The sequence below is a fragment of the Hyperolius riggenbachi genome, chromosome 8, assembly GCF_040937935.1.
Source record: "Hyperolius riggenbachi isolate aHypRig1 chromosome 8, aHypRig1.pri, whole genome shotgun sequence".
NCBI lineage: Eukaryota > Metazoa > Chordata > Amphibia > Anura > Hyperoliidae > Hyperolius > Hyperolius riggenbachi.
This window is the reverse complement of record NC_090653.1, coordinates 81,552,175-81,613,122: the sequence shown is the minus strand read 5'-3', so window position 1 is coordinate 81,613,122 and position 60,948 is coordinate 81,552,175. Positions and strand designations below refer to the sequence as shown.

The 60,948-nt window shown below is 44.2% G+C and overlaps 1 protein-coding gene and 1 non-coding gene across 2 annotated transcripts; one reads left to right on the top strand and one right to left on the bottom strand.

Annotated features, from left to right (window-relative positions):
• Positions 1–534: 534 nt before the first annotated feature.
• On the bottom strand, positions 535–51,800 carry EGLN2 (egl-9 family hypoxia inducible factor 2). The gene is made up of 6 exons (XM_068250812.1): positions 51,594–51,800; positions 48,755–49,947; positions 12,261–12,380; positions 7,876–8,012; positions 4,999–5,066; positions 535–3,114 (listed from the first exon to the last, which is right to left on the bottom strand). The coding sequence occupies exons 2-6, from the start codon at positions 49,751–49,753 to the stop codon at positions 3,062–3,064; spliced, it is 1,377 nt and encodes a 458-aa protein (XP_068106913.1). The 5' UTR covers positions 49,754–49,947; positions 51,594–51,800; the 3' UTR covers positions 535–3,061.
• Positions 51,801–59,664: 7,864 nt separating this feature from the next.
• TRNAC-ACA (transfer RNA cysteine (anticodon ACA)) lies at positions 59,665–59,736 on the top strand. Its single transcript has one exon. It is a non-coding gene; the product is annotated as a tRNA-Cys (tRNA).
• The last annotated feature ends 1,212 nt before the right edge of the window (positions 59,737–60,948 follow it).

Genomic DNA, 60,948 nt, shown 5'->3' with positions numbered 1-60,948 from the left:
AGGAAAACGCAAACCGCTCTGAAAAACGGCAGTTCAGAGGGGTTTTGCAGGCGGTTTTGTTACAGAAGCTGTTCAGTAACAGCTTTACTGTAACAATATATGAAATCTACTACACAAAAAAGCTTCACTAAACCGCTACAGAAAAATAAAGAGTTTCAAAATCTGCTAGCATTTTGCGGATCTGCTAGCGGGTTTTGGTGTGCACCAGGCCTCAGTAAGCGGCTTGAAAGTGGACCATTCAAATGCAGTTGCCATCGAATGGGATTGTCCCAGTACCGAGTGGCCTAAAAACTGCAATTCAATTTGCAATGAGCTGTCATGGTATTGTTATTCCTTAGCAGAGAACATTGAGACTGTATGTAACCCTGCAAATTTGGATTGATGAATAAGCAAGCTTTATTAAACAAATGAAAGAAAAGGAAAAAGAAAAAAAAAAAAGTTACCGGTAATTACATATGGGCCACAGTGTCTAAATATCTGGACATCCAGGCAGCTATGAGGGGCCTCAGATGGTCAGCCATCTTAAACAAAACATTGGGGTTTTTGTTTTTTTATTTATGATACTCAAAAATAAAGAAAATTAAATTAAAATGTACCTAAAGCCAGACATAAAAACAAAAGTTAGACACTTTTCTTAGTATTCCAGAGGATTCCCGCGTCTTCCCTCGCTCCTCTGTTCCTGAGCCGGGACCCTTTTTACAACATTCGACATCAAATGTTGAATATTACTCATGGCTGAGCTCCCCTCCTTATACGAGCACATTGCCCAGGTGTAGGGATGGTCAATGCCATGCAAATAATTGATGCCAGATTATGCAAATTCATACAGCTTGAAAATTGACCAATCGGATTTTACCTCAGCAGGATTTGACTGGTTCATTTTCAAGCTGCATAAATTTGCAGAATCCTGCATAAACTCGAAATTTGCATCTCATTGACCATCCCTACCCAGGTGCACATTAGGGCGCACAGAGCCAATCGTGCACACCATTTTGCCCTCCATGCTACTGTGTAGACACTCTACTAGTGCCTGTGCTATTACGCAGAGGCAAGCGCAGCTGCAAAGATGAAGAGGGTCCCAGCTGGCAGTGGATGAGTTGTGGAGGATTGGGAAAGCCTCTGTAACTTTGTAGAAGGCTTTCTCTACAGTGTATCTTTATTTTCAGGTTTATTTTTATCAACTAACTGTGGAAAATAGAACCTATGAATCTCTTCTATGTACCACAGCTACCAGGCACAACTGCAAATACTCTCCGACAACTTGCTGCCCGGCTGTGAGATCAGGTGAGCAAACACTGATGAGCTGGTCAATGAGAGGCTAATCATTTTGAGTTCATGCTAATTTTGTATACATTTATGTATGGCGTGGATTTACCTCACAGGAGCCTATAGGCACAGTTGTACTGGCACCTTTGACTTCGTACTCTATAAACCTAAAACGCCCCACAGAACTGCACCACAAGAGTGCTGGCTGTCCTAGCTGTCACTTCTCTTACCTGCTTTGCCCATCATAGGTAGCTACAGGTGCCCCCAGTGTTAGGTAGCTAGAAGAACCTCAGTATTACGTAGCAAGAGGTGCCCCTGACTGAAGGGAGATGTCATCAGTGGAATGCAAATAACAGGTTGAGTAACCCCATTTACACTCTCACCAGGACTCTGCATAGGTAAGGCAGTAGAGAGGCGCTTAGGGAGTGGAGTAAGACGCCTTTCCATCATCAGGCGAGTAGTTGACAGGCAGTAAAATGCCTCTCAAAGGCCTAGTGCCTTATAGTAAATCCGGCCCCGTTTATGTAGTTTGAAATCAGCTACACATCCCATTCCAAGATGCATACATTTGCATAACATTAACTCCAAATTATTAGCATTTTGTTACCCATTTCTATTGGTGAGTCATGAAAGAAGGACTCACATATCTCTTCTCCTAGGAAAGTCTGACTGTAGCTAAACCAGTGACAAAATACTGTACTAATTGTACAAGGTATCACAAAAGGCACCACAAAGCAAGGACTGTTTGCTGTTCAGGAAAGTTACAGAGTAGGACACCTGCTGGATACATCTGGTAAATAAGAAACATTCATGAGTAATATTTCATGTCGATCCATGAAAGGGTTTTTTGTAACTGTCAGCAGCTCTTTTACACAAAGTAGCTTGTATTTTAATTATACCAGCAATTAACCTAAAATTTTATTAAACTGGTCCATGTAAAACAAGTTCAATCACATTTGTGGATTAACAGGTCAAAATTTCAGGAGAACATTGGAACAGAGGATGTTTGAAATGCAGGAGGGCAAGATTTGCCAGCACACAGCTGACTTCCTGTACAGGGGATGCCCATAGAAGAAAACAACAAACTGTGGGTTTTTTGTTGTCTTCTGTAGCCGAACGTGGCAGCTTGCATAGAGCAGTTGCATAAAGGTGGGTACCCCCTTTCTGTATGGGAAGTTTTCAATCTCCTGCGATAAATAGGCTGAGTAGTTCTCTTCCCAAAATGCATATACATGTAGTTTAGTGGTTCTTTCACATCTTTCAGTGTCCACTGCACTCCTGTCTTTTGAATTCGGTCAACATGTTCAAAGTTCAGTCTCTCTTGCTGTGTTACTAATACTTGGTTTCCTCAGATAGCCCCCGCCTCTGGATATCTTGTATCGGATGCTCATTCCTCTGCCTCCCATTTTATCCATCCTGATAAGAAACAGGCCAAGGGAAGTACAATAGAACTTAAAGACAGACCCCTTATGCTGTGGATCCAAACCCCAGGTTCTTTGTGCAACATTCAATAATGCTGGTTAAGCAGTCTGCAGATAACGGTGTGCTAACACTGTGCAATACTCTGCGGGCCTGCTCAATGCTTCAAACCCGTCTGAGTCCTATATTCACATTTCAATAAAATCCTTTAGGCCAAGCTGGGAGTCTAGAAGATACCACTGCTGAGAGGACATCTCTGCAGCTATAGGTAAGCTTCCCCAGCTCTGTCCAATGTTCAGCCCTCGTCAGGGTGATAGCAGCTTCAATTCCGCAGAGGCCACCACAGAACGTCCGCCCAGAGGTTTACACATTGCTGTCACACGTTGCCACCGTGAGAAACTGGAACTTGAATTCCTTTCTGTCCACTGGCTGAAATGAGAAATAGAAGGAGGACATTGTCAAAAAAAGAAGTTTAAAAACTAAACAACTGTTTTACAGAGCATTTGTACCGATAGGATATGTTACACTAAAATAAACGTAGAGAGAATCCTTTAGAAGCTCTTTGGCCTCCATACTGCCCAGATCTCAATCTGATTGCACATTTGTAGATCGTGCTGGAAAACTTAAGTCCAACCTCACAAACTTACAGGACTCAAAAGTAGGGATGGTCAATGAGATGCAAATCTGAGTTGATTCAGAATTATGCCAACTTTGTATGCATATTTATGCAGCTTGAAAAATGAGCCAATCGAATCCTGTCAAGGTGAATTAGATTTTCAAGCTGCATAAATTTGCCTAACCCTGCATCAACTTGGAATTATTTGCATCTCATTGACCTTCCCTACTGTACCTTGCATTGGAGCAGTTTCGGGGGACACTTATGTAAAAAAAAAAAAAAAAAAAACGTCCCACCAAGCTACAGTTAAGAGGATTACAGCCAACACACTGACATTTCCAACTCTTAAATAAATGTAGCCATCTCCGTGCACATGAGCGGTTCCCACTGACCAGTAGTGCCTGCGCAGAGTTATCAGCAGCTGCTACAAATCAGGCTTGGGACCCACAACAAAGCGCTTTCGCAATCACTAGCGATTTGTGGTAGCCCTTTGTGAGCAATTTTGTTGGCGATTTAACTGCTCCTTTACAACACACTAGAATGGATATGCTCCCAAAATGCTGTATGTCCTGCAATTTCTCTAATCGCAATCGCTCCAGTGGGATCTGCTCCCTCCACTTACCTTAGCAAAGAGTTTTAGGAAAATCGCTAGCAATTGAATGCAATCTCAAAACGCTGCCAAAAACATTCTAGTGGGTCCCAGCCCTGAAAGGGGCAGAAGGAACGTGTGCATGGGAGGATAAAGGGGGGGGGGGGGGCGAGAAGGACGCAAGGTTTAAACAGTAATGATCCATAGGAAGCGATAGGTCTTCTTACACAGACTCTTTCCCCTGCTTTCCTCCCACTCATTTAACCTCAAGAACCACTGCAAACGCTGCCAAAGCATCAAGAGTACTGGGAGTAAAAAAAAAACCTATTTAACTGCAGAGAAGAAGTAGGCAGGTTTGTTTAACAAAAGGAAGGACACGGGATCAGTTCCTTGGCTACATAGCCATTAATATTCTTCTACTTTAAGTGGGAATAAAAACCTTCCAATACCCTTACTGCAATCAGATTAATCACTTACTGCAATCAGATAGACCTCTAAATCAACACTGTATTATTTATTTTTTTAGAAATGTAAGTATCCTTTTGGAGATTTTTTCCTTTAGGGAACACATCCAGTGCTTTCTGAAACAATCGCCTGCATTTTCCTCTTTCAGACACAATGGCCTCAATTCACTAAAGCTTAACTCCTGTCTTTAATAACTCTTCAGAGCTGTTTTACAGTTATCACAATTATATCACCATGGTGATAACTGTAAAACAGCTCAGAAGAGTTATAAAAGACAGGAGTTAACCTTAGTGAATTGAGGCCAATATCTTCTAGTTTATTGATGCACTATTTGAAGATAATTTCAGAAAGAGGCGCACAGGACATGGGAAAGAGGAGGCTGAGAGAGGACCAGGAAGACTCGACAGAGAGAGGACTAGGAAAGCTCTATGGGATCAAGAGCCTTCCCTCTTCTTAGGAGAGTACCTAAGGTTTGTTTTTCCCTCCCTTTCTTTATTAACTCTATAGTGCCCTGACCCTTTTAGGATTACTTTCCCAGCCATTTTTAAAGCAAATCTGAATTAGACTGGTCACAGCAGGTGGTGGTTTATTAACAGTAAAAATCATAATTAAGGCCGATGTCATACTCTGGCCATCCCCTCACCTAGTCTGTATTTGTCTTTGGCCTCGGATCGTTCTTTTGCATCGAAATACCAAACGGTAATTGCATACCTGTGAATGGAGAACAATGCATTAGTACACACATGAAAGTTAGATGTTCGCGTACCGAGAAACAGAACATTAGTATATATACACACACAAAGTAGTACTGTAGAATGATAAAACTATTCAGTGAATAGAACATCCAATTTTACCAAATCTATGTAGAGGAAGGGTAAACTGAGTGAATACACTTTGAAAGGATACTTTAGGTAGCCCCCTACATTGAATAGAAGTGGTAAGATTGTATTAGTGGGCACCTTTAGCTGAAACAAGGGATCTGACCGGTTGTTCTGTGTGTGCCACATTGCCTGGTGCTGGAGGACCCTGGATTACATACCTTCCATTCTGAGTGGTCAATTTTACCACTTCCATTTAGTATGAGGGTCAACAGATTTTAAATACTGTACTATGAGCAGATTGTGTCGGTAAACACACTTGGTAAAAATAAATAAAACAAAAAAACAAAAACAAAACTGCAGTGTTTTGCCATATTGGGAAAACTCATGCAACGATTGACTATTAGGCCACTGCGTTTTCAGGAGGCATCTGCGATTCCGCATAGCGTTAAAGAAATCCTGCACAACAGATGCATGCTTTTTTTTTGTTTTTTTTTTCAATAAGAAATGCGTTAAAACATACAAAATACATATTTGCTGCAAAATGCTTGTGGGAAACCTTACTGCAGAAACAAGTGTAATCCCTCCTCATACTACATGGGAGGTGGTAAAAGTAGTCAGTGATTGGCCAATAAAAAGTAAAAAAATTGGTGTGTACTAGGTTTAACCTTCTTAACGATACTGTGTCAGGCATACCGCTCTCTGGCCTTAGAAGTCCCCCAGGAGTAATTTATTAGATCTATTGGCTGCAAAACCTTTAGCTAGCACTAGGCTAGCTAGTGCAGGTATCCGGCACCCCCTGAACGCCTGCGATCCCCCCTGTTTATACATTACCCAGCCTGGCTCCAGTGATCGGCGCAGCCTCCCCGAACAGCTTCGGTCTCCCTATGGGGAGGATCGGGTTTGCACATGACGTCATGTGCGATCCTCCCAAATAGTGAAGACCGGAGCTGTGCGGGGAGGCTGTGCCGATTGCAGGAGCCAGGATGGGTAATGTATAAACTAGCCTAGTGTTTGCTAAAGGTTTTGCAGCCATTTGATCTAATTAATTAGGATGGTGACAGAAACTAGAAGGACCTCCTGAGCAGCGTATCGCTCAGGAGGTTAAAGATGAACTCCAGTGAACATTTTTACTGTGGGCAGGTGATGTAGCTGCTGCATGGTTTTTGGCAGTTGGAAACAGCTGTAAACAGCTATTTCCCACAATGCAGCAAGGTTCACAGACAGAAAACTGCCATGAGTGCGTACTTTTCATGTTTCATGTGGGAGGGGTTTCACCACAATATCAGCCATACAGCGCCCCCTGATGGTCTGTTTGTGAAAAGGAATAGATTTCTCATGTAAAAGGGGGTATCAGCTACTGATTGGGATACATTTCAATTCTTGGTCGGAGTTGCTCTTTAAAAAAACTGTAACAAACAGAAAAACACATCCCCTGGGGAATACTTCCCTCGGGATGGGGAAGCCTCTGGATCCTAATGATGCTTCCCACCATCCTCCTAAGCCTCAGTGATCGAGCCCTGCCGCTGCCCAAACTACAGCAGACAAGGATAGGTCAGCTGTTTCTGCAATATTTACCTACCACGAACCTGCACAGGCACAGTTGCGGCTTTCCGATTGGGCTCAGGTGCAAATAGCAGAGCCTAATCGGGTCAGCTTTATTGCACAGGAAACTCCTGCGCAGTAGAGCCGACACTATCAGACATTTCCACCTGAGCCTGATCGGAAAGCTGCTACTGAGCCTGCGCAGAATCGCGATAAGTATTTACCTCACTGTTCAGGGGCTGCCAGTGCTGGCTCTTGGAGGGTGAAGAGAACAGAGGAAACCTTATTAGGATCCAGAGGCTTCCCCCTCTCAAGGTAAATACCCCCCAGGGGGTCTTTTTCTATCACCAATTTTCTTTAAAATGTGGTCCAATCTGATCTAGCACGAACTAAAAAAAAAAAAAACATACTGTACATACTGGAGTAGAAGTCTAGAAATTTAGGTCTGATTCACTTCATAAAAGTATAGGGTTCGACTTATACATGAGTCGCCGGCAACAATGAGCACACTGAGTAAAGTGGGTACTAATAGTGACATTCCCATTTGCAGCAATTTACCCTATGGTAAGTGATACTTTGAGGAATGCAAATGCCAAGAAAACACAGGCCTGAAACTGCTGGCCACAACAATTAACAGGGAAAGGGGCAGGGAGGGAAATACTGGGCTGCCTAAAAGGGAGTTAATAATTGCAGCACTTGGGGGCCCGGAGGAGGTATTGGCTGCACTTAAGGGACAGGAGAGGTTAATGGCTGCAATACTGTATGCAGTGCACTCATTAACCGCTCCTGAGCCTCAAGTGCAGCCATTAACTTTGCTGGGTAGACTTATGCTTGAGTCAATAAAAAATTCCAGCTTAAAAGTGTTGAAGATTGGAGTTGACATATATGAGGTCGGCTTGTATTTGAGTATACTGTATACGGTAGATATTTGCCACTCCACCTACAGAAGGAAGTGGTAAATAAGAAATATGAAGTAGGAAATATGTTACACTGATAAGACTTAAAGGAAATGTATAATTTTTTTGTTTTTTTTTGTTTTGTTTTGTTTTAATAGTTTGAATAGATTTCATTTTTTCCCCTATAATTTCCTTTAAGTACTAAAAACACAGCTTAAAAACAATATAGGAAAAATGCTGTAGATGTTCAGGGTGACTCACCGCATGGCATAGGCTGGTTTTACTTCATGAGGATTTCGTCGATCGGACCAGAATATCAATAACCGGTCAAACAATGGCTCAATATTGGCTACAACTGAACGGCCTTCTGGGAAGATTTGTAGAAGTCCCCCGTGGACCTAAATAAGTAAGAGAGAAAGAACTACTGTAGTCCTCTTATTTACTAGTAGACTGTAATTTAGGTTGCATATGTACCAGCAAATGACCTGCACTTCAAAATGCTGGCATCAGAACTATAACTTATATATGATAATGGAAGTACAGGCTAAACAACAAGTGACAAAATGGTTCCTGCAAATAAGCAGTTTATAGTAGCTTGTCCTCTTATATCCAGCTGACAGATTTGTCTATCTATAGAACTTGTGATGCTGACAAGGCAAGAGTCTAGGCTATGTCCAGCTCAGCAAAAGATAAGATCTAAATGACTGTGGTTATAAAATTAAGGAACCAGATGGCACAATGTACACAACGTGTTCCTAGTATATATAGTCTGAAAATAAATGTGGAGGTCTGGAACAAGCAGGGCAGTGTGGAACAGTCCAGCTATATAGGTATAGCGATTCTGTGCCACAATCCTTGTGTTTAAAGCGGATCAGAGATGAAAAACTAACTATAGCAAATAACTTGTCTATATATCTTATAGAAAGTTTAGATGGTTTACACAGTAAATCTACCTACCAACAGCTTCAACAGTATATGATTATTTCTTCCTGTGATACAATGAGAGCAGCCATACTCTGCTTGTCATTACACTGGCAAGCTGCTCTGCATCTTAACCCCTCAGCCTGTGAAAACTCCACTCCCCTCTCCGCCCCCTTGCCTCTGAAATTTCATGCATGCTTCAGCAAAAACCACCTCCTTCCTAGGCTGAGCTCCTATGAACACTTGCAGCATGGGACTCAGAATGCCTAAGCACTTGAGGAGCTGGGAGCATGGATAAATTCATTAATTTACATGCAATTAGGTAATAAATACAATTACAAAAAAAACAAAAAAAAACAAACGCATTTGGGGAGAAGAATGCCCAATAAACTATATGTAAGGGGCAGAAAAATTAAGCCAGCAAAAGTTAATCTTGGATCCTCTTAATCAACTACAATGTTTGTATGCAATGTCTAATATTATAATGTGGTATGGATTAACTTGCAAGACAAATACTTCCAATGACCTGCATCTTCTAAAGTACCCACAGCATATCCTAAAAGAAGTTGTTCTTGACCAACATCTCTAAAGAGAACATTGCCTTTCTCTGCTCCAAATAGATTATTAATATAGATTATTAATGACCCGTAACTCATCTTCCTTGAACACGAGTCCCCCCCCCCCCCCCCAAAAGGACAACTTGGGGGCTCTCGAGTATGCTTGCCGTGAATCACGTGATGGCAGAACTCTACCAAGACTTCATGACCAATCACATTCACGGAACGGACCACAACAGATGATGGATATGTCAATGGATTCCATATGTAAATGGCTGGTTCACACTACAAGAGCTTTTATGAGCGCTTTATGATTTTAAAAGCTCTTGCTAATGTTATCCTATGGTGTGTGTTCTCACCAGAGTGATGTGATTTTGTAAAAATCCCCCGTAGCATTGTATTATCAAGAGCTTTTAAAACCTCTAGCGTTAAAAAAAAAAAAAAAAACAACTCTTGTAGCGTGCACCAGCCCTGACAAGATCTGTTCAGACCTGTGCCCAACATGTACAGTATGTTCTGTCCAGTGTCTATTGCAGTGATGGAAGGCAAATTCCCATCTTGCATGACTTTTATGGTCATCGGAAAGAAGTAAGTCAGTTATGTCATTATAGTGGTGTTATTACACCTACAATGCGACAAACATAACCATGGGTTCTGTGGATCTTCCATTGCATGGATGGTCACTGCACCACAGCCGGCTAATTGACCAAAACCCTAGTTGCTTTTGATTAGCTCAATTAAATATCAGTTCTCGAGTCAGTGGAAATTTGTTTGCAAGGATATTTTTTTTGTTCATCTCCAAAAATAAGCTGTGCTCAATATATCAAAGAAACAAGTAAAAGTAGCTTACTTTAATCAATCAGAACTCGTGTTCTACTGAGCGGTCTTTAAAATAACTAAAATCTGATCAGATGCCACCAGGAACACAACAGAAAATGATGGGACCTCATAGCCAAATTGTGTAGAGTTCCTCAACCCTAGATATATTTACATCTTCCTTTGTGTATATATAAGCGGGCTGCAGTACTCAGCTTCCAAGTATGCTCTATTTATATTCATGTGCTTTGCATTCACAGAGACCTAAAATAAAAGCACATTGGAGAGGAATTGGGGCCCCCCTCCTGCTCCTGGGATCCATAGCAGCTGCTATGGCTTCTGTAGTGATTGCTTTGCCTCCAGAATCTACGAGCTACTGCAGATCATTCTTGATCTTTGTACAGACTTACTAAACAAGCTTGACCTGAGAAAACAGGTAGGCCCCAGTCACCACACATGCAGGTGAAACTCGAAAAATTAGAATATCGTGCAAAAGTACATTTACTCCAGTAATTGAACTTAAAAAATGAAACTAATACATTAGACTCTACATGCAAAGCATGATATTTCAAGCCATTATTTGTTATAATGTTGAGGATTATAGAAAACCTGTAATGAAAAAACACTCCCCTGGGGGGTACTCACCTAGGGTGGGAGAAACCTCCGGATCCCATTGAGGCTTCCCCCATCCTCCTCGGTCCCACGGTGGCGGCAATAAAGCTCCCAGAACAGGGTGGATGTAAGGATTTACCTTCCCGGCTCCAGCACAGCTGCAGTATCGGCTCTCCGCTTGGAGATAGGCGAAAAAAGCCGATCGCTGTTGGGCCGCTCTACTGCACAGACGCAAGTCTCCTGCGCCTGCGCAATAGAGCAGACCCGACAGATCGGCTATTTTCGCCTATTTCCGTGCGGAGAGCCGAAACAGGAAAGGTAAGCTTATCAGGCTTGTTCGAGGGAGGATTTCGGGACACTTCAGGGGAGCCAGCGCTGGACTGCCTGCAGCTACAGGGGAGGGGGAAGCCTCATTGGGACCCTGAGGCTTCCCCCTTCCGAGGTGAGTACCCCCAGGGGAACTTTTTTTTGTTACAGGTTCTCTTTAAGGCTTAGCTTACAGCTTATGAGACCCCCAAAAATCAAAATCTTTGACCACTGGAATTTTGTGAAAATGTTTAATATTCTAGGCTCAAAGTGTCAGACTCTAATCAGCGAATTAATGCAAAACACCTGCAAAGGGTTCCCATTTCATATATTAGTTTCACCTTTTAAAGCTGAATTACTGAAAAATTTACTATATATATATATATATATATATATATATATATATATATATATATATATATATATATATATATATATATATATATATATATATATATATATATATATATATATATATGTATATATTTATTATCTAAAGTTTAGATAGCTTACACAGCAAATCTAGCTGCAAACAGCTTTAATAGAAAATGATTATTTCTTCCTGTGATACAATGACAGCAGCCATGTTGTTTGTAAACATTACACAGAGGCAGGCTTATCTGTATCCTGAGCACTCAGCCTGTGAAAAAAACCTAATCCCACTCCTCCCCTCTGCCTCTGAAATCAATGGCTAGTAACACCACCTCCTCCTCCTCCTCCTCCTGCCCAGGCTGAACTCCCATGGGCCCTTGCTACTGCCAAGGTTCTCTGAAAACCTGTGGGCGTGGTTTTTTTAGTTTATAGGGAATTAAAGTATTAAAACAAAAACAAAAAATTATTTGGCTTGAGGAATGCCCTATAAACAGGAAAGGAACACAAATATGCAATGAGTAAAAGTTCACCTCGGATCCACTTTAAGGTGTTACAAATCATCAGGCATTGTCATACTACTGAGTGCAGTAAATAAGTGGTTGACAATTAGTGGTCAGGGCCAAGTTACTGTGATAGTCTGCAGGAAGCACTACAAGGTCACTTGTTTACATACAGCCACTTTTGTTTGGGTTGGAGTGTTGCTAGGCTGTGAGATCCTGAGCTAGAAATAGTATTACAGTACTAATTTCTTCTTGCTCCCCTTCCACGTATTGCATCATCCATCCCATTCCCTGTACAGAAGCCCCTTTTTTTTTAATTGTAGCCTGGACAGCTGCGCCTTTCTTTCACGTGCTGCTACCTATTTTCAGACTTCCATATACAGTGACCCATTTTCCACTGACAGCCTCCCAAGGCTTAGGCCTTTGTGGCCTTTTCAGAATCCAGCCCTGGCCAAGTGTGCTCCTTCAGAATCAGTGTCATACAGGAGTCCGAAACTAGAATCAAATGCATGAGAAACGGCTGTTTGGTGTGTGCAACAATGTGTGCCCTGCTGCAGCCTACCTTTGTGTCCCAGTTCTGATTTAGGTAGTATATGCAAGTTAAGCAGCGTCCATCTCTATTCGGGTTGTCAACATGTCGTACGTATCCCATCCCATTGCCAGGATAGCAAGCCACCATCGCCTGGAAAGGAAAACCAAAGCATTAACTATAGAGAACTAATTAAGAGTGCAAGATTTCGTATTAGAATCAATAAGCAAAGAAATAATTGTGTGTCCGTTTTAATATAGTCAGTATATTCTAACGTTATTTGTAAGACAATTAACCATTTGCATCAGTTTCAATCCAGCTCATGCCACTGGTTTCTTATAAAGACTTTGGTATCGATGAGGGGAAAAAAAATTCCTAACCTAAATTAGCTCCACCCAGGAGGTGGAATCACGGGTGAGGCTAAGGATTATTATTATCATCATCATCATCATCATCATCAATATTCAAGCACTTTGCAAACATTGCAAAGGCGGATTTATTATGATCGAGCAACCAATCGGAATACTTATTTCACTCAGCTGTTGATTGTTACAGTTGCTCCAGTATTCTGTGCACCTGTGTTGATAAATCAGCCCCAATAAAACAATTTTGACCACAAGCTAGGGGCTGGTCCACATCAATTCTCACAGAAACTAGTCTTTATTTTGTAACAGATGTGTGGCCTGTGTGACCTGCAGATATTAAAATGAAGAAACCTGAAAGGAGGTACCCGTATTTTTTGGAATATAAGACGCACTTTTTCTTCCCCATAACTGGGGGTGGGGTGGGGGCCGAAGTGGGTGTGTCATATTCTGAATATACCGTAAAAAGTGCAGAGTGCGCAGGGAAGGAGTTACACATCCTGCCTTCACGATTCAGGACTGAATAAATTACACTATTTTTGTATTTCCCCAAATGTCCCTGCCCCCCCCCCCGCCACTCTCATAGACATCAGCCTATGAGAGCTGCTCACTCTCTGTGCCTCTAAAGGGGACAGCCATGTCACATGGCTGCCATAGATCGCAGCACTGTACGGTCGTAAACGTCTAACAGTCCCTAGCGGTGATCGCCACTGGGCGACTGATGACGGAGAGGAGCTCAGTCATTCAAGCGGAGATGCGCACGCATTGGCGCTCGATCTCCTGCAAAACACGTCCCCACGTAGTGTGATAAAATCGCTATTTGAGAAATATTTTTTTAACTCCCCAACCCTTACAAGGATCCCGAGGTGAGAGGGACATAGAAGATGCCATATTTATTTCATTTTAAATTACCAGTTGCCCAGCAGTCCTGCTGATCTTTCTGGTCAATTGTGTGTGAATCGCACACCTGAAACACATGCGGCTAATCTTGTCAGATTTTTCTGCATGCTTGTTCACGGTCTATGGCTAAAATTATAGCGGTAGAGGATCAGTAGGATAGCCAGGCAATGTGCATTATATAAAAAGGAAACAAAATAGGTCATCCTCCATACATCTCACACCTTGGATTCCTTTTAAAAGAAGATGGTGTAAATTCCATTGTTACTGGTGAGGCCAGCTCACAACAAACAGTGTGGAGTTGGCTGGCTTTGCTAAGAATCCTGCCACAGGCATTTACATATTCATTACTAGCGATATGACCTTGATAGCAGTCAGTGGAATATACCTGCCTGTGCCAGTGAAAATACCATTCAACACCTGCTAGAAGCAGCAGTCAAGGCTACCATTGTGTTTCAGCGCTACCAGCGTCAAAAGCGCCCCAAACGTCAACTTCAAACTCCTCAACATATATGGAGCTTCAAACTTAAAAAAAAAAAAAAAAAACCTCATCCCCACACATGGAGGTAGTACGGCTGTGCAGACAGTTACACTACGCGGAGCATTCTCACAGCCTGTATGCCCCTCTTCCCAGGCTGTTGTTGCCGTGCCTGCTATACCATGAAATAGTCCTAATCTCCCCAACTATGGCTCCACCTGCGTCACCACTTTAGGAGCCCTCATAACATCCCGTAGATTAATCATCCCGCGCGTCAGGCCGCTGCATTCCTGCTGGCCATTCTTAAAGGGGCAATGCCAGTACATGAAAGAGGATGCAACCAAACACTTCTCAAAACAAAATCGGCTATCTTTTCATTTTACTCTGTAAACAAAAATACAGCAAGTTTTACAGAAATATTGCAGTATGCAACATTTTAAAACAGGCGCCTGGGTTTGAAAGTCCTTACAATCAAATGTAGGGGGGGTTGTAAACTCTCATACTACATGGTCGTAAAATTAGTCAGTGATTGGCCAATCAAAATTGAAGGTGTGCATCAGGCTTAAAAGGGAACCTGAAGCGAAGGGTATATGGAGGCTGCCATATTTATTTCCTTTTAACCACTTAAGGACCGCGGTGTTAAACCCCCCTAGTGACCAGGCCATTTTTTACAATTAAGGCCACTGCAGCTTTAAGGGCTCGCTGCAGGGCCGCACCACTCAACACACAAGTGATTCCCCCCTCCCCCTCTGCCCACTGTTGGTGGGCTGTGATCGCTCCCAGAATATTTTATTATAAATATTTATTTTATAATTTGTGCTTTTTTTTTGTAACACTCCCATCCTCCCTCCACTAGCCAATCAGCACAATCGGCTGTCATAGGCTTCAGCCTATGACAGCAGATCGCCTTTGTGCCTCTGGAGGGGACAGCGTGTCACTCAGCTGTCCCCAGTACAGCGCTACCTTAGATCGCATCGCTGTACCTAGCAAATAGACGGCGGTTTCGGCATCTAACAGTCTCCTAGTGGCGATCGCCGCTGGGAGACTGATGGCGGAGCTGAGCTTTGTCTTTCCAGGGGGGATGCGCACGCATTGGCGCGCGATCCCCTGCAATGTCCGCCCCTAGCACTTCACGACAATTGCCGTGGAGTGGTCCTGGGGCTGCCGCCGCGTTAACGCCAATTGCTGTGGAACGTTTGGCAATAAGTTAAGCAATACTGGTTGCCTGGCTGTCCTGCTGCTCCCCTGCCCCTAATACTTTTAGCCATAGACCCTGAACAAGCATGCAGCAGATCAGGGGTTTCTGACATTATTGCCAGATCTGACAAGATTAGCTGCATGCTCGTTTCAGGCATGATTCAGACACTCCTGCAGCCAAATACCGTAGACCAGGCCTGCAAGGCAACTGGTATTGTTTAAAAGGGAATAAATATGGCAGCCTCCATATACTCCTCAATTCAGGATCCCTTTAAGCCATAGGCTCTGAACAAGCATGCAGATCAGATTTTTTTTTGACTTAGGTCTGACTAGATTATCCACATGGCTTTTCTCAGGAGGTAATAATAATAATAATAATAATAATAATATTTAGGTGTGTGATTCAGACACTACTGCAGCAAAATAAGACAGAACTGCCAGGCAACTGGTATGGTTTAAAATGGAAATAAATATGGCAGCCTCCATATAACTCAGTCCAGGTTTTGAAGTGTACCCGAGGCGCCATGTAACATGTGATAAACGTATTTGTACAGAGCAAAACATGTTAACCAAGCTGTTTAATCTTTTATTAATTTTATTTTGCTACCTGAAATAGTTAATTTTCAGGCATGGAAGTGACTGCTTCTACCTTGATGCCTTGGAATAAAGTAAACATCACCGATAAGCAAGTTAGTCATAAAAAGTTTTCCCGGCAGAATACAACTTCTGAGGGCAGGAAAGAGATAGAATAGGTCAAAAGCTCTGTTGGAAGTATGCACCAGGGCCCTGTAGCATTAGCATGTCCTATTTGTACTGAAGAAAGACACAAACCGTACCCATTTTGACCCATTTCTAGAGGAGTTTATAAAGCATGATATGGCTGAGAAGGCAGGAGATCCATGGGTTAACAAACTGTACAGCCCACACATTATGTACCGCCTGTATATACAATTTCCTGTAACCACAGGACCTACGCAGCTAAAGATAACGCCAACGTCACAGAGACCAGAATTTGAACCGGTGACCCAATGACTCAGAGTATATGCCTGAGACCTTCATCTAAACACTGAGACGAAACTGCAGGACACTCAGTCATTGTTCAGGCTGCATCTCTCCATGTATCATATAAAGGAGCTCGCCTCAAATATATGTTGCCCAAACTTCACCATATATGTTATAGGTTTGCCACAGAGCAACAGGAACATGTTGAGAATGCATGGGAACTGCATGATCTATAGAAAAGTCATGCAGTTCTGAAGACCGGATGCCCGAACAATATGTCTAGACAAGGCCCTACGGCATCCTGTGCTTCGGAAGCTTGAGAGTGTATACATTAAAATGTACGGATAGATTTCCAATTTTTTCTATCTTTGTCTCCCAGCCCTAAATAAGATACATAAAACATATTTGAAAACAACATTTTCTGTTGATCCAAAGAGACCAATTTTATCGAACCAGAGCTCAAAACACGTGAGCCGAATTTAAAGTGGAAGTAAATTCATTTCTCTTTCTCCTACCCTTCCCCATGGTTGTCTGACATTTATCACGGCTCTATTCACTGACCCAATTATGTGTCAATAGACACTAAAGAATTTATCAAACACCGTTCATGAAGAGTAAAGAGAATGGTTATAAAAATATAAAAAAAAAAAAAATTGATAACCACCCATGACTCACTCCAAAAGGCAAGAAGAAAAGGCAGAGACCATACATTTATCGATGTGGAAATAGATCCCACTAGGATCATAATATAATCATAAAGGGGTCTATCTGATCTGGTCCCTGCACACAAGTTTTTAATAGATCTGAAAATGAAATCTATTAAAATGTAACCGCTGCATTGCACTGTTCAATCTGTAACTGCTCCCAATCAATATCTTCAGTCTATTACGATTGACTAAGTTTGGCAAGCTAGCACGTGTACATGTTTTGATCACCAAAAAAATAAAAATAAAAAACAAAATACAAATTTATGGACTACATCTGGGAAAGCCAAGCAGGTCCCTTTTTCATTATACTGTATATGTCTTTTGTTCTACTTAAATGATGATGGAACTGCCCATAATGCCTCAAGCAGCCAGTTAACTAATTCCATTAAGATTTCGGGTTAAGGAGAATTAGTAATTTTCCTAAAATCTATCTGCCATGTGTTCTTTTCTCTTTGGTGGCAATGGAATGAGGGAAGTGGATGCTGACAGTCATAAAGTATTGTCTTCCCTTTGTATGCTCCATATAGGGATGCGTACCACTGCTTGGCAGTCTTCCATATACCAAGACATACCACAGTAAAAGAAGCAAGCCTCATAAGTGTACAAACACTGCCGAAGGAGCTTCAAAGCAAGCCTGACAGCACACTTTCCTATGAGGAAAAATTGCGGACCGTTGTAGCTCCAATAAGAGCCACATGATATGATCAGCTGAGCAGCCACTAAAAGAGTTTCCGTAGGAAGGGGGAGTAGCTTCAACTTAGCAATCAGAAGAAGATTGTGTCACCAATTTCACAAAAAGCCCTGAAGGGTAGAATAGTAAGCAGCAAGTATTGCCAGAGTGCTGATGTTAAAATAAGAAGTGCTTAGACAGTTTTCGGTAAGAATAGAATACCTGATACATACGTTTGTGTATTTTGCTGAAGGAAATGCATGTTTAAGTCATAACAGATTTGTCAGTATTGACAGCGTTCATTGATCAGCCAAAACTCTATTACTGAAAGGTTAAGGGAAAAATGCTGACTTATTTAGGTACAATGGCAACTGTCAAGGAGTGGACTATGCTGGGTAGACAGTGTATATTATAGTATGTTATAGTGTATTGTAAGCAGGAAAAATTAGCAAGTGTAAAGGCCTGAATTGTGATGACTGCACCTTCAAAGGGGCGGGTCTTCTGAGGTGGATTAGTGGTTAGAACCGTCCAAAATTTTCTAAAGGAACGGCAAGCAGTGAATCATGGCAGGGCCATGCGCACCCACGGGTCACTGCGGTGTACAGGAAGCGAAGACTAGTCCATCTGGTCCCATCCTACAACAGAGCTACTGTAACTCAAATTGCTTAAAAAAAACTTTATGGTGGCCCTGAGAGAAGAGGATAGATCGCACAGGCCCATATGAAATTCACCTTTTCTCCTGACTTATCTGCTAGAAGATCATTTTTAATCATCTCATTTTTTTAAAGCATTTTGCAATTTATAAAGTATCAAAAAGTAGGTGAAAAAATTACCATCAAACTCATACTGAATTTTTTTTTTTTGCATACTGGTGGCTTAAAAGGCTTTTTATTGACAACGTTGTGAGAATATCAACTAGAGAAAGCTCAGGAGAAAAAGTGAATTGCATATGGGCCACAAAGCTTTTCAGCCGGCTACATGTAGGGCTGTGTAGCTGTAGTAGTGCCCATTGATGAACTCTGTCCACAACTAAAAGCACTAACAATGGGCACTTGAACATGGAGCAATGAAATAATGTGGCAGGGCCCAAATCATACCTGAGTCTCCAACATCTGTGGGAGGTGTTGGGAAAACCAGCCCGATGCTTGGAGATCCATGGAAGTCCCCACCTCTCAGCTTGCAGGATTTCAAGGAACTGCTGTGAGGGCCAGTTTCCACTAGAACGAATCTGCATGCATTTTCTGCATGCAGATTTGCATAGCCCATAATAGTCAATCATAATAATAGTCAAGTCAGCATTTTACTGTGCAGGAAAAATCTGCACAGCAGAGCCATCAGAATTCGCACACCGCAAGGCTAGTGTGCGATTTGCAAGTAATGTAATTAAATAGGAAATTCGCATGCATTTTTTTTGCTATGCGAATTTTCATGCGAATTCACATACTTTTTGTGTAAAATCAATGTAAAAGCACACAGGCACTGATATAGTTAAAATCGCATGAAAACGCATGTGAATTCACTTGCAAACTCACATACAAACACATGCGAATTTGCATGCAAATTCATTTATGCATTTTCCACACTGAAATCGCGCCGCAGTAGTGGAAATGCGCCCTGAAGGTTTTGATCCCAAATACAACAGACACTTTTAGAGGTCTTGTGGAGTCCACAACTGTTTTGCGAGACGGGTCAATTCAGGGCCCGCTCAGCACCTGGCTACAAAAATCACCCCAATTCAGGTACCGGGAAATAGCTGGACACCGAATTATGTGCAGAAGGGAGGAAAATCAGTATGAAAATTCTTATCACCCCAGATTACCTAACATCTTTCAGCAGGGAGCACACTTGTTTAAAACGAAAAAAAAATTGCACACAATGGAATGCTATTCTTCTGCATTGCAGAACGCAGCCATCTGCATTTTAGTAATGTAATATTTTGTGCTTATTGCCTTTTTGAGAGAATAAATGATAGTGTATTTTTGTCCATTGAAAAAGCATCATTAAACAAACAAGCGCATACAAAGACCAGAATCGAAATCTCAAAAACAGAGAAAACTGCAGAAACCCACATGGCAGAAAACCCTTTTTTTTTTTTTTTTTTTTTTTAAAGACACTACTTTGCAGTAGTCTGCCTGTATTTAAAGGATTAAAGACATCTTTATCGAATTTGTCACTTTATTATAACTGGAGGAGCTGATGAGTAGGAGTCTAGAAAATCACCCTGGATTGTAAACCCGCAAGGGCAGGGACCTCCTCCTATTGTTTTTTTATTTTGCTGTAATTTATCATATGTATTGGTGAGGTCTCAAACCACACATCTATATATGTATTTGTATTGTTGCATGTCCTGATTGTACAGAGTTGAATTTCTCACGCATCTATGTTCCTCACTATTAGTTTTGTATTATGTACAGCGATACAGAAGATTATTAATACATAATAAAAGAAACATCAATCCAGAATACCATTAGGGTGTCAGTGGCAACTACCTTATGATGTCTTTGGATAAACTTATTTAGCTGAAGAGTTTTGTTCTGGCAGCAGAAGGGTTAGCAGGAGCTGAACTGTTATGACGGGAGGCAGGACCACATTTTAGGCATTTTTGGAATTGTTTCACGGCTGCTCTGTGTGTTTGAGATTCCAGGGCTAAATGATTCCTACACATAGGGGAGCCAATAACAGCCAACAAGGGGCGGGGTCCACACTGTAATGTTGCTGAGATTTCACCTATACAGGGACAGAAATGGTCACTGGCAACAAAAGCCCTTGAGAACCTCAGCATAGGTTCATCGCAGGAGGAAAAAAAATATTAGCGATCTTTGCAGCGACACTGAAGCCACATTTAAAACTTGATTTTACCTGTTATTTGGTTTAAGGAATAGGGTCAGTGCTAAAACGCCACATTCCCGTGGCAGAATGAGGGTTTTATAACCCCCAAATCCTGGGGCAAAAATCTACAACTTTCAAAGTCGCGGATTTTGCTGCCCGGGGGTGGGGGATTAGGAGTTTCAGACTTTAAAGTCTGATCTGACAAGACTAGCTGCATGCTTGTTTCTGGTGTTATTCAGATACTACTGCAGAGAAATAGACCAGCAGGGCTGCCAGGCAACTGGTATTGATTAAAAGGAAATACATATGGCAGCCTCCGTATACCTCTTACTTCAGTTCCCCTTTAACATATGCACATGTACCAACTACACATCAACTATGTATGCATTTGTATTTATTCTAGTCAATGTCATGACTGTACAGGGTCTTGTATTTCCTATGTATATTTGTTCCCCATTTTTTGTTTGTACTATGTACAGCGCTACAGAAGAAGATGTTGGCGCTACATAAATAAAAACTGTATAATATATATATATATATATATATATATATATATATATATATATATATATATATATATATATATATATATATAATAATAGACGCAAGTGGAGACAGAGCTAAGCTCTGCCTCTACCAGGAAGCACTGTCCCCGGGATTTGGGGGTTATAAAACCCACGTTCTGCTGCAGGAATGCGGCATTTTAGCATTGCTCATATTCCTTATGCTAAATAACCGGTAAAATCAAGTTTTTAAACTGGCTTCAGTGTCTCTTTAAGTCTGGTTTCACGGTGGGACGTTACAGGCAGGGCTGTGGAGTCGGTCCAAAAATCCACCGACTCCGACTCCTCAGTTTAGGATTCCACCGACTCCGACTCCTCTAATTCGCATATTACAATTTTGTTGATTAAAAGTATGTAACATGAAATTCGTCTCTTAACTGCCAACGCTTAGGAATTTTACAAGACAACTGAAGTGAGAAGGATATGTAGACTACTATATTTATTCCCTTTAGACTAAAACTAGTCCTTGGTAAGAGTACTTGTAAAAGGTACAAACCGGAACAAAGAACATCTATCAGGCCCTAGGCAATGTAAGTGTGGGTACATGTAAGAATGATGTGCCGGTACTCTGCAGGGGAATGAGGAGATTGTAAACAGACAACACCTCTGTGTTCAATGTGCACAGCATTCTCAGTGGATTCCCTGCAGCTCTGTGGGGAGTGCATATGTAGAGTATAGTACTACTGTGTAACAAAGTAAACCTGAGACAGATGAAATTAAAGTTTTATACATACCTGGGGCTTCCTCCAGCCGCCTTCAGGATAATCAGTCCCTCGTTGTCCTCCTCCACCACCTGGATCTTCTGCTAGGAGTCCAGGTACTTGAGCCAGTCAGGCGTAGTGCGCATGCACACACTCCGCCGCCAGGAGCATACTACACCTGTGCAGCACTATTGCGCAGGTGCAGAATGTTCCTGGCTGTGGGAGCGGCATGCGTCCGGACAGCGCTGACTGGCTGAATTACCAGGACTCATAGCAGAAGATCCGGGTGGTGGAGGACAGCAAGGGACTGATTAGCCTGAAGGGGGCTGGAGGAAGCCCCAGGTATGTATAAAACTTTACTTTTCATCCGTCTCAGTTACCCTTTAATTTGTAGTCACCAAACCAAATTTTAATAACGTATCACATTATTTGATTTTATCAGCAAAGGGAGTGCATACATTTGCATAAATCAGCATCAATGCAGAATTATTTCCATCTCATTGACCATCTCTATTAGTGACACAGCTACACATCAGGCTTTATTCTTACAGCATAGATGTTATTTAGTATAATATATATATATATATATATATATATATATATATATATATATATATATATATATATATATATATATATATATATATATATATATATATATATATATATATATATATATATATATATATATATATATATGATTCCTGTGTACACATCATCTATACAGTCACAATCAGATATGTATATCTGACCTTAAAAATACGGGGACTGCTTTATTGAAGCAGCACAAGTAACTAATTTTGATTGGTTTATCTCATTTTTGTGGACTAAGCACAGCTATTACTGTATATATACTGTATATATACACATTTTTAATGACTTATCTGAGAAATAGAACATTTTATCATATTTTCTATTTTAATTACAGTTACAAATTTATTAGGAGTCGGAGTCGGTGCATTTTTTCCCGACTCCGACTCCAGGCACCCAAAATTGCCCGACTCCACGACTCCGACTCCACAGCCCTGGTTACAGGCGCACGTTAGAGCAGCCTGTAACGCACCCCATCGCACAGCAATGAAAAATCAGTGGGCTGTTCACAGTGCCCACGTTGCGTTACTTATTAACGCTGCGCCATAAGACAACGTACTGCATGCAGTACTTTATAACTGCTTGCACATGCTCAGTAACATTGGGGAGGAGCGGAGAGCAGCCAGGCACATGGCTAATTAATATTCACTGCACTCAGTGACGTGCAGTGTTTACTTCCTGGAGCGGCCGCTCTGTGCGGCGACTGGCCGGGCGGGACCACGTGATGCCGTATTCGACCAAGAGTACGCATCATGGACGCCAGAGTGAGCTGCACAACGTGGCTCACTCTGACGTCCACATCAGAGAGCACTAGGCGTTGCGTTAGGGGCACGTTATGCAACCATAACGTCCCCTAAAACGCAACGTCCCACTGTGAAACCAGCCTCAAAGATTCAATATTCAAGCACTTTGTCATTGTGTAACACCACAAAATGACTTTTCATGGCAGCCCCATAATGCATGTAAGGAACATAGTGATAGTAACAAAGGTCGAAATAGAGGAATTATACAAGTATGCAGGCCGGGTATTTACACAATTTGTACACAGGGTTAATTTCAGAGAGGATTCAGATCCCTTTTACATGTGCCTTGCAAGTATGCATTGCATTACCCTGTTATACTGCAGGAAAACGTAACGACAATGCAAGGCAATGGGGCCTAGCACACTTACTACGGCGAAAGTCAACAGCGGTTTAACGGACTTCCGAGGCGGCAGAAGTAATGAAAGTCAATGGGCGACGCTGAAAATGTAAATACAGCAGAGTCCCGGTTATCCGGAATTCAACTAACCAGCAGTCTCAACCAACCAGCACAAACCGCCAGCACTACTTCCAGTGGTGAAGGCCAACTTTTTGTGAGCCCTGATGTGCTTACAGACTGGGTTCCACAGCTCCCCCATGATGGATATACTTTCAGTTACTGTATTTTAACATTGAATACAGAGTTCATGGTATGCATAGAGAGTAGGGGATAGCACTGTATTAGCTAGGCCTATTTTTAATATTGCTTGAAACTCAATCAGAAACAGGGCTGTGGAGTCGGAGAGTTGGAGCAATTTTGGGTACCTGGAGTTGGAGGTTTCATAAACTGAGGAGTCGAGTCTGATGATTTTTGTACCAAATCCACAGCCCTGGTAAGTATTAGACTAAGGAGTCGGAGCTGGAGCTATTTTGGGTACCTGGAGTCGGTGGTTTCATAAACTGAGGAGTTGGATGATTTTTGTGCCGACTCCACAGCCCTGACCAGAAAGCACACTTATCCAGCATCAGCCAATCCCCGTTGGCGCTGGATAACCAAGACTACTGTGTGTTGGTGACAATTCGGTGCACATACGCGGAACGATGGGAATACGAAGGGGAAACTTTGGAATCCCAGTGCCTTACTTCCTGTCCAGCAAGGGAGTACGTCACTGGGCGAAGGGCGGCGCTATACGTATGACCCTGTCCGTGCACTCTGCATCAGGGTCATATGAATGATGTTTCTGCGTTGCGATGGGGATTGAGTACCGCACCGCAATAACTAGGTGAAAAAAAATGGCCTCAAAGTTTAACAAGTTTATGGTAGATGGGAAAAAAGCTGTTTTTCAGTTTGTTCGTGTATATGCGCATTGACAAAAAAAGTCTTCATGATGGGGTGAGTGTTGCCCTTGATAACGTTTTTGGCCCATTTCATACAGAGAGAGTCTGTTACAAGAGTTCAAGTCAGCGGCGTAGCAATAGCTATAGCAGCTTCTATGGGGCCCTGGAACATAGGGGGCCCAGTGGGTACATTGCATGAGAATGTAAGGTGCCCAATCCATAGGCTAGGTGGCTGCCTATATCTGAGGGCCCCATGAAATTTTTACTATGGGCCCCCTCTCTAGCTTTGCCACTGGATGGGGACTATAGCATGAGCCACGCCAGCAGCTGCCAGTGCGTCTGCAGTCATTTAGGATTTGCCAGTGAATGTATTTTACATACACAAGTAGATGTTTTTTTAATGTTTATTTCAGTAAAACTGCAGAGAGTATTTGAATAACCTCCACAGACACTCCTCAGCAGAACCATCAATCACTCTCCACACCTCAAGTGTGCCTTTCACAGCCTACCCAGCTGCCGCAGTGATAAAAGCTGCTGGATTGTTCCTGGGTGACAGTCATGTGATGTATGCTGTACAAAGCAGCTCCTCTTAATTTTTTAAATGTTTCTAGCCAGCTCTTCCCCCACACACATCCAATCTTCAACATCACACAGATGGCTATGGAGCACAGAGGGGTGAAGATATAAAAAAAAAAAAAAAAAAAAAAAACACAGAAAGGTAATAGGTTTGGCAGACAGTCATATAGCGGTAGGGCTGGTCGGTTAGTGTGAGGGAATAGGATCAGGTTCAGCTATAATATAGCCAATCCCTGAGGATAAGGGCTCATTTCCACTAGATCATCATGTTTTTAACTGTTTACAATAACTTTTCAGCACTTTGCAACTGAAAGTGCACCAAAATATATTTTCTTGCTTGGGCATTTTATTGATTTGGTGTGAAAAAGTCACCTATGAGAGAAAGTGAACTGAATAAGGACCAATGTGTAACAAAACACACAGCAGACACGAGAAACAGAAGGGAGAGGAGCCTGTCCTCACCAGCCTTCAGCCGCTAAAGCTACAGGAAGGAAACGAGAGGTAGGATGTCCACATCTGGAGACAGCAAGTTCCTGAATCAGATTCTGCAAGTTTCATAACTGGTTTTCACTTTATTTACTATAAAAAGGTTCAATGGGGTGTTTGGGGGGTTGCCTTGAATGCAGCTGCACGAAGAAAAAAGCAAAACAAATAATTATAACCCATTGTAAAATCTTTTAAATCCCTGATTTACATGGTGACATTTTTACTGCTGGCAGGTGATGTAGTTGCTACTTGCTTTTTTGACAGTTGTAAACTTCTGTAAACAGCCATTTCCCACAATGCAATGAGGTTCACAGACAGGAAACTGCCAGGACCATGATCCTCAGAGTTTCTTGTGGGAGGGGTTTCACCATATCAGCCATACAGAGCCCCCTGATGATCAGTTTGTGAAAAGGAATAGATTTCTCATATAAAAGGGGGTATCAGCTACTGATTGGGATGAAGTTCAATTCTTGGTCACGGTTTAGAGAAAATGTACACAATGTGTAGAATTATGCTACAGGATGTCAGGTTTTTTTTCTCTGGAAGTGAAAAACACATTCAAGTGTGAATTAGCCTATTGTGTAACAGGAATTCAGTTGAAATATGTTTTCTGCAGAAAATGCACAAAAACCAGACAAGAGTGACCCCTACCTTACAGATGTACTTTAAAGATTAGTTGTTTGCCTCCCACTGCCTTGCTATTGGTCCCTGGATTGGACAGCCTGGTTCCTGAATTTCATAATTTAGAAAATTCTGTCATAATGGTTGCACCTGGGTGATGATACTCTAATAATATAACCATGAAACTAACTGAGCTGTGGGCTACAGGAGCACCAGGCAATTACAGTACAAAAAAAATAAAAATTATAATATATATAAAAAGGGATGCAGGTCAGGTGTTTTGTGACTGAAGTCAGTCATATTAACAGCATGCTTGTTTCAGGTGTGGTATTCAGACACTGCTGATGCATGACACACAGGGCTGTGGAGTCGGTACAAAAACCATCTGACATCAACTCCTACTCCTCAATTTATGAAACCACCGACTCCAACTCTAGGCACCCAAAATTGCTCAGACTTCTTCACTCAGACACCTTAAGGTACACACGTCTGATATTTCTGAACGACTTGTTGTTCAAGCCAGTTGTTGGAATGACAGTTTGGTGTAGACTGATAGCTTGGCAGATCCGTGGACAAACTGTCTAACAACAGCTAGGTCCATACATGTGTACACACGACTTGTTGTGTGAAAGTCTATTAGTTTGACACTAAAAGACTTTCAAACAACAAGTCGTTTGATCAGTCATTTGATCTAGTCCATTGTTCTATTAAGTCCATTGACCAGTCAAACAACATGTAAATTAGCATTTCAAACGTTTTGTCGTCTGTGTGTACAAGGAATCTGAGCGACTTTTTGTTTGAATGACAAGCCGTTCAAATGTCCGGTTTGAACTACAATAGGGCATACCACTCGCAAAACGCAAGCGCTTTTAGTAGCATTTTTTAGCGATTAGCACGAAAAAAAATTCGCCATTCACACTTGGCGATTTTTTCACGATCGCGATTAGTGCTTCTATAGCACTAAACGCAATTGCCCGGAAAGCGCCTGAAAATGGTGCAGGATACAAAACTGCGTTTGGCAATTTGCGTTAATCGCCGGCTATTAACGCAAATCGCCGAAGTGAGAACGGGCCCATAGGGTATTATGGCACTAGCGCTTGAACGTTTTGCTGAAATCGCAGGCAAAACGCTCAGATGTGAATGGGGCCTTAGTCTGATTTTCACAAAGGCTATGGATTTGGTTCAAAAATCGACTCCGACGTTTATTGAAACCACCGACTCTGCCTTCAGGTACCCAAAATTGCTCCGACTCCTTGACTGACTCCACAGCCCCGATGACACGTAAGCAGGATGCCAGGAACGGATATTGTTTATAAAGAAATACATATGGAACTCTCCATATCCTTCTCAGTTCAGGCAGCCTTCAAAATCCATTTGTTTACCACATACTCCACTAAACATATACAGCTTACACCATACTCCACTAGCTCACCACATACACATATGCTGACTGTGATGCTACAATATTACATCAGAAAATGACATTGTAAATCCCTATAACCATGGCAGAGTAACAAACTAAAAAGGGGGATCATTTACACATTAGGGGGCAGTGACGGGGGTTTCGTCGCTCGTTACAAAAATCTGCCGCTGCGCACCCGATCAACTAACTTTGGCCCGACATCTTGCACCAGGCACGATTGACTAACGTGACCAATTTCATCCCAAAATGGGTTGCATCGTCGGCCGGGCCTGCACTTGGCGGCACAGATTTTCAACCAATTCGATAATCGAATTGGTTGGTCGATCAGCCACCAAAGTTGCCTGATGTATGGGCACCTTAACATTTACAACGGCAGTGTTTGAACACAGGTTTTGTAATCCTTCATTTTCTTAACAATAAAAGTCTGTAGGAAGCTTCAATTAAATTCCAACATCCTAAAGTAATTTTGTCTTATGATTTTTTAAGCTCTGTGACAACAAGAATGGCAAACAGAGGCATGGGTTAGATAAGCTTTGTTTAAGATGATAAACACATGACTTAACACATTCTTAACCCTAGGTGTTAGGAATAATACAGGGTCTGGAACTGGCGGCTCAGCTGGCCTTGGTACAAAACATCTGATCAGTCAGTTCCGATTACTTTCTTCCAATCAGGAGAGGTCATGCAGGTGAATAGGAGAATACTAGAAGCTTGTTTGACGGGTGAGTGAAGGTAGACTATGGGTGTACAACAGGGTGGTTGTATCCAAGTATCCATACTGTAAAGGTAGCCATACACAGATCAGTTGTGGCCCAGTTATAGCTGGATATAGATAGGTCATCTCCAGTATACTGTACCATATCCTGTATAAAAACAAATACACAGGTCAAGCACACAGCATTGCACTGGGGCCTGTATGCACATAGCACAGGTCCAGTAAAAACACAACTATATTTCCTATATACACACAAATCCCCAGACTAATACACTCTCTAAAAACACTATGGCCTGTATAGCCACTACACACACACACACACACACACACACACACACACACACACACACACACACACACACACACAGCTACACTATGACCTGTGTACATGTTACCCAAGTCACTCCACTGCTACACTGTGACCTGGATAAATCCTGCCCAAGCGGAGTCCGCAGCTCCATGACCATGGCCTGTATACAGTACTACGCATCCACAATCCATGTCTGATGCAATCACTTCTACACCATGACCTGTGAACATACAGCTCAGGTCCAGTACACACTAAATTATAACCTGTATGCATACTGGCCAACTTTAGCCATTGCTACACTATGACCTGTGTACAGACAGTGCTGTTCCGCTACATGTATGAGGACACCACGTCCTGTCTATACACACAGCTTACATTCAGGACATCCACTTCAACACTTTGGCCTGTATACACAGCTTAGGTCCAGTCAGTGTACTCACTGCCCCCACTGGGATTCATATACTCAGCTCAGGTCCATTCAGTGCACCCACTGCCAACACTACAACCCGTATACTCAGCTCAGATCCAGTCAGTGTTCACACTGCCAACACTATGGCCTGTGTACACAGCTGAGGTTCAATCAGCACATACTCTGTCACACTATGACCTGTACACATATTTCAGGTAAAGGCAGCACGCCCAGCGCCACACTATAAACCTTGCACATTTTTTGGAGCATTGACTGCACCACTGCAAGACTATGTACACACACACACACACACACACACACACACACACACACACACGGCAAGATCCAAAGCTTCTCCACAATACCAGGTACACAAACTCCAGGTCAAATACATAACCTGCTGCACAGGACAGAATGAACAATACACTGGATGAATAGGGGTTAATGCTGATCTCTGGACTGTTCCTGTGACTCAGTATCTGCAACCAGCCAGCAATCATTAACCAACCCCCATCTTATCTGGGGCTCCAGGTTGGCTTATACAGGCTGAGGGAACATTTGTTTTGCACAAATATCACGCGCCTTATAAAGTATGGCCATGCATGCCTGTCCTGCAGTAACAGAAAACCTTGAAAGCACAGAATCTGTCCAGAGGAGTTTAAGAAAAAAAAAAACTTCAAAAGAAAAAAAAAAAAAGACTGACCTACAAACACATAAAATGCACACAAAAGTACTGTAGTATGTAGCTTAATTATAAATATGATTATACATTTTAATGCATATCAGGCAGGACAGATCCCAGAAGCCAAGCAAAGAACACAGGTACCTACAGTAAAAACTAAATGAGCCAAATCCTCAAAGCATCCCTGCTTATTAGTATAAATTTCACATATTACCATTTAGTCCTGTACACACTACATTTGCACCTGAGGTGAGAAGAATATGGTGGTTGCCATATTTCCTTTTTAAATAATACAGATTGCTTGGTTGTTCTGCTGATTCTCTTGTCTGACTGACTTAAAATCTCTAGCCCATGGCATTCAGAATTGTGGGCGCAGATCATGGCCAATGCCCGTACAGATGATAGCCGAAAAAAATTGTTTCAGCCATCAAGTGTTTAATGGGTTACTTAAGCTATAGATCATGCATAAGCACACAAATCAGAAGTTTCTGACTGACGTCTGAACGGATTTGACGCATGTTCGTTTCAGGTGGGAAATTCAGACACTACTGATGCATGGAGACAGAGCCTTCTGTCATGCTGCCCCTGCCACACCAAATCAGGACCTCTCCATCCCTGGAAGCATCTAAAAAGAGACCCTGTAACAAAAAAAAAAAAACCAAAGTGCCCCTGGGGGTATTTGGCTCGGGAGGGGGAAGCTCTGGATCCTATCGAGACTTCCCCGTCCTCCTCCGACCCCCGGTGGTCTCACTGGGCACCTCTGAAGCTACAGCTGTCAATTTGTCAGGCTGTGGCGCAGTAACGCCTACTATATTTACTTTCCCCAGTTCCAGCGCAGTAGCGTTCTCGGCTCGCGATCAGGCGGAAATAGCCGAACCCAGCTGAACCCGCTCTACTGCGCAGGTGACTTGCGTCAGCACAGTAGACTGGACCCGACTGGGATCGGCTATTTCTGCCTGATCCCGGGCCGAGAGCAGTTACTGTGCCTGCGCTGGAGCTGGGAAGGTAAATATTTACAGGGGCACAGCGAGACCACCGTGGGACAGAGGAGCACGGGGAAAGCCTCGATAGGATCCAGAGGCAAGGTCCCCCCCCCCCCCCCCCCCCCAGGCACTTTAGTTATAAGTTTTCTTTAAATCCACAATGATAAGCCACCTGTTAAGCAGCATGACATTTACAAACCCCTATTTCCTCTGTAACACCGTCCAGCCTGCAACCCTGTATTGATCTGAGACATATCTATGCGCTTTGAGTCCTATGGGAGAAAAGCGCTTTACAAATGTTATTGTATGGGGAAAAAAAAAAAAAAAAAAAAAAAAAAAAATCAGCAAGACACTGGGCAACTGTTTAAATGACAACCTCCTAGACCTCTTGCTTGTCCTTCAAAAACTAACAGTATTTTATGCAAAAGGGAGGATAGTCACACTAAGCACATTGCGGTGCATTATAACTAAAGTTATCATCACACAACAACACAATACAAGGTTTCCACAAGGGGACCATTGATGTGTACATGTCCCTGCAGTGTTGTGGATTCCAAAACAGAAGAACAGAAGCTAAACTGTGTGCTACTGGAGCACATTTTGCCTGCGCTACAAACAAATGGCGATGTGACAACTGAGTTACTGGAAGATGCAAAATTGTGACATTGTTGCGATGTGCCATATGCACATCACACCACCACTGAGTCAGTGTGAACTTAGCCTAGATCTACAGTCAGTGCTGCAGTCGAGAAACAAGCATTGTTCGACCTGCTGCAGGTTCTGATTGTTCACACGTAATCCAATGACTAAAAGTTGGCCAAACACACAATACAATTTTTTAATATCTGTTCAATTCAAGAATTGCAATCAAATTTTCTGACTGATGGTAACATTACAAAAATATGACCAATGTATTACACACATGTTCAACTTTTCCCCCAATTATGATAAAAAGGATTGGAAGCTGAGAAAATTGATAGGGTGTGTATATTAATAAATTGAAAAAAAAAAAAAAAAACATACCATACAATCTTTAGAAAAATTGAAGAAAAATTTCCAGCATTCTGGATTGGAAAGAAAAAAAAATAAAATAAAAAAACCCTGGGAAATCGGATCAGACTTTTCAGTTAAATGAAAAAAAAAAAAAAAAAAAAAAAAAAAAAAAAAAAAAAAAATTTCGATTTTTTTTTTTTGGGGAGATCCGATCAGATTTATCAAATTGCCGTAAAATCGGATCATTATATTGTGTGTGGCCACCTTAATACTTACCAGAGCTGTGGAATTGGTACAAAAATCATCTGACTCCTTAGTTTATGAAAACACAGACTCCAACTCCAGGTACCCAAAAATGGCTCCGACTCCACAACCCTGGTGACCACCTATAGCTGAAATGGCTGCGTCTCTGCAGAGGGACCAAGTGTTCTCCCCAGACTCTTTTAACCGGGTGCTCCACCCAGCTAGTTTTGGTGACCACCCGGCTGTTATCAGCTCACCTCTTCCTATGTTGTAAGCAAAGTTGCGTACAGAAGCACCGGCCCTGCATACTCTCATCTCACCCCACCTGGCTACTTCTTCATGCCAACCACCTGATAAGAAATTCTGTGGAGAACACTGGGACCCTTAGGCCGGTTTCACACTAGCCTGAGCGTTTCAGATGCAATGCGATCAGGTGATCGCACCCCTATAAACCAGGGCTGTGCAGTCGGTACAAAAATCATGCAACTCCAAAGTTTATGAAACCACCGACTCAAACTCTGTAAAGTAGTAGTTTCTGGCCGCACTTCCCTAGTCGTAAGTAAGGTGCAACGATCCGGCCACCAGAGCACCAGGTGGCAATTCACAATTTGTATAGCAAAAAGATCAGCACACTCAGTAGTATGTTGCAAAACTTTAAGCTCTTAATACTACAACAACAACAAAAAAAAAAAAAAAAAAACACACGCTTCTGCACCGCGAATCAATTTAAAATATCTTGCATGGCTTTCGGTCAACGCACGTCGCTACATATGTTGATCTATAAGGCGCTGATGCTTTTATGTCAGATGTGATGCTTCCAGCGCATCACACAGAATCAGGTTCCATAGACTTTCATTGCTTTAGCATTACCGGGTAACACAAGGCAACAAAAACGCCCTAGTGTGAAAGCGGCCTCAAAATGTGACTGCTGTCTACGTGATGCACTGCTAGGCACCTATAATTAAGTGTCAGCCTGATAACACTTACTGGGTAATAAAAGCAATTTTCACCAACATGTCTCACCTGTGATTGATTACTATGGCAGGTTTAGCCTGTCACCCTTCCGCCTCACGCCTTGCTGCGGCAAACGTCACTGCAGGAAATCACCAGCGTTATGACACAGCAAGTAAAACGGTGTGCGTGCCTTTCAAATGTAATTACATCACGCTGGTAAGCGGCTATTTGGCATTAGCTGTAATGAAATTAATTCTGTAAGTGCAGGTTGTTGGTTCTGTGCTGACTGCTATCACGTAGAATACTGACAATTCAGGATCTGTAGACCCTGAGGGTGAAACCACCACTTCCAGAAACCAGTCTCCAGCTCTTTATTGTAAACAGCAGCCAGTCTAGAAGCCATTCAAGGCATGCTGGCTACAGTCACTGACAAGGAGCCAAACAGAAGAATAAAGTAGGAGAATATGTGACACTGAAGCCAAAACAAAAACAAATGATAATGAATTGTATGTGTAGTACAGATAATTCACGAAACATTAGTAGCAAAAGAAACAGTCTCATATTTTCAGTTACATAAAGCAATTTTTTTTCTTTTAAAGAGACACTGAAGCGAGACTAAATCTCGCTTCAGCTCTCATATACAGCAGGGGCACGTGTGCCCCTGCTAAAATGCCGCTATCCCGCGGCTAAACGGGGGTCCCTTCACCCCCAACCCACCCCCCGCAAAAGTTGGTCGCTAGGTTGGTCGTAGAATTTCCCTTCCTGGAGGCAGGGCTAACGGCTGCAGCCCTGCCTCCAGTCGCGTCTATCAGACGCGCATCGCCGCCTCTCCCCCGCCCCTCTCAGTGAAGGAAGACTGAGAGGGGCGGGGGAGAGGTGGAGATACGCGTCTGACAGACACGCGTGGGGCAGGGCTGAGGCGGCTAGCCCTGCCCCAATGCGGAAGCGCTCCCCCGCATTACGGAGGGGGATTTGGGGGGACAGGGACCCCCGTTAAGCCGCTGGATAGCGGCGGTTTTTATGAGGTCTGAAGCGAGATCTATTCTCGCTTCAGACTCTCTTAAAATATACAACATTGCATCATGCTGTCATATTTGCAGTTTACAATTATTCACTGTATTTTAAATGATGAAACAGAGCAGAGCTAATGACCCTTTGAACTTCCTGGCAATAAAACCTTAAAGAAAATCTGTACTGTCCGATTTGTACACACAAAAAAAAAAAAAGATTATAAATAAATAAATAAAAAAAAAAAACATACCAATCAAGTCACTGATCTCCTGGATCCCTCTTTGCGGTTTCCGCCGTGGTCCTGGTTTTTAAAATCGCCAGTGTTCACAAACAAATAACATGGCCGCTAACCAGGAAGCGGGGTGTGTGTGTGTGTGTGTGCGCGCGCGCGTGTGTGTGTGCGTGCGTGTGTGCGTGTGCGTTAGAATCGGTTACAGTATACTAAAAGTTTTTATTACATAGCGAGTTCTCTGCACTCCAATCTAGGTTTCTCACAGTTTTTCAGCATGTGACAGGCAGCTCCCTCCCCCCTCAGCCTCACAAACTGCATCACAGACAAGATGAAATTGAGAGCAGAGAGTGAGGAGTAAACAAAGCACACAGAGCCTGCAGGGGTTGCATAACTTGTCCCTATCACAGCAGATATAGTCATTATATAGCAATAGGAGCAGAGCATATTGATGCATATAGTAATTTCAGCTGCCCTATGAAGTCCAAAGGGCTATTATTTTTATTATTTTTGTTATTATTATTAATATTTTTTACTATTAAGTGCATTGGGCTGAAACACAGTCTTTATCTTATACCATAACTTCTCTAGCTACAACGCTGCGTAGAGTGAGACTTATAAAAATGTCTGTTTTTGCATGTAAATAATTTGCAAGGCTCTTATGGGGTTTAATAGATTGAATAATTTTGGAGCTTAGAGCGATATGAAATTTATTTAAATTAATAGGGGCCTTCATTTGCAGACTGTGGGAAAATGTATGTGAAAATATCAAATTGAGGAATTTTTTATATGTATGTTTTTAGGTTGACTGTTTTGTTAATGACCTGAGGAAGCGGGCCTCGTCCCATGAAACGCGCTGTCAACAGTATAACCGTTTTTTTTTAATAAAGGCTCCCTGAATACCACTCTTGAGAGTCCTTCATAGAGGTAAGATACCTCTTTGTTTCCTTTATACGCTTAAATAGTATTAGCTACTGTATTATACATACTTTTTGGGCGCCTCCTCACAACCCTGTTCCAGTTACTAGACACCTCCTACGGAGGTGAAAACCTCACCCGAGGTGGACCAGACTCCATCGCGTAGAGAGGACCCGAAGAGGGGTGCGACCGCCCGGCTCCTGCATAATCCGGGACACCGAGCGGGAACGGTTTATTCCCGCAGGCTTAAACGGTGGTTGCAGGACTGCAACCCATGTTTGTGAGTACATATCTCATAAGTTAATTGAGCTACTAGCGTGATTAACGATACTGCACTATTGGGCTCCTGGTCTTCTCTTTACCAACAGAAAAAGGCAACCTCCCCTCCAGAGTGAAGGAAGGACCCGAATCTGTACTCTTTTTTTCTATCACAGCAGAGGCAGCTCCTTCCTCTCTGGGTCGACAAAGCTTGACAAAGTAAAGAAGATTAGCTATATTACAGAGACAGCGCAACTAGAAAAGGCTGAAGTAATCGGACCATATTAGAACAGGTATAGGAACTTATAGGATAGAAGAAAAAAAAAAAGTCTGAACATTGTTACAGAGTCTCTTTAAAACAAACAAGAAATGGTGAGAGACAGGTTGAGAGAAGTGCTTCAGAAAAAAGCACTGTAGCAGACCCAAGATGGGTTGGAGAGCTCAGAGAAGCTCTTTTGCATAGATAACAACTGAAGTTTCTTAACTCCTCTTGCACTGGAATCTATATGAGACTCGTGCTAGCAATGTTCTATTTCTTAGCTGTACTACCCATACAAATCATCATAAAGTTTATTTTTTTACTTCAGATTCACTTTAAAAGGGAACCTGATGTGAAAGGCATATGGAGGCTGAGATATTTTTTGCCTATTAAACAACAGTTGCCCAACATCCCTCTGATCTTTCATGCATCAGTAGTATCTGAATCACCCACCTGAAACAAGCATGCAATAAAAAGGCCAAACTTCAGTCAAACATCTGGGGCTTGATTCACAAAGCGGTGCTAACTGTTAGCACGCCTGTGAAAACCCCCTTAGCACGTCTAAACAAGCTTTTCGCGCACAAAACTTTACGCGCGCACTGCACAGAGCGCAGGGCGCTCCGCGCGAAGTGCCCATTAAAGCCTATGGGACTTAGCGCGCGCATAGGACTTTGCGCGCGTAAAAAACTTTGCGCGCGGTACTTAGCGCGCGATCTGATTGAGAAAACCGGTGCTAACCTACTTAGCACCCTGGTTAGCGTGCCTAAAGACTTTAGACGTGCTAAGTAGGTTAGTTAATCAAGCCCCTGATCTGCATGCTTGCTCAGGGTCTATGGCTAAAAGTATTAAAGGCAGAGGATCAGCAGGACACCATTTCCTCTTATTGGGACTTGTTTGGCCAACTTAAACCAAACAGTCAGCCATCCTCATCCACACATATGTGGGCATCCTAAGGTCACCAGTACGAAATTTCTCTGCATGCTTGTTGTTACATAAACAGGGAGAGCGATAGCATCGCTTACAAGAGTCACACAGTAGTAACAGCTTCAGGAAGTCTTAATGGATGAACTGAATAAAGGAATGTGTTATCACATCATTTAAAGAGAGGCTCTTAGGAAGGCTCCAAACTTGCAATAAACGTTTTGGGCACAGGCAACAAATTTAAAGGAAACCAGAGATGAAGAATACTTACCATTTTATACATACCATGGACTCCCTTCAGCCCCATGCGCACGGTCGCTCCCATGCTGCTGTCTTCAGCTCTGGTACCGGGTCCAGTTAGTTTGGCCAGTCACAGCCAGTCTGCACAAGAGGAAGTAAGCTCTTTACGATCTCTCCAGCAGCCGCTGGAGAAATACGTAAAGAGCACACCTCATCTTACGCAGATTGGCTGCAACTGGAGGAAGTTATGGGACCCGGTACTGGAGCTGCAGGCAGCGGAGGACGGCGGCATGGGAGCGATCCGTGCACATGGGGCTGGAGGAAGCCCACAGTATGTATGAAAACGGTTAATATTCTTCATCTCTGGTACACTTTAAGAGAAAACTAGTAAGTGCAGTATTAAAATAAAATACATTTTTTTTTTAAAGGGAACCTGAAGTGAGACGGTACTATGGAGGCTGACATTTATCTCCTTTAAAACAATGCACATTGCCTGGCCGTTTTACTGATCATCTGCCTCTAACACTTTTAGCCATAGACCCTGAACAAGCAGATCAGATGTTTCTGACAAGATTAGCGGCATGCCTGTTTCAGGTGTGTGGTACAATAACTACTGCAGCCAAAGAGTCAGAAGGATGGCAGGCAACTGGTATTGTTTAAGAGAAAATACATATGGCAGCCTCCATATACCTCTCACTTCAGGTTCCCTTTATGCCTCCTACTGACATACTTTCTATGCGCAATGATGATCCATCTATCACTTGCTTCAATACCATTTACCCACAGCTAATGGCCTGGTTCAACACTATACAGCCCTGCATTTTGACAGACTGGGCAGCAGACTCAAAACATACAGGTAGAGGACTGCACTGATTTTCTATGGGGGCACTTCAACCTGTTCCATTAAGTCTGCTAGGAAATAGTTGACTTAAATATTTTTGGACATTGGATTGTTGTGATGAACAGGCCACCTCCACTCCGCAGTGACAGAAGACCCCTACCAGCAATAATCCATCAAATGCAGGTGTTACTTTCTACCATAGAAAAAAAGCTTTACACGCCAGGAAACACCGATCGGTGGTCCGATGGTCACCGCGATACCAAACATGGTTACTGGCGCGCACCTGATAGAGCATCTGCAGCTGACATTTTCCAGCATGACCAATCGATCCTTTCAACAGATTTCAGCCCTAAATTGATCGGGGGGGGGGAAAAAAAAAAAAAAATATTCGGCAGACATGCTGTGGCACCAGTTTTACTAATCGGAAGGTCGATCGGCCTGCTGAAAACCTTTACCTCCTGTACTTCCCTACTTGTTACTAAAGCCAGGCTGATATAAAAAGCCTACCAGAGAAGTTAGTGATCTCGCACAGCCATGGCCAACCTTCTCCTCTCTACAAACTTTTGAAGGCAGAGAAAAATGAAGTTGGTTTTGAAGGCGATTTTGCAAAATTTTACCAAGAGCCAAAGATCGAGCTTTTCATGAGACTTGATGTCCCTGCAGGTCACAGCACATGCGATCCTGGAATATACCGCAATGCGTATAGTGGCGACAGGCCTGGAGTGTTATCTCTTATCTAAACAACTTTCTTTGGTTTGGATCTGCCGTACCTGTGCTAAAGGTGAGTAGTCACACACTGTGTCACCACCATAAATGTGTATTGATCAAGGCGGCACTCCAGTAAAACAAGCGCTATCCAGACACGTCATTCAGCTTCAACTGAAAGAGGTGGTGAAATGTTGGGGCAGCGCACAATAGAGCAGCTTCTGGTGGGCAAGACAAGTACAAAGCTCTCCTCTATCGGTGTAACTTAAGGTCAAACTGAAGCAACAAACCCACTATGGTGATGTAAGCTTCAGGCTCCCATAGAGCCTTCCTGGTCCTCTCTGTGTTCTCAGTCCACCACTGTCCCCCGTTGAAGTTATTCCACCAATCGGTCGAATATGCCTTCAGGAGTCCTTATGTAGACCTCGGAAGCACTTGCGTCCTCACGTGCTTCCGAAAAGGAGCAGATTCATGCTGCGCACACACAAGTTCCAGCTGATGCATGTGCAGTACGGATGTGCCCAGCTTCAGAAGCCCTCAGGGATGCACGTGTTTATGAAGCCTTCCATGGAGTCCCGAAGACATGGAATTTCAATGGGGGAGAACAGTGGACTGAGGACACGGAGAGAGGACCAGGAAGTCTCTATGGGATCCACAGCCTTCCTCGCCATAGGAGAGTATCTCCATTTTTTTAAGATTGCTCTGTGATACAGTGCCAGAGGTCTGGATTTGCAACCAAGCTTGGTGTGGAAACCACCTCAAAACAAATCTCATAGTTTTGTTGAGAAAGATTAAAATATTCAGTATTAGAGTGATTTATTCCTAGCGCAGTCCAGTCATTCTGTTTTTACAAATAAGTCCACTCAAGCAATCACCCTGCCTGCTCATCGCTCAGGTAGAGATGTCGCAAACGGTTCGCCGGCGAACTTCGGTGGTTCGCGATCGCCTGCCAAAGGCGAACTTTTCCGGAAGTTCGAGTCGCCCCATAATGCTCTATGGAGCAAAACTTTGACCCTCTACATCACAGTCAGCAGGCACATTGTTGCCAAACACAATGCTCTCAATGCTGGAGGCCCGCCCCCCCCTCCCTCCTCCAAGTAAGGTCCTTATACCATTTGACTCACTTGTCTGCCTACACTAATTGGTTAAGGGACAAGGCCCTTAAGACAAGGCCATGTCTGGCTACATATCCGTAAGCAGTGGCTGCATGGTGTAATGGTTAAGGGCTCTGCCTCTGACACAGGAGCACATGACAGCCCAGGGGCCCCAGGTCTATCTCACTCGCTGGGGGCCCCAAACCACCATGCGACACCTAGAGGCAAGCCCACACTTCCCTCTAGGTTTCGCATGGTGGTTTGGGGGCCCCAGCGAGTGAGAGAGACCTGGGGCCCCTGGGCTGTCATGTGGACCAGTGTTTGTGATTTTAATTTATTTTTTTGCAGCTTCTAGGATGCGGTAGACATGTGAGTGGTTAGGGAGGGGACCGTGTGGGAGATGTGCCTACACGGGGCGTCCCTGTAAACGATGCAATTCACGATTGCGTCCAACCGAAGCCTCCCACCTGAATCCTAATCTATGTAATTCCTACTAGATTTGGTACAGCAGGCAAAGGGTGTATGACAGTACACCTGATTGGCGTCTGCTGGCCAGATAGAGGCAGGATATTGCTCTAACTGGAAGTTAGCAATTGTGTTTGTTGCATCTGAAACAGGAGACCAGGGTTTGAATCTCGTCTCTGTCTGTTCAGTAAGCCAGCACCTATTCAGTAGGAGACCTTAGGCAAGTCTTCCTAACACTGCTACTGCCTATAGAGTGAGCCTTGGTGGCTGCAGCTCTGGTGCTTTGAGTCCCCCAGGAGAAAAGCGTGATATAAATGTTATTTGTCTTGTCTAATTTTTCTCTTGGATTGAGCATAAATGGTAAATGCTAGGCCAGCTTCAGTTAGTACTGTTGTGGTACAGTGGTTAAGGCACTTGCCCACCACACAGTGAGACCTGGGTTCAATTCTCAGCTATGGTATGTAAACTGGCTTTTGAAATAATATAATTCTCTGGCAGATGAGACCCTCCTCCCTCCGGTAGGAGGGAAGAGGGGATAGGTAGAAGGGTGGAGGGAGGACTAAAATAGGGGTTTATGTAAAAACTAGATTTTTCCTGGGACTTTTAATGTGTATTTCACTCAATCATGTGTGCCTCCAGGTATTAGAGCCCTTGAAACATGTTTTCTATCATTTTTCTAGCCGTCAGAATTTTTTCTATTTTTCAAAGTTCCCCTCCCCATTGAAGTCTATTGCGGTTCGCAAACTTTTTCGCGAACCGAACCTTTCGCGGAGGTTCGCGACATCTCTACTCTCAGGTGCAGTCTAACACTCAGGCAGCCATACACTGGTTGATTGCCACCAGATCGACCAACAGATAGATCCCTCTCTGATCGAATCTGATCAGAGAGGGATCTATTGGCTGCCCATACACTGCACACAGATTTTGAATCAATTTTTAGCATGAAATCGATTCACAATCTGTGGAGCTGCCACTGCTTCTACTCCCCCCGCAGCAACAATACATTACCTGTTCCGCTGGCGCGAGTCTCAGGGTCTGTGCTGACACTATCCGCCTGTGCCGACTTCCTGTCCCGTCCTATGAGAAGAAGGGGGAAGTTAAAACAGTAGAGCGCCCTCTACTGTTTGAACTTCCTCTGGTTACAGGACGGGACAGGAAGTAAAGTGAAGATGAAGAAGGCCAGCCAGAGAAAGGAACAGCACAGACCCCGGTACTCGCGCCAGCGGAACCGGTGTGATTACTGCTGTGTCAGTCATCGTGAATCGAACACCGCTATCACTGCGCTCCCGACCCGCCGGCAATAGAGCAAAATTTTCCGCCTGGACAGATCGACAGAAATCGATTTCGGATGGAAATCGGTCCATGTTTGCATAGTGGATTTCTCAGCATATCGAATATGCTGTCTATCGGCGGGAAACCGCGTAAATGTATGGGCACCTTAATAGTATGTGCTGGACATCACAAAAGACCACGTTCTCAGCGACTGTTGCTTAACGTTCCCTCTAACAACAAGGATGCAATGGATTGGGACAATGGTGCTGCATGTTCTGCTTCTGTAGCGTTGGATACAGTGAAACATACAGCCAAAAAGTATGCTTTTAATTTAATGTTAAGGCACGCGCTTAGTGGCATCATGTCACAATCCATTATACCGCAACGCACCCGGCACACCGAACATCACATAGGTTGTGCATTGCAGTGCGGTGAGCCGCGTTACACCGCAACGTACAACTGTGCACGTGGCCTAAGGAGAGACTGCAAGAGTCTGTTCACAGGACACCACTGCTGTCTGTGAGGATGTGCGGTGCAGCGTGGCCCAAACAACAACAATGGGGCTAAGCATGAAGCATGGGATGAGCTCACTGTGAATGGGCACACTGATGTGAAGAGTTTTACAGAGTTTTTCTTTAATAAATAAAAAAAAAAAAGAAAAAAAAACATTTACACACACAACGTCAAAAGGAGAAAAAAAATAAAAAAAAAAAAAAAAAAAAAGTGTCAGGGCCTCAATGCTGGTGACAAGCAGAGCAATAGTCAGGCCTTTGCAGGGCCACCTAACAAAGAATAAAAAGTGGAAGCAACAGGCCCATCATGGGATAGGGCTACACCACCTGAGCTTACTGTTCAAATGATCACCCTCATTTCCACAGCTCAGAATGTACACTATTGCAGCCAGAGACTGGGACGCTGGAACATTTCTACATGACCGATTGCAGATCATTTCCTTTTCCCCCCTACAATAAATGCAACAAATCTTTCACCACACACTCTGAAGGCGTATGAGCTGAGTCAGTGATTCAGGAACAGTGTGGAGGCCAGTCCCAGCAACCTGCAATAGCAGCAAAGAGAGGAAGGACTTCCACATGGACCCAGCTAAATGCTGCTTAGGGATCAAACCCACTAGAAGCCTTTTTAAGCGCCGGTGATTTGAAAAAGCTCTTGCTAATGCAATCCTGTGGGGATTTTATAAAAACCACAACGCTCAAGTGGGATCACACCCATAGCATTACATCAGCAAGAGCTTTTCAAATCACAAAGCACTCAGAAAAAAAACGCACCTAGTGGGTTCCAGGCTTTACTGAGGATGAGAGCTTTTTATGTGTGCGTCAACCATTTAGGGAGATTCTCTACATACAACTCCTGTCATCTTTTAGTCAGGTTACTAACTTGAATGTAGAGTCTTGAAAAGGACTAAGACAGCAATAAGCACTTCCACCATACAAAAACAAACAAAAACACACACATAGGGCAACTGAAGGGGGAGCGATATGGAGGCTGCCATCTTTATTTCTTTTTAAACTCGGTACCAATTGCCTGACAACCCTGCTAATCTATTTGGCTGAAGTAGTGTTTGAATCACACCCCAAACCGACAACTAATTGTCAGATTTTACAAAAATGTTGGAAACGCCTGATATGCTGCATGCTTGTTCAGGGTCTATGGCTAAAAGTATTAGGGTGCATTTCCACTTGTGCGGCGCGATATGCTCACAGAAAACGAGTCAACGAATCCGCATACGGTTGCGCATTAGTTGACGGTTTCATGCGGATTTTCACGCGGAATCGTTCGCGATTTTAACAACGCGAATTTAACCAGGTCAATGCCGGCAAGCATGGACATGGGTTTTTAAACGAAAGCAGAAACGCCGGGAAAACCGCAAGACTCAAGTGCTTGCGGTTTTCCTATTTAGTTACATGACCGACGATTCGCGTGCGGGTGTGTGGCGTGCGAATTCCGACGGCTCTGCTGTGCAGATTTTTTCTGCAGAGCGAGCCGCACAGAATTCCTGACAAGTGGAAACTGCGCCATCCACTTGTATTGGTTGAGCGAATCTGCATGCAGGAAACGCATGCAGATTCGCTCTAGTGGAAACGTACCCTTAGAAGCAGGGGATCAGCAAGGCTGCCCTGCATCTGGTAACTGCTGTTACAGGAATGCAACACAACGCAATACCTACTGTGAACCTAGCATAAGAAATTTCTTCGGAGATCTCTTACAATCATTTTTATAACAATTATCTGCAGATTAGTATGTGGCTAATCTTGTCAGAAACATCTGATCTGCATGCTTGTTCAGAGCCTATGAGAAAGTATTAGAAGATCATCAGGGCAGACAGGCAACTGGTATTGTTTTAAGGGAAATAAATATAGCAACCTCCATATACCTTTCACTTCAGGATACCTTTAAAGTGTAACTGTTGGGCATAAAATCAATTCTTTATTTTTATCTGGTAAACAAGTAATACGTATGCTAGCCAGGCAATCCAAAAGTTAAAATCACTATTACTTTTCTTGTTGATAAATGATCATTCCCCAGTTTACCTGACTTGGCGATTTCGGCAAAACACTCAAACGCTATCGCTTTTGAAAGAGCTAGTGTAATTAAACCCTATGGGAAGTCGTAGATTTTGCTGCCCAGGGAGGCAGAGCTTAGCGCTGTAGCTCTGCATTCATTAGCGTCAATCCCTGCTGATCACCGCCTCTCCCCGCCCCTCTCAGTGAAAGAAGGCTGAGAGGGGCGGAGAGAGGCGCGATCAGTGGGGATTGACGCGAGTAGATGCAGAGCTACTGCACAAAGCTCTACCAGGAAGCCCTCCCCGCATTTTGCCCCAGGGATTTGGAGGGTTTAATGATATTGTTCTCCGGCAGGAATGCGGCATTTTAGCACTGCTGATATTGCTGAAAATAAATGTCAAATAAAAAGAGGATTTTTAGAAGGCTTCAGAGACTCTCTTTAAGCAATGCCAATTGCCTGGCTATCTTGCTGATCATTTGCCTCTAATACTTTTAGCCACAGACCCTGAACAAGCATATGCAGATCAGGTATTTCTGACATAATTGTCAGATCTAAAAAGAATTAGCTGCATGCTTGTTTCTGGTGTCATTCAGATACTACTGCAGCCAAATAGAGCATCAGGGCTACAAGGCAACTGGTAACTCGTTCTCACCCCCTCCCCTTACTATAGCACATGCTATTTGGCAGGGAGTCCAACAACATGTCTCTACAACAATCAGGAGACAACTGTCAGTCAAAAATGAATCACAATATTTTGTTTTGGGTTGCAACAGACTAACGCGTATGTAGCTCTAATACTGGCAGCAATTTCCTGCCCATTCTTCTGCCAATCAGATTACAAGAGCCTTGCACAAAGGGAGATTCAGGCACTTACGCTGGCTAGATGTACAATTAAACTAAATCATAAGGATCCTGAACAAAAACATATCTGTTAAGCTTTACCCTCTACGGACAATATCCCAATGTTTTTTCTACCCATTTTCCTCCCTCCCCTTGTGGTGTATTCCGGTTCCATGCTCAGGAAGCAGCATCAGGGTCAGTCAGGAGGAGAGACACACTCACACTGCAATCTGTACTTCAGTATTAAAGAAAAGCATTAGGGCTGGTTCACACTACAAGAGCTTTTCTGAGCGTTCTGCGATTTGAAAAGCTCTTGCTAATGTTATCCTAGGTGTGTGTTCTCACTGGAGCGATGTGATTTTGTAAAAATCCCCCATAGCTTTGCATTAGCAAGAGCTTTTCAAATCACTAGCGCTTAAAAAGCTCTTGCAGTGTGATTCAGCCCTTACTTATGAAAGGCAGCACAGTGGCGTAGTGGTTACCGCTCTCGCCTGCAGCGATGGGTCCCCAGTTTGAATCCCAGCCAGGTTGCTATCTGCAAGGAGTTTGTATGTTCTCCCGTGTCTGAGTGGGATTCCTCCGGGCGCTCTGGTTTCCTCCCACGTCCCAAAACCACACAGATAAGTTAATTGACTTCCCTCTAAAATTGGCCCTAGGCTACGAAACATACACTACACAATACATACATAGACATAGGACTATAGGAGGGATTAGATTGTGAGCCCCTCTGAGGGACAGTTAAGAGACAAGACAATATACTCTGTACAGCACTGCGGATGATGTTGGCGCTATATAAATACTAAACAATAGGGAGGAGAGCTGGATTTCAGCCAGGCCACACAATCCTGCCCCATTTCTGTGGCCAGAGGCAAAGATAATGTTTTCGCAATGGGGTTGATGACCGACTGTACATACCCCCCCTCCCCTCCTCCAAATATAACAAAATGTTTCACAACGCGGTGGCCAGATGGGTCACATGTGAACGGGATTGAGTGTTTGTGTGTGACACAGAGGGGATTACATTATGGCCTAAGCATGCCTGTCTGCTCTGCTCCCATCACAAAACATCAGTCTGAATCTAGGGCCCTTTTCCACTAGCAATCGCAATCACAAATCACAAACGCCAGCGATTGCGATTTTTCATTAATTCTGTTATGCGATTGCGATTTGTGATTTTCATTTACATTGCATTATCATTGGGGAAAAAAAAAAAAAAAAAAAAAAAAAAAAAAAAAAAAAAAAAAATCGCTCCAGCAACCGATTGCGATTAGCGATTTCCAAATCGAATCACTGTAGTGGAAAATACTTCTCGTGATTACTATAATAAAGTAACAACTCTAGCGATTTAAAAATCACTAGCGATTTGCGATTTTGCGATTCAGCAATCACAATCGCTCTAGTGGAAAAGGGCCCTGAAACCTCTATCCCAGCATTGATGAATAGGATGACACAGAATGAGTAACAGGGTGGCCCAGCAGACATAACTTACGTGTCGCTCCCTTCTCTGAGGCCTAGTGCACACCAGAGCGGTTGGGCTGCGGTTCGCGATTCGCTTGCGGGTGCAGATCCGCTTGGGTAATGTATTTCAATGGGCTGGTGCACACCAGAGCGGGAGGCGTTTTGCAGAAACGCATACTCCCGAGCTGCTGCAGATTTTGGATTGCGGAGGCGTTTCTGCCTCAATGTTAAGTATAGGAAAAACGCAAACCGCTCTGAAAAACGGCACTTCAGAGCGGTTTGCCAGGCGTTTTTTTGTTACAGTAGCTGTTCAGTAACAGCTTTACTGTAACAATACATGAAATCTACTACACCAAAAACGCTTCCCAAAACCGCAAAATGCTAGCTGAAACGCTACAGAAAAAGAAGAAAAAGCGTTTCAAAATCTGCCAGCATTTTGCGGATCTGCTAGCGGGTTTTGGTGTGCAGCAGGCCTGTGTGACAAAGTCAAGCACTACGGGACGGACTACCCTACCCTTAGAGTGCAAGCTTTAAAAACAAGGCCCTAACCAGTGTAAAAAAAAACAAAACACCCCATTAAAGAAATGTACAATCAGAAAAAGGCTAAAAAGAAAGCATTACAATACAATAGCTATAGTAGAAAACAAGCATTTTGTACTGTAAAAGGATTTTAATAGCGAACTCCAGTATGTGCTGCATTAGCGTATACCTCTAGGTATTAGTTATTATAATTAATCTTTAGGTGCCATTTTTTTCCCTTTGCTTATAATATAAAGCTTTAATGTAGCGCTGATAATTTCCAGCACTTCACAGGCAACACGGATTAATAATTCCTGTCATTAGCTGTCCCTAAAAGGAGCTCACAATCTAATGTTCCTCCCACAATCTCTACAGCCAATCTAGAAGTAGGTTTTTAGGGTTTGGGAGGGTTTTACAATGCCAAAAAAGGAAGCCCACGTAACACAGGGAGGCCATACAAACTCCAAAACAAGACACAGAAAATGTATATTGCGCTTTTCTCCTGCTGGACTCGAAGTGCCAGAGCTGCAGCCACTAGGACGCGCTCTATAGACAGGAGCAGTGTTAGGGAGTCTTGCCCAAGGTCTCCTTACTGACTAGGCGATGGCTTACTGAACAGGAAGACCCGTGACTTGAACCCGGATCGCCTGTGTCAGAGGCAGAGCCCTTAACTAGTACACAATCCTAACCATAAATCACGCCCGGGACTCACTCCAGTGCTACAAGAGGAGACTGCAAGCCATTGCAGTAATGTGAGCACACAGCTGATTCGCTTAGCTGTGCCATGTATATAGGGGTTCAGGAGCGTGCTGCAGAAACTGCTGCAAGCAGTGCAGAATCTCAATGAAGTGCGGTTCAGACAGCAAAGCACTGGAGGGATAGGCAGTGTTTACCTGCCTGAGTCACCTGCTGCCTTATGCTAGGTCACACAATATAATTTTCTGACAGATTTACCTGCCAGATCGATTTTTTTCCAACATGTCCGATCTGAATTTTGATCAATTTTCTGGTCGCTTTCCATAGAAGTGAATGGAAATCGATCGGAAAAAAAATTGATCAAAATTCAGATCGAACATGTTGGAAAAATATCGATCCGGCAGGTAAATCTGCCAGAAAATTGTATCATGTGTACCTAGCATTAGTGAAAAAAACAGCTCCCAAGTCACTGCTGGCAATAATAAGATGTAAAATGCTCCTGAAAACAGTTTTCAAAATCATGGAGTGACTTTCTGTACTTTCAGAAGCTTTTCACAATGATAAACAGCAAGACACAGTATTGTATTTATATACAACACTACTGTTCCTGAAGCTGCAGTGCAAACACAATGTTTTTCTACTGATTCAAATAGGTGATATGGCCAGCAAGCTAGAAAAGAAGAAAAAAAAAGTGCTTAAAAAATTATGCAACTAACTTCTGAGTAAATTGCAATTTTAAAAATAACTCAAGATGAGACACATGGCGGATGACGCATTTCTTTCCTTTTAAACAATACACATTACCTGGCTATCCTGCTGATCCTCTGACTAATACTTTAAGCCATAGCGCCTAAATAAGTTTGCAGATCAGAGGTTTCTGACAAAAATCTGACTAGATCTGCATGCTTGTTTCAGGTGTGTGATTCAGACACAAATGATGCCAGCAGGATCAGCAAGACTGTCAGGCAACTGGTACTGTTACCTCTATACGGTTTAAAAGGAAAACAACATGACAGCTTCCATATCACCCTCACCTCGGATACACTTTAAGTACCAATATGCCTTGGCTTGGCCACCAGAACGTGGCAAATGTAGCGTTAGGATGTGGTCACATTGGGACATTTACGTGCATACCAATTTTAAAACCATTTACAGAAGTTTTCAAGCATGCTGGAAAATATCTACAATTTTTTATTATGTACAAGTAAAAAAATATATAGGGGAAAACATTCTAAATGTCATTAGATGCTCCGCATTGTTGTGCGCTGTCCTTGTAGTGGCACTTTTCCTCCCATAAAGCAATAACATACTGATAGGTTAACCAAAAACTGAACAAAAAGGGCCTTAGGGCAGGACTGATTGTGTGACTGCGTTTAGGGGTATCGGAATGTAAGCTCCTGCGGGGCAGGGACTGGCATGAACGTTTGTAAACATTGTGCAAAATGTCATAGTTGTATAAATAAGCCATAAATCCTATGGACACCTCAGAAAACATGCATGGTATAGTATGTATATAAATATGCTGTGCCATTCCCAAAAATATCATTACAAACACAAGAGTCTGTAGTTCCTGTTGGTATCGAGCAACCAGATCTTTTGATTTCTTATGCTGGGAATAAACCATGAGTTTTTCAGAAAATCGATTGAAAATTAAATCTGCCCCCCAAAAAATAAATAGTGTATTTCCAGCATCACTGGCAATGGAACTGATGCCACTACATACCTTTCTACTGTTAGTCGGTGCCTATCTAAAACACACCACAAAACATGAAATTAAAACGAGAGTGAAAAGATGGGATTTTGCTCACCTTGGTTCGTCCATTAATCATGTAATTGCCCAGTTTCCCGCTGCAATGCATGATGACCTCATCTATCCTGGACATTAGTGTCCCGATGCTCTCACAGCCAGGCTCCTTCCCCTCAACCCAAGCAATCTGGTCACCACGGATGTTTTTGGATGGTATGGTCCTCTGGCTGACCAACTGTCCGTCCCGAAATTTCCCACTGCGGTTCAGCAATTCCACCTCGTTGAGGATTCGTGAGCCCAGAGCCTCCCCTAGAAAATGGTCCTTAACACATATACCGTAGAACGTCATACATGGTACAACATAATCTAAGGCAATTCTTTGAGAAGTGGCTAGCACATTATTGTTCCATGCTGGTATGGCACTATCGTGCCCATCCTGTCTATAGGCATGATCTTGGCTGGCTTGGGCTTCAGCCTGTACCTCCGATCTCCATATCTTCCCCTCCATGGGAGGGAATACAGAAGGTCCACTCTCTGGTGCCATCACCATAACCATGTTCTCTGCCAACCCGCTCCCTGTCCATTTTCTTTTAACTGGCAAAGCATCTCTTCGCCCATTCACAGGCATCATGATGTCTTGGCAACTGGCGGTACCTTCCACCTGATTAGAACAAGAACCAGCAACATCCCTGTTCACTGCGACATTCGGTCTCATCATTGGCAGCATTTCCCCATTAGCTACCCTCCGTGCCATCACAGGAGGCACAGTGCATGAGGCCAGCAGTGCCTGTTCCTCAGCTCTGGTAGACAGGTCCACAGCATGGGATTTCTCTGGCAAGGTTGATGGGCGCAAGTGGCACCTATTGCCCCCATGCAAGGCATTAACAGCAGAATGGACATCTTTAAGAGGATGAGATGCCTTCACAGGGAGCTGTGAATATTGGTCTACCCCCATCCTGACACACTGCAGAGCAGATACAGCCCTGGATTTCCCCTGGTCTTGGCTTGCCGGCTTCACTACACTCTGTACGGGCTTCCCCAGCTGATGCACTCTATCCATGTCAGTGTCAGCATGTCCCCTGCACGTAGCACACGTCGTAGCCCCATCATTCAGCTCTTAGTGCAGGTCACAGCACCAGCCAGCGGGTGTAGTGCACTCATTCTAGACTACCCAGCTGATCGCAGCTTTTCTTCTGCTCTCTTCTCCTCTGCAGTGACGAGGCAGGTGGGTTTAAGCCAAAACACAACTTTTTCCTAGAGAAGACAGCAGAGTTGTGCATTAGTACTTCTCCAGCCTCTGCTAACACGCCCTGTCAGCTCACTACACTAGCTTCAGCAGATGCATTATCTATGTTCTGCCCTATGCATGCTGTACAACTACAGGCATAATTAACTTTGCATGTGATAAAACTCCAAAGACTTTGTAATAGAACTGCTGCATTAACACTCAACCAACCTTGGGAATTGGGGTGATCCGCTCTAAAGGTACATACACATGTCTGATTTTTCCAAACGACCGGTCGTTCAGACATCAAATCGGGCGAGTGTACAAACGGTCGTTCGGCTGATAAGGCTGATTTTGACAGATCCGCCAAACGGATCCATGAAAACCAGCCTTATCAGCCGAACGACCATTTGTACACACGCCCGATTTGACGCCCGAATGACCGGTCGTTTGGAAAAAAAATCAGACGTGTGTACGAGCCTTAAGTGTCCAGAAAACTTGAAAAAAAATATATATCCTTTTGGGGCAACCAAACTTTCCTATCTGATCATATAATCTACCAAAATACATTAATATTATTTAAACAGCTGATTTGTAAAAATAGGCTTACATACTATATAGATGTTAAAAGACTGAAAAAAAATGCATCAATATTGCATCAGATACAGTTCGTTTTGGCAGTCTTTTCAATAGCAGCCACAACTATTTAGAAAAGGAGGCAGCCAATACATCTGCCAGTGGCACTACAGTAATATTACCTACAGATATTAGAAGGTGTCCAACTAATCACATCGACTGATGCAACATCAAAATCAATTTGATATTGGTAGGACCACATAGCCTCCCCTAGTGTCCCATCACACTTAAAAAAAAAAAAAATTTCCCGTCAATCAACTCTAGTGGTTCTATGAGCTAAACCACTGAGAGGGGACACTCATTCCTCTCCCCCTGTGTAGGAGGAAGCATAAATGTTTGGTCAAGCCAAGCCTGTATGTTCATGCTGTGGGCATTTCGTTTCAAACATCAGTGGTGGTAGAATTGTCCAACTAGCATGGACTCTTCTACACAAAAACAGGACAGGATCATTCATCATCTGCAACAAAAACATGCCCAGATGATTATCAGTTTGACAAACATTGAATGTTCATCAACACCTGTCAGTCCTGTTGAAAATGAAGATGTCACGGTGACCAGTGGGAGGAATGTGTTAAAATCATTCACCCCAACAAACTTTCATTTTCGGTCCATGGGTACTTTTGATGCAGATGGAGTATTAGTGCATCGCTAGACTGTCACACCATATTGCGTAATCCCAAGTCTAGAGCAACAAATCAATGAGCATTTTGCACAGGACTCACCCAGACAGTAGCCTGATGTCCTCAGTGTACCCACCAAAGCCGCCCAGACACTGACATCCAGACTGCAAGGTAGACTGACTAGAGAAATGGGGAGTTCAGGTGGCTGCAGTGGGTCTGTCTGGAAGCCACCAGAGATGCAGCTGGCGTGATCCCCCAGCGCAGAGGAATATTTCTGGAATGACCCGGACTTCAGGACATCCAAGAGAACAGCTCAGCAATGCCCCGCTCTGCTCGTATACGTACAGTGATTAGTCATCTTATAGGCTTTATGTCTGAGCCACCACCACATACACAGGAGACCATTCATACTGCATTACCTGCCCAGCTGCCCCCGGTAACAAGCCTTGCAGGTTCAGGTGCTTCTGCGGCACAGCAGAGCAGCGCGATCCTCCTCAATGACTGTCACTGCTGTGGCCGGACACGGTCACATCGGGCATCCTCTGCTATAGCAGCCTAGCAGCGAGGCGGCTGCTTGTGTAACACTAGTGAGCTGCCCCCTCCTCCTCCTCCTGGACCAAGTCTCCCCCTCCATAAGGCTTTGTGTCAAATACACGTGCACCACGATCATGTGACATGGTACTGTGCCGCAGTAACGCATCGTGGCCGCTAGAGGGCGCGGCCTGTTGTTGCTTGTACTTCGCTTACACTTTGTTCTATAAATGTTCATAATGCTAATGACCGGCAGGGGTGGCGCAGTGTTTAATGACCAGAATAATCATCTATTTTAATATCCTATTTATTTACAGACTAAAGCTGACAAGCTTAATTTTTTTACAGCTGGCCACACCACTATGACATCACTCCTCCAAGGGCTTCCCACATACTTGTCCTGCTTTTTTGGGATAGAAGGCTAAACAATTCTGGACATACCAGCTATGGGGAGGTTTGCTGGTAAAATGTTTTTTGTTTTTTTTTAATTGGAATGACCTCTCTTAGCTCTCCTACTAAGGGCCCGTTTCCACTATTCCGGTGCGGAATTGCCGGAAAATCACCGCTGACGAAATCGCATGCGGGTGCGATTCCGCATGCGTATTTTGCCGCGATTCTGCATGCGATTCCGCATAGGTTAGGGTGTATGCAATTTCAACCATGTCACTGCCTGTGTAAATTAACATTGCTTCCTATGCGGAATCGCATGCGTAATCGCGGTAAAATACACATGACAAATACACATGCAATTTCCCTATTAAATGCATTGCGTGCGATTCGCCTAGCGGGGTGCAAATTCTGACGGCTCTGCCTTGCAGATTTTCCCCGCACACAAAAACGCTCAGCAATACGAACAAGTGGAAACGGGCCCATCCACTTGTATTGGCTGATTCGCGATAGTGGAAACGGGCCCTTATTTAAAGTAAACCTGAGATGGGGACTAATAAAAAAATATATACATACCTGGGGCTTCCTCCAGCCCCCTCCAGGCTTATCGTTCCCATGCCGTCCTCCTCCACCTCCTCGTTCGTCTGCAATTGGCCCCAGAATGTCCTCCGGTCCGGGGCCAACTGCACGAGAAATGGAAGTGCGCTCGGCTGGACTGCGCCAACTAGACCTGAGTGGACGACTTACCGGGGCCCCGCAGTAGGCGGGGCAAGCACCATGAACAAAGGCAGTCATTCAGCCAAGTTCGGATCACTTCCTGTGTGGCGGGGGGGGGGGGGGCAGCTACCGTACACATGCTGGATTCTCGGCAACCTCAGCCAACTTTAATCCAGCGTGTATAGTGGCGTAAGGCTAGGTTCCCACTTGAGCCGGACTCCAACGGCCAGTGGGAGGGGGCTGGGCATTCCTGTGGTCCAATCAGAGCCTGGGTAGATGTGTTTCCACCATAGGCTATATGGGATCTGCATCCACTCTCGCGGGAAAAAAAAATTTCCAGCATAAAAGTGTGTTCCTTTTAACGCAATAGATCCATAGCAGACTGACAATTGTGAACGGATCCTATTTATAAAGTAGGATCGATTCTCTGTCAGTATTTCTTTGCGGTTAGACGGGCTTAAAAATGCATGTTTTCCACTGTAGTGGGAACCCAGCCTCAGGAGACTCTTGCCATTTACAGTCTATCAGGAATGATGCATAAAAGGAACCAAAGATGAGAGACATATGGAGGTTGCAATATTTGTTTCCTTTTAAATAATACTACTTGCATGGGCATCCGCACGTTGGTAAAATTGGGGCGCCTGACCCCCCCTGGCCGCCAGCTGCCTCCCCCTGGCCTTCCCCCGCTGCCTAAGTTCCAGCAGGCAGCCTAGCGTCAGGCCTCTGATCAGCTGGTGACCATTGAGTGCGGGCGCTAGGACCTAGCGGACACCGCACTGCATATGCGGAAGTGACATCACTTACGCATATGCAGCGCGGTGTCCACGGAGTACCGTGCGCGCCCGCTCTCACTAGTCGCTGGCTGATTCTGAGGTCTGAAGCTCACGCTGGGCTGCTGGGATCTACAGTAGGTGGGGGGCACCTGTCACTACCTGAACTGGGGATCATTGTCACTACCTGAACTGAGGGGCTCCTGTCACTACCTAAACGGGGGGTCCCTGTGACTACATAAACTGGGGGTCCCTGTCAGTACCTGAACTGGGGGTCCCTGTCACTACCTAAACTGGGGGGCACCTGTGTCGGCGGCACTCGCAATCTAATTCTTACTATAGTCCTAGTCTAATGTCCCACCATTGCTAACTTCATGTAAATTTAGCTTCACCCGTGACCACACCCCCATCCTGGTGCATGGCCATGCCCATTTTGGGAACGGCACGCTACGAGCACTGCATACCTCCAGCTCTTTTTTTGCCTTCCCCCCTGGAAATTTTTCTGCGGACGCCCATGACTACTTGCTTGGCAGTCCTGGTCAGTAGTGACCGAATCACACACCTGTAACAAGCATGCAGCTAATCTTGTCAGATTTTTGTTAGAAACATCTGATGTGCATGCTGTTCAGCGTCTATGGCTAAAAGTAGAGGTTTAACAGGACAGCTGGGCAATATGCATTGTTTAAAAGGAAACAAATATGGTAGCTTCCACATCAGGGCCCGTTTCCACTAGTGCAGTTTCCGCACCGAATCCACAGAGTTTTCCCGCAGACAAATCGTGCGGGGGAAACTCTACCATAGGAAACAATGGCACCTCCGGCCGAATCACTTGCGCCAGCGATTCGGCTGACATTGCCGTTTCCATGTGGGAGGCTGCGAATCCCATAGACGTGCATGGCATGGCTTCTGGGATTCGTCTGCGTACATGCAGACCAGGAAGTGCCGCGCGTCTCGCAGCCACGCACGGCACAAGTGAAAATGGGCCCTCAGTCAGTTGCCCCCCGTTTGTGTGTAAATAGCCTCGCAAGTCTGCCAAGTCACTCACTACTGCACAAGTGCTGGCCCAGCGGCACACGTCCATTATTCCACTCCCTTAGGGCCTGTACACACTGCTGCGCTTTTAAAAATCGCATACGTTTTTTAATCACAAGTCTTTTTTCGGAGGGGGATGCCTGTGAACATATGTGTCTGTAACCTCCATTTCTACAGGCGAGTTAACCTCTGGTATCCTTCAAGCCTTGTGTAGACTGGATGGTTCTCAGTAGGCCGCATGTGTACAACAAGCCTGATGCGTCACCAATAAATCAGACTGTGCTGAGCGCAGGCAGAGCCCGTTGTTCTGCTGTGCCCTGCATATCGTTTCTCTGTCCTCCTCCATGTCAACAGAGAGCGTCACTAGCCTAGAGTCTGTACAGCGCTCAGCCCCAAACTGTTGCCAGAAGGATCGAGTACCAATCTGTGTGGGCAACAGTGATTGTGCATGTGTACGCCCCGTTACCTGTCTTCTACTTATGCAGACCTCTCCATCATTTTCATTTTCAAAAAGAAATAACCAGAACAGTTTGCCCAGTGGGTTGTTCGCGTGGATTTCAGCTGTCCGCGGCAGGTAGCAAACATGTTCGACCCGCCCCCTATACCTCGTCATTGGGCTAAACTATGACCCTCTTCATCACAGTCAGCAGACACATGGCAGCCAATCAGGCTCTACTCCCTCCTGGAACCCCCCCCCCTATAAAAACGCAGCAGCGTCGGCCATGTTCTCAGTCTCTGTCTGCTGCTGTAGTGAGAGGAAGGGAGAGACATTATTGGAGATAGGTAGAGTGACCAGACGTCCCGGATTGCCCGGGACACGTCCCGGATTCGGGGTCCGCTGTCCCAGGCTTAATGAGGTCCCGGGAAACGTCCCGCTTTCAGCAGCGGGACGTCCCGGCCTCGGGACTCTGGCCACTCTCTCCTCAATGAACTGGCAGCGGCGTCTATAGACGCCGTGCCAGTTCATTGCCTGCAGCCCCGCTCCAGCCTCCTCTTCCGGTGTCTGTTTCCGACACCGGCAGGCGAGCAGGGCTACGGCAAGATGGCTGCCGAAGCCCTGTACTGGAGACCTATTTGTGTCACTAGTACAGGGCTTCGGGCGCCATCTTGCCGTAGCCCTGTCAGCGTGGGAGAGAAGAGCAGGAGGAGGAAGACGGTCCCGGGACGGAGCAGCGCGCCAGAGGCCGGACACTTCTGCCAGGTGAGTAAATGCTTTCTTTTCCAGGTGAAATGTTTGCCCGCATTGTTTCTTTTCCAGGTGAAATGTTTGACCGCATTGTTTCTTTTCCAGGTGAAATGTTTGCCCGCATTGTTTCTTTTCCAGGTGAAATGTTTGCCCGCATTGTTTCTTTTCCAGGTGAAATGTTTGCCCGCATTGTTTCTTTTCCAGGTGAAATGTTTGCCCGCATTGTTTCTTTTCCAGGTGAAATGTTTGCCCGCATTGTTTCTTTTCTGGCGAAATGTTTGCCCGCAGTGCGTTTCTTTTCTGGCGAAATGTTTGCCGCATTGCGTTTCTTTTCTGGTGAAATGTTTGGCCGCAGTGCGTTTCTTTTCTGGTGAAATGTTTGCCCGCAGTGCGTTTATTTTGTACTGACATGTTGCCCGCATTGCATTTATTTTATACTGACATGTTGCCTATTGCGTTTATTTTCTGGTGTCCGGGGTAACTGTTACTGCATTTATTATTTAATGGTCATAGATGGCTATGTTTGCTGCTTTGTGGTTACGGTATACTATTAGCATCACACAGTTTCTGCACACCCATGATACAAAGTCTCGTTTGTCCACATCATGGCGTAAACACTGCTTTCTTATGCCTCGCTGTTACATCATTACGTTAGCTCCGCCCATACAATGTCATGGCCACGCCCATTTTTTCGGCGCGGCGCAGCCCCCCTCCCCCAGTCTTCGCCGCTGCGTGCTCCTCACTCCTTCCCACTTTTCTGCCCTGGGAGTGTCAACTAAAGAGTGACAACCCTTTGCGGCTTCAGGTGTTAGACCCCCCTTGAAACAACTTTTCAATCATGTTACATTGATATATATTGCTGTGGTGGTCAAAGAGCCTATGGAAACAGGAAGAATCTGGCTTGCCTTGGTGTGATGTTCTGTATGCACATGCTGTGCTGAATACTGAGCTCTACATGACACAGAATAATTATCTACTGAACACTGCTGAGCATGCCTACGGACAGTGATTGAAATTGAAAGAATTTTTCTGAGTGATCTCAGCAAAGCTACAGGGTGACCATTGCATTTGGTCCATTATATCGCTTATCTACATCCTTTTTATCATTTTGGCTGCGCAGCTATAGGATTTTTCTATGTGCACATGTCCCCAATGGCCATAACCAATTAAGTGGATAGGAGTGGGGGTATATGGGCAGGGCCGGCCCGCTCATGAGGCGGGGTGAAACATTTGCCTCAGGCGGCAAACTTCAAAGGGCGGCACCCGCCCGGGGGGGCCGGCTGCCGAGCCGGAGGGGTAACGGGCAGGTCGGGGGTATTGTGCCTAGCGGTGGGGAGGGGGGTCGGACCCCCCCCCTCCCTCGCCTGGGTCCCCCGATCTGCGCTCCCCTCCAGCCTGTAATTAGTAAGCTGCTGCCAGATCGTAAGAGGCACGGGCGGGGAGGACTCACCTTTTCCGCGTTCCAGCGAGCGCTCCACTGACGTCACTTCCTGCATCGCCGCCCACTGTATTGTAAGTGGACGGCGATGCAGGAAGTGACGTCAATGGAGCGCACGATGGAACGCGGAAAAGGTGAGCCCTCCCCGCCCGTGTCTCTTACGATCTGACAGCAGCTTACTAATTACAGGCTGGAGGGGAGCGCAGATCGGGGGACCCAGGCGAGGGAGGGGGGGGTCCGACCCTCTCCCCACCGCTAGGCACAATACCCCCGACCTGCCCGCTACCCCTCCGGCTCGGCGGCCGGACCCCCCCCCCCCCCCCCCCGGACGGGGGGGGGGGGGGGGGCGGCGGCAGCAGCTCTGCCACATTTGCCTCAGGCTGCAAAAAGTGACGGGCCGGCCCTGTATATGGGGTTCGGGGAGGGATTGGCTCGGGCTGCATGGGGTTTGGGTTACCGTGGCGGAATTTTATATGTTCTGATATCCTGATGTTTTGCAAGTATTAAATAAGGTTTTGTACTTTTATAACAAGATTTGTCTTCAATCAGGTCATACCCCTCCTTTATTCTATCTCACAGTTTTTTTATTTAACTTTTCAATCAATTTTGTGGCCAGAAACAGTCTTTGTTCACCTGCCCATTGAAGTCTATGGCGGAACTTTTGCGGAAGTTTGCATCCGCGAACCCAAAATCTGAGGTTCGAGCCATCTCTAGGTGTAAGTCAAGTCTTGTACAACAGGAAAAACTCATCGTAGATAAACACATTTATGTATATGGATCTGTACATAAAGCCTAAAACAGGAAGAAGAGGCACAATTGGGAGGCAGGGCTCTGGAGTCGGAGTTGAAGCAATTTTGAGTACCTGGAGTCGGTGGTTTCAATAAACTCGGAGTCAGATGATTTTTGTACCGACTCCACAGCCCTGCTAGGAGGTTGCTGTATCACTTGCTGCCATCAGAAGCTTGAGATAAGGAATTGACTTGTCTCCACAGGTACCAATCTGATTCATTTTTCACATGTGCTTCTCACTGCTTGCCAAGTTCAGCTGCAGAGTAGCTGTCCTAACACGCCCACGTGCACCTGTTCACGTTACTAGTGCTTTCCCGTTATCTGGATGAATTAGATGGAGCTAGATACATGAACATCCATCTCTCATTAAAAGATCCTTCTGTCCTGAAACAATAATTTATGCATAGATCCTGGGAGTTCAGTCACCCCTTTTATATCTCAGGGCTTTGAGCAGGGTATTCTTTTAATAATGAGAAAAATCCCAGGTACACCACAACTGCTCCTTATGCTGCTTTAATAAAAGTCAACACACAGCGGACATGTGACCATAAAACCCAATGTGTGTGTCGCAACCACTGGTGCTTATTCATGCAGGAACACGAGAGCATGATGGTTATTATGATCACATGTCGGTGATTGTTAGTGATGTATGTGGCAACAACATCTTCTGTGGCACTGTACACAAAATGTACATGGACAGACACAATATAGAGATAAGACAGCTGTGTAGCACCCCAGCATGCCTTGTACCAAGCATACATGGACAGAATAATAATAAAAAAAAATACTGTAATCTTTAGGGCCCCTTTTACACTTGCCTTGCAAGTTTGTGTTGCGTTATCCTGTTTTACCACAGGGTAACGCAACAAGAATGCAAGGCAATGGGGCCTAGCACACTTACCGCATTGCGCCCCAGAAGTGCCCAGATTGGCCACCAACCCGCCGCAAAGTCTACAGCTCTTTACTGTCGGACTTCCGGGGTGGCGCAATGGTGGCGGAATGCATGTAAGTTAATGGGTGACGCAGAACATTTAATATTAACTATGCAGTTGCTGTTGAATTATTTTATGGGGATGTATGTGTGTGTCTTTTGGAGGGAGGAAGTAAGTCTGCTCCAAGAAGTTTCAGCATGTAGCGTTGGTGGTACAGTGGTGAGCATAGCTGCCTTCAAAGCAGTTGACCTGGGTTCGATTCCTGGCCAATGTATGTGAGGTTGCTTTTGACATCCTACAAATCCCTAAGCAAGCTCATTTTTCTCTTGGGTATATCACAATGGTACATGCTAGGCTGGCTTCAGCATGTAGCGTTGGAGGTACAGTGGTGAGCATAGCTGCCTTCCAAACAGTTGACCTGGGTTTGATTCCTTGCCAATCTATGTGAGGTTGCTTTTGACATCCTACAAATCCCTAAGCAAGCTCATTTTTCTCTTGGGTATATCACAATGGTATATGCTAGGCTGGCTTCAGCATGTAGCGTTGGTGGTATAGTGGTGAGCATAGCTGCCTTCAAAGCAGTTGACCTGGGTTCAATGCCTGGCCAATGTATGTGAGGTTGCTTTTGACATCCTACAAATCCCTAAGCAAGCTCATTTTTCTCTTGGTATATCACAATGGTACATGCTAGGCTGGCTTCAGCATGTAGCGTTGGTGGTATAGTGGTGAGCATAGCTGCCTACAAAGCAGTTGACCTGGGTTCAATTCCCGGCCAATGTATGTAAGCTGGCTTTAGACATCCTACAAATCCCTGGAAGACAAGACAAGACAGGAGGAGGAGGAGAAGGGAGGAAAGTGTAGGGGAAAATAAAAAGCACAAGAACAAGATTAGCTCTCAAAAGAGCTGTTGTGGGGTGCTATTTTAGGAATAACAATCAGCCAGGAGCAAGCTAACAAGCTTACAAGAGCCTAAGCTTTCCCTTCACTAATTACTACAGTGACACGAACAACTATAATGGCCGGCGCTGCCTGCCTTATATATGGGGTGGGGTGGCTCCAGGAGATAGTGTAGCCTGACTGGCTACAACGGGCCTGCTGACTGTGATGTAGAGGGTCAAAGTTGACCCTAATGGTGCACTATGGGGGCGAACCGAACTTCCGGGAAAGTTTGCGTTCGCATGCGATCGCGAACCACCCAAAGTTCGCTGGCCAACCGTTCGGGCCATCTCTAGTGGCGGCTTAGGTGAGTTAACCCCCGCATACAAAGCCCAAAACACTACCCCCTCTTCCTCCCACACCTTCCCCACCACACAGTTTCACATCAAACCGTTCTCTCTCATGCTTTATTCTGAAGTGAAAATAAACTAATGAAAAAATTAATTGTATCTGTACTGTACAATACATAAAAAGTATGCTTTACTGCACTTGTAAGGCACAGTTTCCACTACATGCATTTTTGTACTTTTTTGCACCTGGGGATTTGCATTAGAAAGCATGGCACATGAAAGTATATCGGGCAGTTTCCACCCTATGTGGATTTTGTATGCGTGAAAAAAAAAATCCAAAAAACAGACAGCATGCATCAATTTTCCAGATGCGTTTGTGTTTCGCACGTAATTCGCATATAATGTATTTCAATGTAAAAGCCTGTGTGGTTAGGTGTGTGCGTTTTTGGGAAAAATACCCAGAGATGGATATTTCCCTATCTAGAATCTCATAATAGGAAAAAAATGCAATGCATGCAAAATCGCATGTAAAAAACGCATTTATAGAGGAGATATTCATAATGCTTACAATTGAATAGAGCTTTTCTCCTGTCAGACTCTGAGTACGCAGTGGATAGGTAACAGTAACTTGATTGCCACAGCATACTTAAATAAAATAAATAAAAAAATCTGCCAGGGTGAATTTGACGGATTGAGAGACAAACATCTTTTGTCTTTCTTTTTTTAGCTCAATAAGTACATTTTTTACAAAGAGTATCTGCTGATC

Coding starts and splice junctions, on each gene's coding strand:
- EGLN2 (XM_068250812.1), bottom strand. CDS start 49,753: ATGGATAGAGTGCATCAGCTGGGGAAGCCCGTACAGAGTGTAGTGAAG. Junction 12,381..48,754: donor TGATTAATGGACGAACCAAG/GTGAGCAAAATC, acceptor TTTCCTTTCCAG/GCGATGGTGGCTTGCTATCC. Junction 5,067..7,875: donor AAACCAGCCTATGCCATGCG/GTGAGTCACCCT, acceptor CTCCATTCACAG/GTATGCAATTACCGTTTGGT.